The following is a 60,948-nucleotide window of genomic DNA, read 5'->3' on the forward strand; positions in this document are numbered from 1 at the left end:
TGTGGCACTGGGCACTGCCTGAGCAGAGCTGCTGAGCAGAGGTGCCCCAGCACACCAGAGCTCCTCCAAGAGGGGATCTCAGTGTCAGCTGGGCTCTGGGATTTTCTGTTTGTGTTGCTCAGCACAAAGCTGCCCTGGGCTCCCAGGCACAGCAAGATTGGTGCATCCTCCACCTTCCAAATCACACAATGCAGGCTGCTGAAGCATCTGTTATAAATCCTCTTCTCTGGGCAAGGGCAGGAAGCACAACTTTCACAAGACTCCCTTAAACTGGAGAAAGTCATCCAGGCCTTTTCCTTGGAAGTGCTGCACCCCTCCTGGAGCCCTTTGTGATCTGAGTTGTTTAGAAAGTAAATGAAACAGAGTGAGCCAGAGAGGCAGTAATGGTTATTTCTCCAAGAAGGAAAAGCTTAATTTTACTATGGGGATCTTGCCTCTGCCATGACCCCTCCAACAGCTCACAGGAACACAGGGGGAATTAACCAGCACTGAGGACTGGTCCATCTTGCAAATTTGTAAAGAGTTTCATCTTAGTTCCTAACAGCAGTATCCTTGATCCTGAAAAAAACCCCAGCAAACAACCTGCCCACCCCAAACTCAAATAAACAGCACCTAGTCCCCAGCCAGATGCACTCAGCTTCTCCATAGCTTACAGCACCCTCCTTTTCCATCTAGCCAAGACAGAATTAGGGCTTGTAACCTCCTTGGAGAATTCCCTGGGCTGCAGCTGAGACAGTCAGCGCACGGAGAGCAGTGAGCATTCACAGGCAGCAGCCCTGGAGGGGCTGGTCCCAGAGATGAGAGGACAGGGAGCAGGATGAGGATTGCCAGGCTCAGAACCATTTGTGTTTGCTCAAGGTTGGTATCTGTGCAGCTGACTGGTAAATGAGATCAACAGGATTTTTCCATCTAATCTAAGCGAGCAGTTGGGTTTTATTCAAGTAATTCTTCTAAGGGATAATAATGTCTTATTATGACTAGAGGGTTTATTACTAGAATGCTGCACTAAATTCAATAATCTGAACTCACCAATATCATCCCTCTTGTGGGAGCTTCAGCTGCTTGAGAAGGAGCCCCAGAGTTGCGTGATCATCCCGAAAACCTTCTCCCCTAAGTTCCAGCTTTGGAGAACAAGTTGTTCATCATATGCTGAATTCAGCCTTGGAGTAACTCCAGTGAAAACAAAAGGAGTAACAACAGGAATGGATTAGGCCCAATTGCTTTCACATTTCTCCAACTTGAATTTTCAATTCCAATACTAAAGGAGGAGTAAAAAAAACCCGACCCAGCTCATGGCACAGAGACAAATACACTCCAAAATGTAAGTCTGCTTTGTGATGTGACCTCGTGCCCTTTGGAAAGTGCACCAAGGAGGGCTTCCCAAAGCCTGCCTAGGGAAAAACTCTGCTATCATCTGGCAGGAGCAATAGATATTTCTGTTTCTGCCACTATATTATACCAATTTTTGCACAGAATGGTCAAACCCTGCAGTTCTAGGCTGCTACATTTGTGACTACTGAACTTACACGTCTGAAAAAAAACAGTATCTGCCAAGCTGAGATATAGAGTCATGAGGATTTAATTTCATTTCATAAAAACATATTGAGGAAGATTAAACAGTGTGTTTTCTGCACCAGCCCCATTTTCCAGGGGCAGCTGTGCTCAGATCAGGAGAGGGCACAGTCTCACCTGTAAACCCTCATCTGACAGATCATCACCTTGGCACCTCTTTGGTTAATCAGAAGTGAACAAGAAGAGAGGAAGTGGAGTAAGGACAGAGACAGAGAGCCCCAAGCTCCCTGCTGACTGTGGAGCCTTGCAGTGCCTGCTGCTCCTCTCACTCATCAGCTTTTGAGTTCCTTCTAACTCTGACCTGCTGTTTCCTGCCAGGGCTGATGAGCCACGAGTGCAGAGTCCCTTCCTCTGGGCCAGCTCCTCAGAGCCACTTCCAGTGGCTGCCACATGAAATGAGCAGAAGAGAAAAACGTTGCTCTTGTTTTGACTGGAGTTATTCCCAGGGAAATTCCCAGGCTATTCCAGTGTGTTATAAAGGGGGTAACACAATTATCCAGTGATCAAAGAACTAAACTGCAAGTCAGAAATCCTGGGTTCGATTTCTAACTCAGATTCAACCAACACTAACCACATGACCTCTCTGTGTCTCCACACACTCGAGGGTTTCAATAATAATGATGACACTCAAAGCAACTCCCAAACAAATGAGAAGTTTATTAAACATCACAGAAGCAGAAAATACTGAGGCCACGTTTGCCCCATGAGCCTCACTAGGTGAGTGCAGAGCTCTGTCCAACTGACAGGCTGGAAGTGGAGGAGTTCAGCTCAGCTGCTATCTAGCTCAGAAATCACTGCACATTGTTTGCAAACTTATCAGGAGTGACTAGAATTGTGAATTAGCTTCAGCAAGGCAGCTGGCAGGCTGCTGAGGCACACAATGCCTGCTGAATCTGCACTTCCTGCTGGAGACGTGCAGAGGAGAAGGCAAACTATGAAAGAGCAGAGAAACCCTCCCAGCTCCAGCCAGACCTACGTGCAGCACGGGCTCAGCAGGGCCAGTTTGGTCCAGGGGCCAAACCAGAGCTCCCAGCAGCAGCAGCAGAGCTGACAGAGCTCAGCTCAGTGCTGTGGAGGAGCCCAAAGCCCTTTGGGGAGGTCATGAGGCTCCCCCACCTTCCCCCAGCTCTTTTCCACACTGGGTAAGGCCACAGAGCTGGAGGGCAGCACTTGGACCATGCCAGCCCACACTGTGACCCTGCAGGCAGCTCTGACACACAGCCCAGAGCTGGTGCTGCCCCTTTCACACCTTGGTTTTCAGTAAATAACCAAAGCTCTGTCCCAAGCAGCAGCAGACACTGAGTCCTGTTCTGGCCAGCCTTACCTGAGCTCTCACCTGGCCAGGACAGCAGAGCAGGGCTCCATGGATGCTGCCATGCAGGCAGGCATTCCCTGGGAGCTGCAGGCACAGAGCTGGAGCTGCTGCACATTCTCCAGCATCCAGGTCTGTGTGTGCCCACTCAGAGAAGCAACAGGAAGATGTGCAGTCTGATGGGAACACTGCAGCATCAGCACTTGGGAAAACCCCAGCTCGTACACTGCAATCCCCCAAAGCCAACCAAATTGTGCCACAGCAAGGAAAAGAGACAATGTGCAATGCACTGCTAGGAAAGCTCTCTTACTGTGAGCAGGGCCATTCACTCATCTCAGACTGTCAAATAAATTTGATCCCAGTCCCCTCTAGCACAGAGTTGAGTTATTCTTGCAGCCACAGAGAAGTTTTTTTTTAAATCAGTTTTAAGGTTATTGGCATGAAGAAGTCCAAACCCTCACTCTGGGAAGTTGGTGTTGACTCTGAAAGAAGAGGTTACCTTTTAAGTGAAAAGGAAGAAAACATTAGAAGTTTCTAGCACCAGAAGCTGCAGGGTCAGTGCAGATCAGAGCGCTCCAGGCAGCATCACCGCTGCTCAAACACCTCCCTGCGCTTTGCAAGCCGCCAGACGCCATCCCGTGGCCATCCCCATCCCCGCCAACCTCCCCAGCGCTCCGAAGCTCCCGGCCCGCTCAGGGATGCGCTGTTTGCTGGCTCCGAGTCCTTAATGCTCCATGCTCTGTGCTGCTGATGTAAAGCAAGGCTGAAAAATTCTGCTACTTCCCAAAAATTCTGCTACTTCCCCAAAATGCACCCAGAGAGGCGCAGGCTGCGGGATGTGCCGGGGCAGATTTCAGGATGCATCCAGCTGTGCCATCACCTTTCTCTCTTCTGCTGGCTGCAAGGACACCCCCAGCCCTGCAGGAAAACCAGGGAATGCTCCACACCGAGTGTGTGCCCCGGCCTGTGCCAGCCACGGCCATCCCATGGGGTGACATTGCTGCCCTGCTCAGTCACGGTGCTTCACTGTTGGGTTCCAGGTGGGAGTTTCTCTGCATTGAAGGCACTTGAGATGATAGTTCATGTTCACACTCAGGTGTTTGTTATTTCCTATCAGTAAAACAGTCTCACTACTATGAGTTGGGCAGTTTTTCATTCGAAGGCACAAAATGGCCAACAATCTCTTGTACAAGGGCTTTTAAGACTAAATTATCCAATTAAGAGCTGACACTTAGATTATTTTCCCTTTTAACCCAATAACTGATCCCACAGAGCCCACAATGCAGCCTTTTCTGCCCAATTACAAAATGCCACCCAAACCCATGGAGAAGGAGGAAGAAGCACGAAGAAGAAACCCAGGATGACGCCCTGTGCCCTCCATCTTGCTTCCATCCACAACATGCTAAAAATCCCCAAACCCTAAATTTCTCACCAAGTAATACACCTACACTACTCTCTATATCTATTTCACACTTTTGTGGATTCCAGTCTATCTTGAAGTCTGGGAAACTTTCTCCATAAGTGAGGGTCAAAGTCAGTGCTCCCCTGGGTCAGGGCACCCCAGAGCAGACACAGAAATATTCCCAATGTGCCCTGTGTTTGCACACTTTATCCACAGTCCCTTGTTCCACCAGCTCCCTCCTGCTCTGCCACAGTGCCCAGAGCTTCTGGAGCACCTCTGTCCCACTCCTGCTCCCTTAATTCCCCTCTCATTCCCCCAGGAAGGGCTTTGCCCCCATGCAGGACACATCTGACAGAAGCTGAGTACAATCCCATGTGCTCCCTTTCCAGCTGAAGACACAAAGCTGAACTTCCAGCCTTGCTTTGGTTGCCCAAAAAACACAACATACCCTTAAAGGCTGATGCAAGCTCCATGTGAAGGGGGTGGGAGGGAAGCTGTGCAATCTCACAGAAATTCAGCTGGCCCTCCGTATCCCCCCTTGCTGGCCCTCCAGCTCACCCTACCCATGCTCCTTTCTGTGTTTTAATACAGGAGGGGGAAAAAAAGAGGAAAAAAATGAAGTGACCAGAAGCAAAAAGAGTCCTCAAAGGCAAATGTTTTCTATTACAGCACTGGTTCTTTCAGGGCCTTTGATGTTGCTTCTCCCACACAGAGCTGTTTCTTTCACAGTCTGTTCTTGCACATGAACAAGATGTTACACGTACTCTACACAGCACATCCTCAGCTCTTATTCAAAGCATATTTGTCCCAACTCACTGTACTTTGTAACATTTTTCAAACCAGAACTCATGCATCATAGGAACAGAGGCATTTTTATTCTAGTTCCCCCTTTTCATATTTAATTTTCTTCCAAGTTCTTGGAGGTTCTGGTCATAAATAGGGAAGTGTTGACATTAACTAGGGTCGAGAGAGAGCTGTTAAGTTCATGGCAGTAGATGAATTTTTCCAAAATGTTAGGGGCTTGTAGAGCTTTGTCAGAGGCTAGATCCAACATTTGTATTTAGATTATTTAGATGCTTGATTAGTTAACTTCCATTACATTCTTTATTTTACTTGGGCCCACAGTTTTTAATACCACCTGCTTCCTACCTGCCTATCACAAGCCTTAACTTTTGCATGCTGAAAAAATTATTGAGCACACATTGCATTGATAAATGATTACAGTTCTCATGATAAATTTAAATTGCAAATTATTTGAGGGAAGGAAAATATTTTTGTTCTAGCACAAGAGGGTTTTCGTAATCTGTGTTATAAACTATCCAAACACAAGTAATAGCTGGGAGCTTCTGCCAACTTACTCAACTTTGGTGGTAGTTCAAAAGTGATGCCAGAATGCAGGACGTTTCATTAGGTCATGGAGGGGTTAAGCTACTCTTAACTTAACTTAAGATCTTCTGAAAAAAATCTCATGTCATTGTCTCTCCAAGATTCATTTAACTCATGTTGTCAAATACGACTTACTTCTGCATAAATCCAAACCTTGCCGAATCAAAATACAATGGAAATTTTTCTTTCAGAAAATATCTGAAAAATAATCAAAAATACCAAATTCTGTTATAACCCAAGATAAGAGACAGTCAAGAGACCACCAGGAATTTTACCACAGCTATTCAGTAAGATAGGCAACCTATAGTAATTAAACCATAATTGTGTTTGTATAGCAGGTAATAAAATTTTATGGCCCTCAGAAATAAGCTAAGGAAGAACAAGAGTGTTTGAACTGTTGTACAGAGTAAGATGATGCTTTTTGGACACACAGGAACTGCTTGACAGCCTGGTGTCACTCACTGTCCTGTTGAATCACAGGGACTGTCACTGCAAACTTAGGCAGAGACCAAGAGAGACCTGGCCTGGCTGGTTAGAGATGAGCAAAACCTGTGATCTTTCAGTAATAAATTCTTACTTTACAGTAAGAAGACTTTGAAGGTGGAAGCACATTGGGTTTTGTTGCTGCTACTAAAAATATGCTCAGAAGACTATTGCCTGTGTTTAGAAAAGGAGCCTGGTATCAAACCAGCCAAATTGGTTCACTAAAAATAGGCATTTCTTTGTTCTGTGTTTTCAGGTCTCATTTCTTTTAAACCCCCACAATCTTTTGTGATCATCCAAGCTAACTTGCATTCTTTGCTAAGAGCAAGAACCCACCTCCTCTCCATCTCCAAACTTCATCATGCAAGAACAACAAACCAAATTGCTCCAGGTTTAAAAAGAAAATGCTGGCCCTGGCATGATAATCAGAGGCAAGACTCAAACCAAAAGGCTTTAAGATCTAAGAGCAAGTAATAAAAAGCAGCTTGAATGCAAAAAGGGTTTGGATTGAAACAAGAGACTTCTGCCAATGCCCAGTCCACTGTGAAGGGATGAAGGATAGCCTGGAGGTGCAGGGACCCTTTGCAGGGGTTTCTGTGCCTGTGCATTTGTAGGAGCAGCAGCCCTGTCCCTGCAGCAGGAAGCAAACCCAGCTGTCACCCTTAAACCAGCTCTGCAGCAAAACTACTCCCTCAGAAAACAGACTTGCCCTAAAAAAGATCTACTTCTGATTTTAGCCTGATGACAAAGGTCCTTGTTGGGACCCTTGGGAATTTGATAACCAGCCCTTAAGGAAACCCAGACACCAAACCCCTGCCCTCCCCAAAACCAGCTGGAACTGAGAGAAGGCCACTCCAATTCTGATTGGCAAGCCCAGCTCTCATTTTTAGAGTGGATTAAGGAAAACAGCCCTAGACTTGCCCACAAGGAACCTTTTCCTCTAAGTCTCTTACTCCCATTAAAAGTCTCAGTTGTCTGAAAAATGCATTTTTCCTTTGAAAATTAGCTGGGCAAGATTAACTCAAGGCTAAAACTCTTAATTTATCATTAGGGGAGCACATCACTACTTCCTTCTCACTGGGTCTTCTGGTACCTCCAGTGACCCATCTTACACTGAATTTGCTAAGAATTACTTCACATGCGTCTAGAGAGAGTAAAATACTCAGTGAGAGGCAAAGATCCTTCCCATCTCCTGTGGACAGCTGCCATTCATGCAATAGCCTTGGAATACAAGGGGCAGTTTGTATAGCTCCAAAAATATTCCTTGGCCTTTACTCCAAAAAAAAAGCAAATGCAACAGGCCTATGACTTCATGAAATTCTTGAACTCATGTTAATGCAAAGCTTTTTTATTATTAAATTACCAGGAAAATTATATGCTGATTAAATTCCTTCCAGGAAAAACAAGTTCTCATCTTTGTTGTCACACAATGTATTAGCAGGGTCTACAGATAAGAATGTGAATATTTGCAAAAAATCATTTCCCTGGGCCAGTCTATTGTGTTTGTGCACCAGAACCTCAGTTCCAAATCTGCCTGAGCCTGCTCAAGTTCCACCTCTGCAAACAGCCCCCAACACAGACCTGCCTGGAGAAACATGCCAAGATAAAGCCTTGCATTTAAAATGTTTTTAGCATTTTGAATTATTAAAATGATTCTCTATTTTTATCATGACTTACAAAATAATTTTTTTCAAATCCCACTTTAGTTTTTATGCAGTATAGAGTTCCTCAAGCCTTTCAAAAATGAGTTTTCCAATAAAGTCTGCAGGACTCAGATTTACATCCTCACCCACTGACAGTTTAATTACTTCCATTGTAGGAGAAAGTATTTAATCACATACAGTCAGAAAAACAGCCCCTTAAATACAGGCTTTTGGGCCCATCATCCCCCCATTTGAAATTCAATGAAGGAGAATGAAACATGCACACTGTGATCCATTTCCTGATGCAGAACACTTGATATTATCAAAACATACAGAGTTCCACAGCTGACACACACATTTTTCTAAACCATTGGTAAAATCCTTCCAGCATTTCAAGGCCATGAAATGAGGATTCAGTGTGCTCTGGATATGATCTAAAGGCAGTGCTGGTCAATGAGCTGTGCAAAGACCATTGCTGTAATGCTGTGCTAATTAACATACTAAAAATAGTCCATCTAAGAAGCTGCTTGAATTACACAGGTATTTTAACTTAGTTCTCAACTATTACAACATTAAAGGTAATTCATCACTGTGATTCTCAGAAAAAGATATGCACTAATGATCCCTTTTAAAAAGAAGGAAGTGGGGGAAAGACAGGAATTCTCAGACACTTATCATGGCAATTCAGCAGCAGTAAGTCTGGTGAAGTCATAAAAAACAGTTGTTAAATGTCAATAGTTATACATTAAAGCTGCCTACCAGCACCAGCTGGCCTTCTTTCCCAACTGGTGTCTAATTCCCTCGGCCAAGGCAGGTAACAAATCCAGAAATGCAACTTTTAAAAGTCAGTTTTAGAGTATGCTGCAGTATCAATGATTCCTCTGAGCAGTGACAACTCAAACACAGTGAAGTGCAAGAATCAATAATCAGCATGTTAGAAAACTTTGTTTCAAAATGAAGAAATTGTGCTAGGAGTGTGAAAGAGAACCTAGGCCTACGCTGGGCCTGTTAACAGCAACATCCATTTGTTCTGAAACAACAGACACAGCCAGAGAGGGCATTACGGATATATTTTATATTTTATAAAAGAGCAATGTCTTGTACAAGACCTTCCAAGAGTGGGGAATAGGCAGAACATTACAAAAACTGCTGCAACAAGAGTGGCTGTTTGTGCACTCGCTTTATGCAGCTTACATTCGAATGTTTACAGAGGCCAGCACTCAGACAGGACTCTCCACTAACAAACAAATCTGGAATACATCAATTGTACAGGTAAATCAGCCAAAATGAAGCAATAGCTATGCTCTTCTCAGGTTTAAGAAAGCATGCAATAGGTTTCCCCCTCCTGGCACCCCTCAGATTTCCACACCACAGCACCAGTAACAGCACAGTGGAAGGGAAGCAGGGCACAGGTAAGGGGGTGGATTTCATCACAGATTGTTTATCAATATTTTGCAAAATGGAAAAGCAGCCTTCCTTAAGCACCAAGAAGGCAGAGAAGATACAGGCATGAATAAAAAAATAAGCAAGCGACTTAAGACATCAAAAATTCAAGAAATAGCACTGTGCATATACAAACAAAATTAACATTCAATACTGTAGAGCTCATTTAAAAATGGCACCAATGGACAATATTTTACAATATGCACATTTATTTGAAGTGGGGAACTAATGTTCCACAGGTGGAAATGATCATACAAATAATAGTGCCACTGTTGGCCCATTCTGGTACTTCTTACAATTTAATGGAAACACTTTTAAAAATAATCTGGTATGTACATGTCTTCTGGATACCCAACGGCTTCTTCAGAACAGAAAAAACTACAGTTCTCCCCCTCCCTTTTAGCCAGACAGTATTGCCAAAGATTGTGCTCACATCTAAAGCACATAATCTTACTTTAAATTCAGTGCTATTTTCTTTCAGAAAGATCACAAGTTGTACTTTTTAGGTAACAAAAGCATTTATGTTACAAACATTCAAAAATGGAAGCTTATGATTCTGGCAGACAACGTTGCGTATTAAATACAAACCAGCCAGCAATTACTGAACATAAAAAACTTATTCAATCATAAAAAAATACTATAATTCATCACCACAGACTTTTTACAGAGTTATAAATAATAAATAGCATAACACAGTAGATTACAAACGGATTTATTTTGCCCCGTTATAGTCTTTAAAAAGTAAAATATCTGTTCCTACCTCAGACTGACCAAGGTACTGTATCAAGACTACTCATAGCTCAAAGGGAATTCCTTCACCAAGCAATTTGCAGAGCTTGCATCCAATCCAAAGCCTTTCCTTAGGGATCCAACCTTTGCTGAGCTGTTTGCTCTGCTCATGACCAAGAAAGGGACAAACCCTGCCCCGAGCAGCTGCACAGGGTCTCACCCTGGCTGCCCCTCAGAGCTGGGGCTGCCCCAGCACCTCCACACCTCAAAGGGAACACAAAGGGAAGCAGCACCCCCAAAAGGCTTGGGTAAGCACTCTATAAACAAGCTGTACACAAAGGACTTTCCCCACCCACCCCTCTGGTTTACATTCCATAATTTTGTAACAATGTCCCCTAAGGCACAAAAATACTTATGACCTCAATGCCACAGGAGACATCGATGGTGCCATACATGGTTCTCCTACACAGTAGTTTAATTAACTTAGTTATCTGTACTGTATGTCTTCAATCGAGGTGTGGATTAATTTTTCCTGGCCAAATCTTGCTGAATAATGACCTTATTTCATACAATCTGCAGGACAAATGTTCTGGGAAGAGAACTATGCAGCTAATTTAATTGTTTGCAGAATATTATTATTTCTTCACTGATGGCAAAAGTGACAGTCATTAGTTATTTTGCTGTGGGGTTTTTAGTTTAATGTAATAAGAGTGAGATTTCCACACTCAATGTGGCCTTCTGTAAATGAATTCATAAAAATGACTAGCAGCACTAAGGAAATAAAATATTTTTTTCTCCCTTCCATAAAGGAATTTGAGGCTAGTAACTGAAAAAAACAAAAAAAAAAGCAAGAGTAATTTTACTCAATAGTAGAAGTGCCAGAGAATAAATTAGTATTTTCAAATCCTTCCAAACCAAGTTATTTCCCTAGACATAGCGACCATGATAATGATAGAAGTACATTCCTAAAAATTGCAACACTAATAGGTAGATACCTATTCCTGGAATCAAAAAGTGTATGCAAGTTCCTGAAAGCAAAAGTTAGTATAATATCAGCAGACATCTTGTTTAAAAAATAAATTCGCAAAACCAGACATTAATATGGTCTACAATGTCCATTAAATGGATAAATTAAAAAAAAATCACTGGAAAGTAGCCAAGGATTACAGTAACAACAATTTTTCCTTTTAATAAACCTCATATGAATGGTTCAAGGATCAGAGTTCATTTCTCTGTACGAGCGTACAGCAAGGGGACAGCACAGCCAGACACTGACTCAGGACTTGGTAAAGTCACTTGGGTGAGAAGTCATCCATGAGAATGAAGGAGGAGCAGGAGTTGGAGCAGGGCACTGGGGACTCCGTGGTGATGCTGCCTTTAGTCAGGGAGTCAGAGGAGGAGCCGACGCTGCTGCTGCTCCCGTCCAGAATATCCGAGGACAGGCTGGGGAAAGGGAAAAAGCTCCTTTAGTGCAGGGCCACGAGGCTCTGAGCAAAGCTTCCCCCTTGCACAGGACTTGTAGGAGACCTATACTACCACTCAGTCTTTCCTGCAAGACTGGCAGCCCTGAAAACTCCTTGTTTTCTGTAGCATGTTAGAGATATTCATGCTCCTCATGGGAACGAGAAGCAGAATTATTGGGTTTTTTAACATGCAGAATAAATCATGAAGCTGATTTTAATCAGACACAGAAAGGAGGTGACAACAAGTAAGTATAAAACCTAAAAGTAAAGGAAAATTAATAAATAAATCAGCCATGCAGCAAAGGTGTCATTAATTAGCTGGTATGCTCTTTAACATGGCACTACTCAAAGCAAGACTGAGACCTATTTTTCTCACAGAATTCCTGTGATTGGAATTTGAAGTCTAGATACAAGATCCCAGAGGGCACATTAATTGATGCTTTTTCAATTTAGGGAGAAGCAACATGGAAAAAACCATCCAGGCAGTTACAAGTCTACAGTGAAAGTCTGAAATTACAGCAGTAACAGCTGATATTTTTGAATACTTAGTCTCTGACTCAACACCAAAAACCCCTTGGTATTTTATGGTTGTAATAAAAAAAGATAAGTCTAAGAACCACGAACTTAGGGACAAGAACAATTAAGTACTCACACACATTTTCTAAGTATTCAGTGAAGTGCCACAGACATTCTATGACCACTGCCTATAACATACTGCAATGATGAACTGAAGTAAATTTGCTTATGAATCAACAGGGATTTGTAACAATTATATTCAGTGTAAAAGCTTTGATACCCAAAATCTAGGCTAGGGTCTGTTCAGGAAGAATTGACTAAAGGAAAAGGACCATTGTCACAGGGCAGCTTCCATTAATACACATCCACAAGAGACACACAAAGTATTTTTTTCCTGGAAAAAAAAAACAACTAGAAAGCTTGTGATAAATGCACATTCCTTTCCATGTGAAATATTTTACCATGAACTGAGATCTGTCAGATGTGTAACATCTGGAGAAAGCATGTTGGTGGTTCCTTGGAAAAGTCTCTTTGGCTGACTTTCAGTTTCCATTTCACCTAAGGAAAACAGTGCAAATAATCAAACTCACTTGAGCCTGCAACATACATTTAATATTTGCCTGCTGTAAAAGACAGGTTTGACCTACAACACCCCAAGGTTGCATTTGTAACACCAGTTCTCCAATTCAGCCAACCAAGACTAAGACATCAGTTTGATGATAGCTTTTGTTAGACCATCCAGTTCATCCTTAGCTAAAACTTCAGCAGTATCTGAGGGCCTACAATGATCTCAAAAACATAAAACTTGCTGCTTGTACTCCAATCAGACAAAACAATCTAAAGCAAACTAATTATCATGACATATTTTAAGTAAACAGCTGAGATGAGGTAACTGATATAAGTCAAAATATGAAGTTTAAAATTGTTAGTGATTATGAAAATAAGAATGACAGCTGGGTTCAGTTTCACCCTCCCCTGTACAATGAATTCTGATGCATGGGTACACTTTTACAGGGAAGCTGAATGGAATAAATCTGTCATGTAGGAGCATTTCCACTTACTCATCATGGATCAGACTATCTTTGTACCTGTAATCATCTACAGACATTAAGAGATTAAAAATGATGGGGAGAATTAATGTAATCTCTTTAGTATAATCTGCAGTGAGAATGAGCTGGCTCACTAATAGCTGCTCTACAACAAACATTTGAAAATATCATGAACTTGAAAATAAATTTTAAAAAGCCACACCCTCTCATCTACAGTATATTTTCATTCTTACTTTGGGGAAAAAAGCATGAAATGGGAATTTTTCTGGCTTTTACCTACACTTGGCAGTAGTTGCAGAGTCAGCTCAAAAACCTGACAGAAGCTGAACATTATACCAAACCAGTCTATACATTCTGCAACAGAATCACACTGCTACACTTTATAGAAGACTGGTAACTTTCAAAAGTCCCATTTCCTTCAGCCCACAGGGATACATTCCTATGTTAAGGCAAGGAATAATTACTTCTAGCAAGCAGAATGGGCAAAAAACATTTATAAAATATTTGGTCTTGCAGAAAATTGAACAAAACACCAACACTTTTGCCCCTTAAATTTCACAGAGACAAATCTGCACTGCTACAATACATTGCAGAGTCCACCAATCTAAATCCCCTATGGCAGTGAAAAGTTCTTCAGTTCATGGCTTTCCTTCTACTACTGTAAATCTATGACTGAAATTCAGAAAAAAACAGGACCACATATTTAGGAAAAGAAAGCAAGTTCATTTATATGGATTAGATGTTTCAAAATTAGGCAGCATTTTGAAAATTCCTTGATATTTCAAGTAAGAAAAGGAAAACTCATACCTCCACTTTGTAAAAGATGTTCCATGGGAGCACATGGATTTGGTGAGAAAGGCCTGTCCCTCTACCTGCACTGCTCTTACAATTTATGTAAGGTGTAAGTGTGGATATTTATTCCTTATTGATCATTTAGTTTAATAAACTTTTGATCAATTTTAGTGCCTCTAAAATTCACAGAAAATAAAACTCAAGATAGAACTGACATCTATGAGAAAACTTTTCTCTCTCCTCTGTCAAATCAGTATCAGTTAGACAATGCTCTTTATCTGACAGGACAAGCAGTACTAAAAAAAGCCAACAAAACCAATAACTTTTCTCAAAGCCTAAATGTAAGTCTTGTACAATAAAAGGATGTTTTTGGTGCAGTTAAGAATGCCTAAGTTAAAAAAAAAAAAAAAAGCAGAAATGATAAGCACAGCTAAAGGCACACTTTAGGAATATCTCATTTTTACAGTTCTACTGTGGAGATTTGTTTGAGGATGTTACTTGTAAATATCTAACAAGGAACAGTTCCAGGAAAGAATGTACTTTCCTCCTTCAGGAGGAGAGGGCACTGATCTATTCCATTTCTCTAAACACTCACCTTCTGAACTTTCAGAGTGAAAACAAACATTCAGTACTAAGTTTAGCAGATACTGCATGATAAGCAACATTCCTAAGATGATCTGAAGGGTGTGCACTGTTCAGTGGTACTTGGAGGAATGTTTTGAAGATTTGTAAGCTCTGACATTTAATCTGATGTATAACAAAGTTTGCCTCTGTCAAGCAGTAGCTGTTTTTTAAGTTTTTCATTCCTGTGTTTTAGATTAGCTACTTTACACTGTATTTTTGAGTTATGCCTGGCAAATTCCAGTTCATTGTGGATACAAGTGCATTATATCTACAGAATTACAAAAAAATGTATCCAGCTAGAAAACTACATCCATATTAAGGTACGGTGAATACACATACCTTTTCTTTTAATGGGGCCAAGAACACTGGGCCTGATACAGTTGATTGGACTTTGACTCCTCCTGCTGAAGAGAGAACACTGAGTCAGGCCAGTAAAGGTTCCAGTTTGCATCAAATCAACACAATCACAGCATATGGAGCATTCTTCAAAGTTATTCCTGCACAACTGGGATTCTTGTGGAATCTAAATACATAAATAACAAAAAAGGGCTGCCTATTAAAGCAGATTATCTGCCACACAAAGTTATAGAAGATTTTCTAAGGTTTTCTCCTTCCCTTCGTGAATCACATCCTCATTTCAATCCTTTTCCAAATTTTGCAGTGTATTTATGTAAAACCAATCTGCTGACAAAGTTAATTTGAAATACCTGAGGACTTCTCCCCAAGTCACCAAGTCCAGTTTAAAGTTGACACTTGCTCTATAAGAGCACAGACATAAAGGATGAACTTTTAGAGCATTTTTATGTGGCAATGCTTCAGCACTTGTAAAACTGAAGTCTCTTTTAATGCCTTAACATCAACTTGAATTAATCTTTGGCTTAAATTCCAATGTTAGCACAACAGACACTCATTTCTTACTTGCAGAATCGCCTTGTTGGACTGGGAATGGGGCTTGGAGGTAATCCATTACTGCTCACAAACATCTGCAATGATGGTGAAAAACATTGCTGCAGGAAGAAAGTTCAAATAAAGATAGTTTAGAATTTCCTTTAAAATACTCAGATGTTACACACCACCCTCCAAAACAAATATCCCCTCTTCTATTCCCTTTTTATTCTTAAAGAAAAGCTAGCAACAGATTATACAGATTATCAAATATAATCTTACAAGTGTTAGAATTTAACTTAAAAAACATAGTGGCCCATGCAATTCTGCTCAGATTAACTAAACTTGAAACCCACAAGAGAAGTAAAATTGAAATAGACACTATTCTCTAAATAAGAGAATTGCTTCTGTTCTTTGCTACATTTAGAAACAGCAGTACAGTACTCAGGACTTCTTTCAAGGGGCTTTTTAAACAAACAAGTTGAGTTTACTCAAAATACATCTGACCTGGAAACAATATTCCAGAGTAAAACAAGATATTTGGCTCTGTGATTCTGCAACTAATTTGAGCTTAGCCTATGAATGCTTCTAGCTAAACACAAAAATCTTTGTGTGAAGTTATCTGCTAGTGCTTTACAGTCAGAATTCCAAAGGTGCAGGACCAGCTGGCAGCATCAGTGTTTCCCCAGGAACACATTTACCCAGCACTCATGTGGGGCTGTTACATGCACCAATCTGGTGGGAGCAGAGATTGCTCCTGTTCTGTACAAAAGCAGAATCACACAAGAGGGTGCCAGCAAGGTCAAGCAGCCCATCTTCACATCCAGTGCCAGCTTCTCTGTGCCACATTTCAGTTTTCCAATCCTCACTGGAGAAGCAGTTTATCTAACATGCAGCTCTTTCCCTGGCATCTGCCACCAGTTTTCAGTATAAGTTCAACACACCCAAGTCCTCCTTCAGAGAACATTTGTGCCTTCCTTTCCATAACTGATGGACACATTTTCATCTCTCACCAAACAAATTTGCAGTCCAATTTTGGTGCTTCTTCCCCAAAATCCCCTCACTTCTGCACCTGGAGATGTTGTCCATGACTACTTCATGGACAGGATCTCCAGGTTCCCTAGAAGCAGAACCCAACCCACCCAACATTGCACAAACAGTAACTGAAATCATGCAGTGTTTCACTGCTTAAACTCTGCAGGCTCCCAGAGGGCAACCATTTGATTCTAAGAAACCAACAAAATATGGATTTGGCTTTTTTGGTGCTTGCTCAGTTGTGCTGTTGAGGGGTTTTTTAAACTATGGAACAATTTGTGAAGTTACAGATCTTGACAGTTTAGCTTGGTCCAGAATTCAGAAATATTGTCTCAGCCTGGTATTTCACTTATCCTACCTTTCCTATTCCTCTTGTAGGTGAAGGTGCAGGTGAAACTGGAACAAAGTCTATTCTCTTTGGGGAAAAAGATTTCTCAGACTTGTCCAAGTCATTGTCGCTCTGTGAATACAAAGTTTCAGACTTAACACTGGCACAGGACATTACCCTGAAATCCAAGGCACAACCTTCTAATGGAAAGTCATTGGGTCAAATGCACAAAGTAGCTAAAAGCAGACGGGCTTAAATTCTTCTTAAATTATTTTCACAGTTAATTCCTCTCTTTCCCTTAAATTCATCATTTGAGTGTAAAAATGGAATTAAATAGGAAACATCTATAAAAAGATTACCAGGCTCAAGCTTTCCTCCCATGACTGGCTTATCTGCATTGCTGTCTGCACTTCCCTAGAATACAAAAAACCCCATCAGTAGCTACAAAGAGGATAACTCTGGCTATTTTATCACCTTCTTTCAGTAACACTCACCTTTCATGTGCTGCTTCTCTGTTCATTAAATCCACTCCTTCCTCCTGCAAGAGATAAATGTCCTAAGTTTTCCTATAACATTTGACTCATCACAGGTACTTGAAATAACACTTGTGATTCCATTATTTGCCATCAGGATTGAAAAATGAACAGCAGAACCACTACACAGAGAGACAGGACAGCCACCAGTCCAGCTCACTGCTTCTCTTAAATGAAATACTCCTAAAATGCAAGGTAGCTTAAACACAACAATAAGCCTTGCAGGGCTTCTTCCTTGATGAAATTAAGTTTTAAGAAATATTCAGTTTTCTTTAGTACTTGAAATACTCAATAGGAAAGAAACCCTCACTGTGCAAGTACTTCAATGTCATACAGTACTCTTCATTCTGTTACTGAACACACAGATAAAAACTCCACTCACCCTCCTGATCTGATGAAGTCGGCTGCTAGGAATACGAATGGGAGATGATGACAAAAACTGGGGAAAAAAGTGACAGCCACAATGATTAAATCACACACCACTGCTTGCATGCTCACTATTTACCATCAATTTCATTCTTAGGGAGCTCACAATGAGCTGCACAACTGCATGTGGGTGACTCAAACAATGTTGCAAAAAAGCAAACACTGACCTTCAAGAGAAAAGACTTGTTTTACCACTCACAAATTCCTGGTATCACCCAGCAAGTGGCATGGATCTGACTTGCAGGCAGAGACTGCTCAGCATCTCCAGTGCACACATAGCTACAGATGTCATTTAGACAAGGGAGATACTACAAATGAAACTGTGATTGTTACACAATTCCCCACTGCCCGGGATATGACAAACTCCTGTAGGACACCCAACTCAACCTGCTGCCTATTGGAAAGGAGAAATCTCAGTGCTTCAACCCAGTCTTGAACAACACTCCCTAAAGCTTAACTTCTGCAAGTTTTCAATTGCGTGCAATTTTATGCATTTAATTCCTCTTGAACTCTAACACCACATAAAAATGGGCCAACAGTTCCCACTCAGGATGGCCATGGGTCCAGTGTCACATCTACTGACATGCTCCAAAATTCTGGATTCTTAACAAGTCTCACAACAGAAAACTTTGAATTAAAAATCCCTGTCACCTTTCCGGAACAGAAGTCGTAGAGGAAACTTATGTCAGGAATTTAAGGCCTTGAGAAAGCAATATTTAATCTTCACTATCCTCAGACAAGACAGAAAAATTTCAGCAGAAGGAGCATACAAATGCCTCACCTAACAAGGATAGGGTAGAAAAAAGAAATGGAACGTTTCTGAAAAGTTTAACAACTGCAGTAGTGTACACTACCAGAGAGCAACAAATAAATCTCTCTTCTTTCAGTGATTTTCTGAGGTCTAGTGTTCTGCCTTTGCAAAAAAAGAGCACTATGTCAAACAGGTCAACAAAGAACCGTGACACTGTCCATTTTCAGAACACAGTAAAACACTCTTTCAGGACACTTAATTCTGACAGCATTTTACTCTTCTAACACAGGCCTAAATTAACTTTAAAATTGGACTTAATATGGGGAGTCACATAAAATGCCAGCTACTCTTGTCTTCTTGGGGACAGTCAACATACCAGTATTATTTCACTATACATTGCAGTTAGAGATGAAAAACTGCTTATTCTGCAGCTTGGAAGCTTGCTAGGATACTTAGTGCAAATACAAATCAAGTTTAACTTCATTTCTCTACTCCAATTATGCCCTGATGTGTGTAAACATGACATGCTTCAGATTCCTCACCATTCCATGGCGGCTCATAACTGTTGTGCTGTTCCTGCGAGTCCGCAACACGTAAGGCTGAAACACCTGGGAGTTGTCACTGCAGGGGGAGAAAACAAACTTTTGTGAGCAGCTTTTTTGGGTGCGCTTTACTTAAAGCTCCACAGCGCTGCGACACGCGCTGCAGCCTGCACAGCGCTGCAAACACCATTTGATTTGAACGGGAGCGCGGCGAGCAGTGGAAGAAGGGGACAAGGGGGCACCGGCGGTCCCGGCCCCGCGGGACAAGGGACACGATCCGCAGGCCGCTGAGAGAGCGCCGGGCCTGGCCCAGGCCCCGGCGGGCAGCGGCGACCCCGGGGCTGGCTGAGCCCCCCGGGCCCCTCACCTGAGCCCGTGGATGAGCGGGGCGCTGTTCGACCGCCTCAGGCCGCCGCCGTCGCCCGGGGCCGCGGCGCTCCCCGGCGGCAGCTCCAGGTCCAGCTCCATCTTCTCCTGAGCCATCGCGGCGGCGGCGGCTCCGGCTCCTCCGCCCCGCGGCGGCGCCCATTCACTGCCGGCGGCCGCCGCGGCTCCTCGGGCCGCCGCTGCCCCGGCCCTACAGGCCCCGCGGGCGGCGCCGCGGGCTCAGCCCGGGGGCGCGCCGGGCCCGGCGGGGGGGGCGGCCGCAGCAGCGCCGCATCCCGGGGGCGGCCCGGGGGCGGCCGATTCCTCCAGCGGCTGCAGCCGGTGCCGCTGCCCGCGGTGGCGGTGGGAGCGCTCCCGCTGCTCCCGGTGCTCCCCTCGGCGCCGACCGCGCTCCGCGCCCGCCGCCGCCGCGCACTGCGCATGCGCGGGGATCGGGGCGCAGGCAGCGCCGCCCGCCTGGAAAGGCGCATGCGCGGTGGCTCCGCACCCCGGCACTGCTTCGGCGACGGGAGAGCTCCCGACAGCCTCCGGGGCCGACGCGCGCGCTGATTGGCTGTGGGAGGAGCGTGTGTGTGTTTGAAACGCCGCAACGGTCGCTAGGACGCGCGCGCCGCGGGGGCGTGGCCGGGCCGTGACCTGCAGCAGGATCCGGGTTCGAGTCCCGCCCCGGCCACAAACCCGGCGCGTTTTCCCGTCTCTGGGGGCAAAAGGTTTTATAACCTGCTTCGAGATCAGCTCCTCTCCGACCTGAGTCCCGCGGGCTTTCCCAGTGTTCTCCGCAGCCCTCCCTAGCTGCTGAAGCACGTACCAGAGATTTGATTGCAATGAGAGTGGGCTCAGCATTCAGAAATCTGCTGTAAAACTCGTTGTGAGGCGTGATCCGAGATCTTGACAGTGTTCGGGTTTGGACTGACCTGGGCAAACCCACTCTAAGTGATCAAAGCATCAAAGTTTGTGCTTTCTTTACAGTATTTTTCTGCAATAATTGTTGTACATATTTGTGTCTTACATGTAGGGGGGTCAGGGTCTTTCCCAGCACCAAATTTTAAAAGGTCTTCGTTTTCTCCTGGGATGAAACAGTTCTTTAGCCAGAGTGCTAGGTGTTGAAACTGTTAAGATAGAAAAGTTAGGGTTTTTCAACATTTCAACTACTTTAGTTGGGAATACACCTGGATGAATTATTCTCTTAAACAATTGAGGGTAGATGCTTCTAGATAACTGATTAGAACTCTTGTTTCTGTACCTTAATATTTATTATGGTACTTCTTTGCATTTTTTATTAATCAAGACTGACTTTAGCATATTCCATTTTTCTGTGTTCAGGGACTCTGTGTCTCATCAGCTGTTGGTGATGCTTACATTCTTTCATTGAAATGATACTATTAATGAAGAACTTTGTGCTGACATGCACAAAGATGCATGGAGTTGAGTTAAAAGATCCACGAGATTATATTTAAAATATCTACAGGATTTTTTTAATATGCATTTATATTGAAAAACCCAGAGAAAAAAAAATCCTTATCTTCTATGACTGCAGAGGAGAAATACCCTTACACTATGGCCTACCACAGCCCATAATGACACCCTTCTGTGAGGTGGTACAGAATTGCCATCTCCTGCAAAGACTGAGAATATAAATATGCAAATAATTTTGCCTAATTTCTAATAATTATGACCAGTCTGATTCATTGGAAACTTAGGATCTGCAGCTGTGAAATTAATATACTGTTAATCCCCTTTTGCTGCCACCATTCTCTAAAAGCAATACGACACTTTTACAGAACCTGCACCAAAATCCTTGTCTGGTGCTTCAGCACAAGCATTTCACAGCTTGGAACAGCTTCCATACCTTCATTTTCCATGGCTAGAATTGCCTAAAAGGCAATTCAGGTGAAAGTTCCTAGCAAAACTTCTAGCTCTGAATTGAAATCTACTCACAAGTATGCTGGTTCTCTTAATACAAAAGCCACCTGCAGGATCTGACTACAGCACTAAACTATGTGGATTTTGCTATTTATTTTTATTGTGGAGTTATTATATTATGTCCTTGCCACTAAGGGCAGCAAACAGCTTCAAATGCCATGCAGCAGGATACTGTTAAGGAAAAAGCCAACAATATCCAAAATGTGGCTGAGAGCTCAAAAACATCTGCTCCATGTTCTCAAATTTTCCAGTGCCAGGCAGATCATCCTGCTCTCTGAGCAGGATTTACTGTAGCCAAGAGAACTTTAATGGGAATATATGTAGAAAGAAAAGTGTCAGGGTGACCCTCAAAGGGCTGAGGAGGGTAATGAGGGAAAGTTGTGCTGTGGAACAGAACTATTGAAATGAGGAAATCTGAAGTTTTTGAGTTAGATAACACCATGGCAAGAGGGTTAAGAAAGGAGAGAACATATTTAAAAAGAGCCTTGGGAGGGTGAAGGATGGATATTCATAGTGGGGCAACAGAGACTGAAAGAATGAGATATGTGAGTACAGTGATGCAGAGGGACTGGTGGGCATGAAGTGGGTGATGATGTGGGGAGTATTTAATAGTGTCAGGAAAATACCCCTGTGGGTGAAATAAACACAGCCATAGTCACAAAATGCCATCAGCCTTAGATAAATTAGGAGCCCACGAAAAAATGTTTTAGCTTTCCATAATCTACCCTCTTTCTCTGGTTATTTCTGCTCCTAAAGACTGCCTGAAACTCTCACTATAAACAGATGAAGGGATGGAGCACCTCTTGTATGAGGAAAGGCTGGGACAATTGGGATTGTTCAAACTGGAGAAGCTTTGGGATGACCTAATTGTGGCCTTCTGGTACTTGAAGGAAATTTACAAGAAAGATGGAAAGAGATTATTTACAAGGGCCTGGGTTGACAGGACAAGGGGGAATGGCTTCAAATCAAAAGTGAGTGGGTTTAGATAGGATATTAGGAGGAAGTTGTCCCGGTAAGTGTCCAAGGCTGGTTTGGACAGGGCTTGGAGCAACCTGGGATGGTGGAAGGTGTCCCTGCCCATGGCAGGGGATGGATCAAAATGGTTTTTAAGGTCCCTTCCGATCCAAACCATTCCATGATTCTACGGTTAATGCCCTGTTAAGGCAAACCAGATTTCCACTTCCCAAGTTAGGAGCCTGAGCACTGTCCACCAGCCAGTGTGGCACTGCCCTTCCAACCTATTTCACCACGATTTCTCTAGGTATAAACTAGGGCCACACGTAGCTATTGAAGTATTCTGAAAACGTTTGGTTTAATTCTTTATTCGTGGAGCTATCTAGGCCTGCACAGAACCACCCGCTGGTATTTCTGCGAGCGAGAACAGCTCGGTACGATATTTTCGCTGTGTAGCGACCAGCGCGGTGTGCCCTAGCCGCAGAGCTCTGCGGGACGAACACGCTCCGGTCCGATCAGAGCGGTATCCCCTGGCCGCAGAGCTCTGCGGGACGAACACGCTCCGGTCCGATCAGAGCGGTATCCCCTGGCCGCAGAGCTCTGCGGGACGAACACGCTCCGGTCCGATCAGCGCGGTGTGCCCTGGCCAGAGAGCTCTGTAGGACGAGCTCCCCTCCCGTCTGTCCCCTCACGGAGCCGTGCCCGAGCGGCCGCGGCCCGAGCGCTGCGCCTGCGCCCTGCGGCCGGGCCCGCCTGCGCTGGGGCCGGGCGGGGAGAGCGGCCCGGGGCCCGCGGGGCCGCGGGGGCTGCGGGAATCAGCGGGAACAGCGGGCACGGGCCGGCCCCGGAGCCCCGGGATGCGGCCTCGCTGCTGCGGCAGCCCCCCCGCCCGCGAGCTCGGCAGGGCCGGGGCAGCGGCGGCTTGAGGCCGCGGATGGGCGGAGCGGGAGGAGCCGGAGCCGCCGCGATGGCTCAGGAGAAGATGGAGCTGGACCTGGAGCTGCCGCCGGGGAGCGCCGCGGCCCCGGGCGACGGCGGCGGCCTGAGGCGGTCGAACAGCGCCCCGCTCATCCACGGGCTCAGGTGAGGGGCCCGGGGGGATCCCGGCCCGGCCCGGCCGTGCGGGGGCTCCGGGGATGCTCCGCGGCGCCGCGGGGAAAAGCGGGATCCTGAGTGCTGTCCCGGGCTGGGAGGGATTTAGGGAACACACCAACGTATGGAGGGGTGCGAGGGAGCCCGGGAAGACGGGATTTGGTTTTACTGGAACGCTTTGTTTTCACCAAGGGCTGCTGTGTGTTACAGAACACCGTTCGCAACGTCAGAGTTGTGGCTGTTCTTATGCATCGAATAACAATCGCGATGATCGGGTCTGAGCAAAATAAATCACTGCTGTGTGTATGATTACAACAGTAAATGCTTTCGGAACAATCAGGCAAATTTGGTCAGGAAGGTTATTTCACGGGACCTTGACGTAAGTTTTGCATTTAGTGTGAAGCAGTGTGTCAGGTGGCCAGGCATTTTCCTGGCTGGTACTAATTTCTGTAGTATGCATTACCGGGACAAATACCGTGTGCTGTGAGGACAGTCGTGGTGGATGTTGCCACCAGCCTGTGGCAGGTCTGTTTGCAGGAGGGTTGGGTGTTTGCCAGCTCTGGCTCTCTTCAGCCGACGGGACACAAAGTGGCAGGGCAGGCAAGGGCAGGTGAAAGCTTTCAGACAGGTAGGGTTTCTTGTAGTACAGTTTTGTTTGGGTAAGTTTATAACCCAAAGGGCTGTTGCTTATCCCCTCTGGGCTGTTGAGAAGCTGGGAGATGCCCCATCTGCCACATGGTGTGGCTTCCATCCAGCTGTAAGGTGGTCCACGTGCTGCTGCTGTTGGTGGCGTGTCTGCATTTGGGGAGAGCATATTGACAATAAATTTCATAAACTGTAGTATATTAAATGATAAGTACTTCCTGGTGGATTGATGTTTTCCCCTTTTCTGTTTCTGTAAGGAACTGGATATCAAGAGATGAACAAATCTCACATACCTCTTTTACCAAAATGGTTAACAGTGCCTGACAATTCAGATGAAATACTGCTTTTTATTCTATCGTGAATTAATGTTAAGTTAATGTAAATTTGATTCTTTTACATAATCACAATGAAACTCCCATTTTATATTTTGATGCAGTATGGAAGGGTTGTGTATGGCCACTCTCCCCTGGGAGGTTTCTGAGCAGGTAAACTAATTGTGTAACTGAGACAAGACATTTTTATAATCTCAGCCTTTTGTAAATTGGAAATTGAAAGACCCTTGACTCTTAAAAAAATCCCAAACAAATTATTTAGTTCAGGGTTTGGGCAGATAGATGGGTAAGCCTGAGCTCTTGCCTTGGCACTGTGCATACACTGTGGGTTAGGTGTTCATACAAATAAAACTGAAATGCCATTGAACTAATCTGAGGTGGTTGCAGTGGTTTGCCTGTTAGTTTGGAATTTTCCACCAGAATACTGTTTTTGCAAGATTGCAGCTCTTGGCAAGAAACTTCAGTTTTTCCCAGAATGGCTTTGTTGGGTAAACTGAAACAAAAGCTCTTGCTCTCACACAGCTTGCTTTTTCTCCTCTGCCTCTTGTTTTGACTTCCTCATTTTTTTAGTAGGGAATTTGGAAAATGAGTTGCCATAGATCCAGAGAACAGTTATAAGTGGAATATTTTAGATCACAAAAGTTACATTTCACAGAACTTTTAACTCTTGTTTTTGTGCCAAATAAAATTGATTTTTAATGGGAACTGTAGTTTTCTGTGAAAAGTAAGTCTGAGATCTGCCCAGTCCTGGTGTTTTTGCAAGGGAGATTAAAGATAGGATTATTTGTAGGTCTTTTTTCTCTCCCTCTCTGCTAGTTAGCACTGAGTATTGGACTCAGGCTGTGGTAATGTGGGACAGGATTGTTCCAACCAGTTTTCTTGACTCAGGCCCTGGATTTCAGGATGAGCTGTTTGTCCTGTGTTTGCATGCCAGCCAGTGCACTTCCACTGAAAGGAATTGTGGCTGGTGGCCTCAGCCAAAACTCATCTCTAAACATCATGTCATGGGTCCCTTCAGCTTCTCCTCTTCCACCTCTGTCACATGGCAGCTGTTTGATCTCCCGTGGGTGTGAGCTGAGTGAAACTTCTTGGAACATTGGAAGTGATGTCTGATCCTATGTACTTGACATTTTGGAGAAGTAGAGCCTATGCATTTTTCTTGGCAGAAAGTACAGTGCTTATGCCAGTTGCTGTTGGCTTTTATTTCACAGCATAAGATTTATTTGTTTTTTATTTACAGCTACATAAAAGCTGTCTAAAACTTATGTGTCAACTGGTGTGTTTTAAACTAGAGGATTCTGATAATGGTGTGTCATGGAAGTGCAGTAAGATTATCAGTCCTTACAGTAGTGCTGTTGGTCAGGTTAGTTTTAAAGAAATTGTATTTTGGGGGACTTTTGTTCATACCAAGTGAGCAGCTGAAACAGAAAGAATGTGAATTCTTGTAATTTGAATCTTATTACAGTCTTACATTTGGATTTGTTCACCTTTGCAGTTCCTCATTGATTTTTGGGGATTGTAGGGTTGCGGCTCAACATTTTTTTTATGGTTGCTAGAAAAAAAGTTTATTTCTGCAGTTGCATTCATTAAGTGCTGATCATTGGCTGTTGATAACATTGATGATGACATGACCAGTAAAACTTGCTTTAGGAATCAATAGAACTGAAATTGCCTTGAGAAAGAAGTTCATTTTGTGTCAAATAAATAATCCTATACCATTTCAATGGATTCACTGCTGTGGGGCCTTAAAAACTGGGTTTACTATAAGTTTAATTTAACTTCTGCTGGAAAAATGTTCAGAAGATATTAAATGTTTGTAGTGATAAGATTTATCAAGATGCTGTATTTTTTAATTCTGTTTTATCTGTAGGATCGAAGCTTGTTTCAGTTACTGCTTACAAGCCATTGATACATTTGTTCTGTTGAATGACATCTGAAGCAATATACAAGTAGCAGCCTTTCCAAACACAATAAATCTTCACAGTCTAAACAATTCTTCAATTATTCTGAAGACACAAAACGATTAATTGAAATCATTAATTGAAGTAGCTGGGAATTGGAGGATGAACGAGTTGATTTGCACTCTCTGCCAACAAGCTGAAAGAGTTCTCACCTGCCTGTCTCTGGAGTGCTTTGTCTCCACAGGAGAGCTGTCACAGCCCTGGGAAGTGGGCTGGTGTGAAGACGGGCTCTTTGCTAGGGAGGAAATGGCTTTGACACTGATTTTGGGATTTTCTCTTTGCAGTGACAACTCGCAGGTGTTCCAGGGCAGCGTCCTGCGCACCCGCAGGAACAGCACCACGGTCATGAATCGGCACAGCCTGGTGAGGAACCCCTGCAGCACCCACAGCTGCCAGGCAGAGCTGTGCAAGCAGCAATAAACAAAATTAGACTGCAGCCTGTGAAACCAATACCACACTGCTTTCAGAAACAAGGCTCTAGACTGTGACATTCATATGCTGTAGCTGGAATGAAATGTTAACTATAGATCATTGGGCTTGGAGAATGCTTGCATTTCATTGTGATCACAACTTTGCTTGCAAAACAGATGTTCCAAGGTAGAGTAAGAAAGGTAGCTTGCTAAGAAAACTGATTATATAACTGTACTGTTAACAGTAATCAGTGTCTTAAATGATTTCTGATGCTTAACAAAAAAAGTACAGACAAATATTTCAGCAAGGTTGCATCTGTAACAGAACCAGAACAGTTATGTATAAGAAAAGATTGGTGGAAAAGCCTTTCTCCTGCTAGCATGAAAAAACTGAAAGAAAGTGTTATGGTCAAGATTTCTTAATCAAGTCTCTTTCTTCATATTTTTAGGACAGCAACTTACTATAAATCAGTTTGGGCTTGTGGTCAGGCAAGAGGAGAAACAAACAAAGGCAAAAGCTCAGTTTATTGTGTTTATTCCTGAAGATCCTCAGTTGTTGGGCTAAAAAGATGCTAATTCAGGATGCCTTGCCCAGAACTTGCTAGGAAGCAGGAGCTAATTCACTGATGGGCTGCTCTTCTGCCTGCCCTCATAAATGGTGCAGTCTCCTGGAGTGAAGCAGTGTTTCCATCTTCATGGGATGATGTTCCTAAACCTTCCCCTCACACTAATGTTATTAAAAAGTGTTCTTTTTCTTCCCTCCCAGCTAACCAGGTGGTGGCAAAATACATGAAATTTTACTTACATGAAAATCAAGTTCCCCACTGACTGCTAGATCAGTGCTGTGTCTGCTTTGGAATGCTCCTTTGAGTTTTGATCTGGGTTATGGTTCTGTTGGGTATGTCAGGGAGGATGGAATTGGAAAGGATCTTAGAGATTCTCATCCTTCTGTGGCCTTAAAACAGGATCATCCACAGATAAATGATTTTGTGATAGAATTAAACTTTCAGCATCAAGGACCCTAAGCAACCTTCCCTGGTATTCTTCCTATAGCAAAAAAGTACATTTAGTTTTATGATGTTAGAGATATTCTAAGGAGTTAGATCACATCTACTTTTGTAAGTTAAATTTTACATAAGAAGGTGATGAAGTGTATTTAAAACCCCTCTTCTTTGTATTTAAGAGAACTAATCCAAGTTTTACTGCAGTGTAAACTGTAAGAGGGTTAAAAGATTCAGTAAGCAACTGAAACTTCTTTATTACAAGTATTACAAATACAGCTTAAATTTTATATTCTGTTAAACTTCATAGAAAAAAAGTTGATTAGTGTTTGTCTAATTTGTGTGGTGTTCCCTGTCAGGGGAACAACAGGAGTTGCTAAAATCTGTGGTAACTGGGAGTCATACACCATCAGCTCCAGCTTCAGTGCTGTCCCAGTTGCTCAGCTGAATTCCACAATCTGGTTTTGAGTGGCTTCTCCAAGTCTCAGACTTCAGCTGGTTTATAATGATGGCTGCAAGGGCAGTGCTGCCTTTTGGGCTGGGGCTTGATCTGCAGTTTTCTGACACTACATGTAATTGCCAAGGAGGGGTTAACCAGGCTCTGCAGTATCTGCAGTTTATTTTCTTCCAGGAGACAGCAATGAGTAAATGTTTTGATGTTTTTTTTTGATTTGTTTTGCAGGCTGGGGTTTTTGTTTTGTTGCTTAAGCAGAGTCTGTGGTTAGATGTTTAGGTGCTATTTCAGCAGAAGCTGATGTTAATTTTTTTCTATTTTGTTTTTTTTTTTAAATCTGGGTACTTTCCCTGCTGGGTTCAAGTGGCTGTGCTGCAGGAGGCAGAGGGCACTGCAGGGCAGGGCACGGGCACTGGGGCAGTCCCTGCTCACCTGGGCAGTGCCTGCTGCCAGCCTGGCACCTCTGGAACTTTACCTGCTCTGGAGCACAGCACCTGGCACATTGTATTGGGGGAAAGGTCAAAGTATCTTAGTTTGTAATGTTTTTAATAAGCTTTTTGCTCTCTTAAGGCAATGGGGATTTGAGTAGCATAATTTTAATATATGGGTTCAGTTTAGCAGGTAGCCTTTGAAAGTGACTGAGGTTTCTTTCCACAATCAAAGGATGCAAACAGAGCAGAAGTGAGTTTTACACACTGACCAAGCAAGGATGATGACTTGTTGGAAACGAGATGTGTGATCCTCAGAGCTGTGTTAGTGCATCAGATCCTGCAGAGGAACACTTCATTGTCTTTTTATATTGTTTGTTTTATACTGCAAGCCACTGGTTTTTTACATATTCTGTTAATGTCAAACCTTAAAGTATGTGGATCACAGTTATAAAATTAGAATATAATGAGTGGAACAAATGCATTTCTACTGTGGAATGACAGAGTGAATAGGCAGGAATGCACTATTGTCCAGATCTTTTTCTGTGTGTGAGAATCAAGGTCAGCTCAAGGTCTGCATTGGCTGGTGCAGCTTGGAGGAATTTTTATTAGGTGCACAGGATTTTTGGGAACCCAGTATAATAGTAAAGCTGACCTAAACTGGACCTTAAAAGTAGCAAACCTAGATATTATAGTCGTTAGACTTTAGTATTATGTGTTATGATGATTGAATTCTGGCAGAAATTTAGTCATCCTTTGTGTGAGCCTGATAGGCTGAATTCTTTTGTGAGAAGCAGGGTGTGATGTCCTCATGTTTGTTTTTTTAGAAGGAGGGTTCTGGGTGTATGAAGCATTAATAGTCTGTGCTAACTCACCCTGTCAGGCAGCAAAATCCTTCTATTCTCCATGGCACTGCTTGGAAAATGGTGCAGTAAGAGTTAACTGAGTGTTTGTCTCCAGCTTCAGCATGATGAAGAGCTCCAGTAATGTTTTGTGAAGCAGATGAAACCTTAAAATGAATGGAGTATAAAAACACCTATAATAATGCAAGCCTTACTTGCTGAACACATCCATTCTGAAAAGACACCTTATTTTTTGGAAGGATTGTCATCTTACAGAGAAGCTAAACCTCTATTCAAGGCTTCAGTTTAGAATTTTTGTTCCCTGAATGGCTATGACATAAATAAACTGAGGGCAGACAATGTGAGGGGTGGGAAATTTATGAAAGAAAATGATATTTTGAGAAAATAATCACTTTAAATTACTCGGTTTGGGGTGTGCAGTTTTAGATCATAGCATTCCAGTGAGATCTTGATGCAAAACTGTCAACATTAACAGAAGGCCATTTTTAGTGACGTCTTCTCTGATTTCACCCAAATTGGTGAAGCTCTTGAGAAACCATAAAGAAAGTGTTTAACTCTTTGTTAGCCTTCTAATGGCTGATTTTTTTCACCTGTCAAAGTACTCATTTATAAGCAGACAACAATCCAGGAACCTTTATGTACAATTCGTTGTTTTGGCTTTGTATTTTAAAGGATCTATTGGGGAGCTTTCTGGACCACTTAAATGAAAATAAATATTCTGAGTCACATAAAGGAAAATACATATGCCAACATACATACTAGGGGTGAGAGTGTGCTAATGAAAAGCAGCTCCATTCTGTGGGGAAAGCTGTCAGTTCTAGTTGCCTGGAAATGGAATGGAAGCCAGGCTGATACCAATTAGCATCTGTGAGCTTACAAAGCAGTATAATGTGGAAATACATATTAACATGCAAGAATGCAACATTCTTGCAAGTAATGTAGGTTATATATACACTGAGAATGTTGTAAGTGATATGGGGTTTTTTAAAGTTCGTTTTTAAATTTTAGTTTGGGGAAACACTAGTTTACTGACATTTCTGTGGCACCTTGCCCTCCCTTCTGCTGTACTTTCAGTTGTGTGTGACTTTGTTTTGCAGTTTGTGCCATCATCTCCTATCCGGATTCCTAGCAGCCGTCTTCATCAAATCAAACAAGTAAGCACAGATTCTTCTAAATGAATTTTTTATAGGTGACTGGGGTTTTTTGCAGTCAATGTTTAATGTCCTTCAGCTGGCTGGAGATTTTATTTGCAAACTGCCTGCCCAGTTCCACGTTTCATGAAGCAAAATGCATCTTACAGCAAGGAGAAGATTTAAGCAGAGAGAGGATTCTTAAAATGGGCATTTTAGAAAGGAAACCTTTAATGTAAACCCTTAGGGTGAAGTTTCACCAAGTTTCTGGCAGCAGTGCCAGCATAAATATTCGGGGCCAATAACAAAGTGTTCCTTAACTTGTGTTGGCACAGGACTCTTGTGCAGCCAGAAAATGAGCAGGATAAGGAAGCACTCTGGCTGAAAAATAGTCTGTACTCTTCTGGCTGGGCTATTTTTCATCTGTATAATTTTCTTATCCAGATCCCTGTGCTTGTGCTGTCACAGCAGGAGCGGAGGGGGAAGGGCAGCAGAGCAAACACTCGGGCAGGGGGGTGCTGTGGGGAATATCTGAGCAGGCTCAAATAGCTCTGCCCCAGCCAGCACACCACAGGCTGAGGACTCCACTTTAAAATCAACAAGCTCCAAATCTTGTGTCTCCTTCATTTTATATCTCCACTTTCACAGTAAAATGGTTATAAAATTGGCTTGATAGTGCTTAATTTTTTTAAAATTTTTTTTAGCTGGCTAGTTTTCAATGGACAGGCTTGATTTTTACAGGGTCAAAAGTTAAGAAAACAATTTAATGCTTCAGGCAGCATTTTTAGGGGACGGTGCCTGAGTGGTGGAAGGCACTTCTGCTTCCTACCTCAGTTATTTAAGGTAGTTGCACAGTAATCCTGAAGAAAATAACTGCTTGCTTTCATTATGTAAATAATTTACTGGCTTGAGTAGACTCTGAAGCACTCAGGTCTGTTGTACAGCTCTTTTATCAATATAAAAACGCTTAGGATTAATATGTAAATATCATAGAATCATAAATTAGTTTGGGTTGAAAGAGACCTTTAAAGGTCATCTGGTCCAACCCCCCTGCAGTGAGCAGGAAGATATAATGAGAAATATGCTAAGAGCAAAGGAATGAACTCTTGTGGCTCTGCTCTGTTACCTGAAGTAAAATTTGATAATTCAGTCTTCTGGAAAATGTTTCTGCATTCATGTTTGTGTCTTTCATTTATTGAAGCAAACAGTGTAATTTCCTAATTTGTGTTTGAGCTTTAGATTCACTAGTTGGAATTAATTCCATGTCCTGTATACTCACTGAGAACCTGTGTGATTCACTTCTGATCTCTTTCAAATCTGAGCAAATTATCACACAGGTGGAGAAGTTAGACTCTTCCTACTTATGATGAGGATTGTGAAGATGTTTACTTGAACTTTTACTTTGAATTAGGGAACCTACTCATTCACTGAGCAAACTGGGTAGCATTCAGTTAATTTTAAGGAATGTTCTCTGCCTAAGAGGAGATTGAGTCATGTTTGTACTTGCTGATAATGTTTAGTTTAATTTTATATATTTGATCCATTTTAATAATATTTTATGGATTTTTTTTAAGAAAAATACCCTCACTGACCCCTGAATTCATTGTGTGCAGTGCAGTGTATTGCAAATGAGATGCTGACAAGTGTCTAGTTAGTCACTAATCCATAGGGTCAGGTAAGAATCCAGCCATGTTTTTGAGGTTTATCTGTGCTAGCATCTCCTTTGTAAAATGAAATTACTCAGGACTGCATAAAGACACACTGACATGTGCAGAATTTCTGGTTCATACTATCATTATTCAGTTTGGTAGCTACTTCTTGGTTAGTAATGAAAATAAAGCAGCTTGGGAAACATCCAGCTCACATAAGCACTTCTTACATGATGGGGTCTCCACTACATCTCTTTCTCATCCTCTCCTCACTTCTCTCCATGGATGAGAACTTGAGGTTATTGTTGCTTAACCGAGTTGAATTCAATTTTCCACATGCCAAAGGGAAGTGAAACCACAGCTTTTCTGATTTGCTAGACAAAGAGGGGTTTTTTTGACCTTACTTCTTCGTGTGCTGATCTTTTAGGAGGAAGGAATGAATTTGCTGAACAGGGAAACCGTTCGTGAAAGGTGAGCACTAAAACAAAGCAGAGCAGTCACTGCAGCCATCTGTGGGCCCAGCACAATACATTTCTTTTCTTCTTTATAGAGAAGTGCAAGTAGCAATGCAGATGAGCCACTCATGGGAGGAGAGCTTGAGCCTGGTAATGCATTCATGCTTTAATTTGTGTTTCTATCATCAGTATCAGGACACTAAAGACTCTCTCATGTCAACATTTCCTTTGATAGTTTGACCTCCAGTTAAGTTGTTATCATAGTACTGCTTTTGATCAGCAATTTATCACACTAACAAGGCATAGAATTATCAACTGTTCAAGGTACATGAGGGTTCCTTGGGCTGCTGTGTCAAAAGGAAATTGCATAGATGTCTGCCTGTTCAAATTTTCTTCCATGTTCTGATAGTCTCCATGTAATGTTTAAGGCCTTTTTGTTTTTGTTAAGCATAAGTTCATAAATGGCTGTTGATATGATAGAGGATAACTTTGGGATTTCACACCAATCAGTCCTCTTTTTGTTAAGGTACCTGCTTGTGAGATTAATTATGTGTACTGTTTACAGAGTGACAATGATTTTGAAAAATCACTATCACCAAAGCAAGTAGACTTTGTTCCAGTTTCTCCAGCTCCTTCACCTACACGAGGAATAGGGAAGGTGAGCAAAATGTGGTAATAATGGTTTTATCTTAAGTAGAGCTAAATAAATTCAACCAAATTAGTAGCAAAAGATTAAGCCACCTGCTCCTTTCTACCTCAGTTGCAAACAAGAAACTAGAGAGTAAATAAAACCCCCTAAAACCCCAAACCAGAAAATACCAGCTGCTCATGTTGTGGATGGGAATTTCTGTGGAGTGTTCAGCTGTTGTGCTGTGGTTAATAAAAGCCAAATAAGTTTGTTTAACCAGAGTACAGTGAAATACATCTGCATGAAAATGGAATCTGTCCAATTTTAATTTTTTTTTCTCAGTAGCAAAAAGTGATGTTTCAGTATAGCCAATGACTGGCTGCTGAATTTGTTACTGGGTTATTTATTTCTCTGCAGTTAAGCATCAATTGTTACCACATGTGAGTGATACAGTATTTATAATAACACAAACTCTTTTCCTCTCAGCAATGTTTCTCACCATCTTTGCAAAGTCTGGTGAGCAGCACTGGGTTGCCTCCAAGTCCCAGCCCAAGTCCAACAAGAAGATTTTCAAGGTAGGTCACCAGATCATAGCAATGCTAGAAAATTAACAAAGCTTGTTCATAGCAGGCATTTGAAATACCAGAATTTGTTGCATCCATAATTGATTTCTGAGCACAAACACAGTTTCATATACTCATGCAGAGTTTAGATTTTACAGTGTTGTAAAACATTTGTCAAAATCTCATGTCATAGCATTGTGGCATCTGTCTTGCCAATGGAGTCTCTATATTGCTCTCATTCACATCTTTAGTAATTGAATTCTGAGGGAAAGGAAACACAAACAGATTTAGGGTTTGTTACTCCTTTGAGTCATGTGGGCATACAATTAAATTTTACTAGGCCCTCACAGTTCAGCCTGTAAACTGAGATGTAGTCAGTGCCTGGATGAGATCTTTTTGACTGCTCCAGTTGTGAAATAATGTAATTAAACATTTCCTGCTCACTTCTGTCCTTCCTGGGCTATCTTCAGAGGGGGAAAAAAAAGATCTTTTTTTTTGATAAGCTGTTTTAATGCCTATTTTCTTAGTGGTTTCCACCCAGTAGTTTGTTTTCTAAATATCTTTGGATTCTTTTTTTCAACCTTTCTGTTTCAATGGTGATTTCAGTGCAGCATTTGTCTTCTTTTAGCAGGAGAAGCCAGAGCCCCATTAACTGCATTCGACCAAGTGTTCTTGGATCAATGAAAAGAAAAGGTGCAGTATTTGGGTTTGGCAAATACAACAGGCCAACTTGTTAGTTATGTAATAATTCCCATAGCTTTCTTCATAATTCTGTCCAGTTGGCTGATACTTCAAAAAATAACTAGAAATAGAATATTGCACATAATGAAACAGATAAATCATTAAATTAGATTTTTCTATTTCATAAAGCTAATAATTGTTTTGTTCTAATTCCTCCCCATTGCTGTGGTCATGTAGATGTGATAAAAAATCTGATGTAACCTGCTTAACAAAACAATAAATACAACTACTGATTGGTATACTTAACTTAAACAGAAAACTTTGAAAGTCCTGGTTAACTGAAGCACACAGCTACTGTACATTAAATATAACTCTTGAAAACCCAGAGCTGATGCACAGGCCTGGTAGGCACCTTACAGCTTTATTAGGAAATGTTTCTCTGTCTTTCTGCATTTTTCTTGAAGTTTAACTTCTGGAAATTTTATTGCACCTGTTTTTATATCTTCAGGCTTCACCTCTGTTACAGAACATCTCTGGCTCTGAGACAACTTTTAAAATACTTTCATCAGAGTTCTGTCATAGCCTTTTTAAGCCCATATCTATCCCCTCCTCTTCCACAGTGTTTGGAAATCAAAGCCAACAGAAAAGTTTTGTGATCATTCTGGAGCTTGTTCCTTTTCCTTATTTTCAGCTTTTCTACTCTGGTGAAGCTGTTCAGTGAAGTGATAGCTGGGTAAACTGAAACAAAAGGATTATTCTTCACTACTGAAGAATAAATATCTGATATCTAAACCTTAGTTAATTATTCACTAAACTGTACTGCAGCTTGGACAAAATGGATCCAGAAAATAGACAGTCTTTAAAAATTCAGCATCTAAATTCTATGTTCAACATATGAAACGTTGATAGTTTGAACCCCTGTTCTGTTTGCTCTGTAGAAGTACAGTGAAAGCAGATTTTAGTTTAGGTGAGTTGTAATTTTTACCACTTGGTATCTCTTCCCAAAGGTGTGACAGAGATGGAAGATCACCCAAAAAGATTATTCCAAGGATCCACCACCATGCTAACCCCTGAGGCTGCACATCAGGCGGACCTTGGGGCATGGTAAATCTGTGCTCTTTATCTCTTTATTGTCCCTTCAGCAGAAGCATTACAAATCTCTTTTTTTCCAGCAGGGAGAATGCTTGAAGTTTTTTGTGTTTGTTTTTGTCTTTTTTTTAATAGAGATGCCTCATAATGTTACAGCACCGAAATTATCGCAGTGAGCAGGCAGCAATGTTCCCTTCAATTCTGCAGTTTCTAGGCCTGACTGATAACATGGGGTGTTGAGCATGTTTAGGAAAAGACACCTCATGGATGACAGCTTTTGGAGTCTGATTCAAATTGCAATCAAATGTGAATGCTGATGCTTTTTGGATGAACTGGGTTTTTCTTCTTTTCCCTTGATCTTAGTCACAGAGGAACATGAGTCTGTCTGACCCTTCCCAGAGGGTCAGAGGAGCTGGGAGGAGATAAAAAGTACTTTGTTAAAAATTGTAGTGCTTGGTAATAGCAAGGGATTTTGATCTAGTGTTTTAGTCAAAAGGTTTATCATACATAGGGTGTGCCCACACAGCTGTCAAGGGTTGTTCACTGTATTTCTGTCTTTTTGCCTCTCAGCTGATGTACAAGTCATGTAGAAGCTTTGAGTAGCAATAACAAAATAGATGTTTTAAAGGTAGTTTAAAACCATATCTTTTTTGCACATCCTGTTTACAGTGGGGATAGCAGTGTGGGTTCAATTGCTGCCTCTTGGTGTAGGAGATGGTAATTTTAAAAAAATCACTCTGCTGCTATCACTGATGACAGATCAGCTGTAGTTATGAATTTGTGTCCTGTGAAATACATAGTACCAAAGAAGAGGGACGATTTATCATTGGCTCTCTTGGCACAAAGACCTCAGGCTGTTGTGCTGGCCCAGGGCTTTGAGGATGGAGTAAAGCTGGAATGGATTTTGGTCTGGAACTTCTGATCTGTGCCCCATTTTGGGTGAGCAAAGGAAAACATGGGCAGAGTGTCCTGTGTGAGTCTGGAAGTGGCTGTGTGTGGCTGCAGGGGTATCACAGGGCTTGCTGCTCCTTCAGAGCTGCACATGTGTGTTTAGGATGGCTTTGGGGTGATTTGGGCTGGTTTTGGGCACTTTCCTGAGCCACTGCCTCGTTTCTCAGCCCTGGTGTCTCTGTTTTCAGTCTGTCCTCGCACGCCCTGGATGACAACAGGAGCAGTGCAGGCTCCTCCTGTGACTCCCCAGCTGAAGCTGGCACCAGCACAGACTCTCCAGTGTCACTCTCTGACTCCAGATCCCCATTTTTGCCCGTGGATCTCATGGCCAAGTTACCAATGAACTGAGGAGCAGGAATCTGCTGCTGGACACCAGGAAACAGGCAGATATTGCCCCAACTTTCTGTTGTGTGTGACCCATTCTGTTCCTCATAGGAACTTCCAGCAATGTCATTACTTCTAGAAAACTTCCAGAATAGTTCCTTGAGGAGGAATTCACCTTTCTAGTGATTTGTATGACATTTACTACAGTACAGAAGCATTTGGGCTGCAGACACATTGGGTGCCCAGGTCAGTCAGCAGGCAGGTTTGCAGTGGTGTGGTCTCCTTGGCAAGAGTCACAAACACTGGACTTGTGTCCTGCTTGTGGAAGACTTGGCTAGCCAGCAGCCCCTGTGGAGGAGCAGATAACTCACATTTGTCCTCAGCCTAAAAGCAATGAAGCAGCTTACTAATTGTTTCTATTCCCAGAGTGTTAGATCTTTATATTTTTTTCCTTCTTCATATGAAAGGGAGAATATTGAAGGGGGGAAATTGATTATTATTAATTTTATTGTGTTCTCTTATGATTGGCTCTTAATAAATTTTGTGTTCCAGTGGATGTCAGAAAATAACAAGTTGGTAAATTGTCAGATTTATATGTTGGATTTCATTCATGATCATGACTGCTGTTGTAACTAAATCTAAATTAGGTGTGGAACATTCTTCTGGGGTTTTGTATCTGGCATTTCTTTCTTTTTCTTCCCCATTTAGATTGTGTATAGGAGTGGTAGATGCTCTGTTAAAGGTCTTTTAATAGGGAAAAATAGTGACAATATTTGGAACAATGCATTAAATCTTGAGATTGTAGTATTTAGTACTTCAGAAATGCATTACTTTAAGTCAGTATTTGTCCTCATATATGACATATACGGTGAGGAATCTTGAATACCTTTTACAGCCTGAGGCCATCAAACATATTTAATCTGTATTTAATTTTCTGATGTTGCTTCCTCAAACAATGACATCAAGTCATTTCTGCTGTTGAAAACTTCAGATACTGATTGGAAGCCTGGAATCTGGTAATCTGAGATGCTTGAAAAGTTGATGTGTTGAGACATCCTGATCTCAACTCTGAAATTCCCCAACCAGGAGGAAGAATGTGCAGACCCCCCCATGGACAGCTGTCTGGGATTTGGCAGTGACACCCTCACTGGGCTTGTGCAGCTGAACTCCCCCAGCTGGGTCCCTTTTTGTACATGTCTGTGCATCTGTGCTGTGTGGTTTCCAACCTCTGCAGAGAGGTTAAGAATGAAGCAAAATGTCTTATTTTTAAACGCTAAATCTTTGTAGTGTGTCATAAAGTGAGAAAAGTATGGAAACTTCCTCAAGTAGGAGAAAAACCTGCCCTGAACTCTGCTGTGAAAGATTCACATGGATGAAGCATTGACTGACAGAATGAGAAAGGGATGACTCGGAGTGCAAAGACCTGGTGACCTGAGGGCCAGTGACCCATTTCTGTGTGTCCTTATTGTAGAGAGAAAATAGAATGTATTTAATAGTCTGACTCTGTTCTAGTTAACATACAACATGGTTTACTTCTGGTATCATTCCTCTTAAATTATTGTAATAATCACCCTGCAGGTTGCAGCCCCTGCCCAGCTGCCCTTTGTCCCTGGCAGAGGCACTCGGGAGTGCTGGGCTCTGTTTGCTCTCTCTGCTGAGGCAAAGTTTGGCTTTGCAGTTTCAGGTTTGTGCCAAAGAGTTGCTGTGCCACCACTCTAATGTGGTGACAGCAAGACTCTTTTTTTTTTTTTTTTTTAATCTTGCTTATTTCTTAAGAAGGAACCTCCTGGTGTCTCTTCCAGTCTTTGTTGGAAGACACATCAGTATAGGGGGTTTAATAGCTGAGTGTGGGTCAACTTGTTTCTTTTCTGTTGAATATTTATGCTATTTTTCAAATAAGTGCCAATAAATGGAAAAATAAATGTGTTTTGCTGTTTCTGCACTTTTTTAGATAACCATATTCTTGTTTTCTTCTGGGATTAAATGCTTTCTTTTAAAACCAGAATATCTGTTGTAATTTACTTCCACCCAGTCTAGTTAACATACAAGCAGGTATGAATATCTGCAGCAGACTTACCTTGTTTTCCTCGTGCAATGCTGTCTTGCAGGTCTGTGACAACTCTAGGAATAAAGAAGAATAAACCTAAACACTTTTGAACACAAGTTACATGTGTCCCTAGTTTATACCTAGAGGAAGTTGTAGTGAAATAAAGAAGCTTCTGCCTGCAGGTGGGAAATACTGAAGGTCTTAACTCTTGGGAAGAAGTGGGGAGCTTTTATCTTTTGCTTTAATAGGGCATTTAATCATAGAATTGTGGGAAGGTTGGAAGAGATCTTAAAAACCATCTCATCCACCCCCTGCCAGGGGCAGGGACAACCAGACCAGATTGCTCCAAGCCCTGTCCAACCCAGCCTTGACCAGTTCCAGGGATGGGGGATCCACAGCCTCTCTGGGTCAATTAATGCTGTTTGAGGAAAAGGAAATAGTTATTTATCTGTATCTGCTCCTTTCCCTGCTTTTGAAAAACAGAAACTGCATTGAAATTGTGGGAAAGCATCTCAGTGTTTTATCTCCATGTCACCAAGAAGCTGCAGTTCCACTCCCTGGAGTCCAGAGACACATACAGAGGTTTTTTCCACAGAAATGAAAAATTCTGGAATCAATTGTACTCCAGAATATGTATCTGGGAAATATACAGGGATGTTATACTATGCACATATTCAACCCTGTACTTGTCCATAACTCATACTTTTAATATTGCCTCTGCTTCTCTCTGCGATTCTGCCACGATGGCACCTTCCAGAAATCACACTTGGGTTTGGCACTTGCTTGGTCTGGTTGAAAATTATCCTGCAGGATTTGTTGGCAGTTAAATCAGCTCTGGGGCTGCTGTGTCCTCCTTGACAAAGGATGGGTGTTTTCCTTCCTTCACCTTCTCCAGAGTGACACAGCTGCTGAGGGAACGCCGCTATCCGTGCCAGCGCTCAGGGGCTGTATTTTTGGAATGAACCCTTCAGTGGTTGCTGCATTTAGCAGAGGGATAGATACTTCCCTCTGGAAGAGGTACAAATGCCAGGAAAAATGAGCCTCTGCCTCAGATTGACTTGCAGGATCTGTGTGCTGCCAGCGAGGCAGGTGACCTCAATGCTCAGCTGAGCAGCTGCCCAAGGTCCTCCTGAGATCACGGTAAGAACTCAATCCTAAATTCTTACTTCTCACCTTTTTTTTTTTCAGAAAACTTGCATGTAAATGATCACCAAGCCATAGAAACAAAACAAGTCTCCAAAGCCTGGTGAGACTGAGATATTTCCATTTATAGATGTGTGCTGTGGTTCCAGTATCAGTGCAGTTTGTGAGTCCAGCCCTGCTATTGTGCAATGATTTGCTGGTGAAGTGACTGGAGGGACCTCCAGCACTCCCTGAGCTTGAGAACAGCTTGTGCCTGCCTTAGCAGTCATCATTTCAGAAATGTTCACTTTATGCTGTTGTATTCTTGCATATGGTGGAGTCGTAACTCATTTACTTAAAATAGAGAGCTTCAGGAGTCATAATTAAACTGTGTGAGCTCTTCCCATCCTCTTTTAAGCAACCTTTCTCATCACCAACAGGCAGATGGAGTTTAAGTTGATCCCTCTTCTCCTGGAAGCAACAAGTTAAAATATTTGTACATGAAGCTGAATGTTTACAGCTACAGCACAGTAATTAAAACCTTACTGACACAGAGAGGAGTGCTTGGCAAGAATCCTTTTCAATAACTGGGTGTAAAAATTGTCACCTCAGGTTCATTTCCTTGGGAGTGATTGTTTTACCAGTACCAGTGGAGCCTTCCTTGGCATATCTGGTGGGAGCATCCTTGTTTATAAACTTGAGAGCAGCTGCCATCCAGCCCAGGCCCTGCTCAGGAGATTCTGTTCCTCTGGCATGGAGCACTCGAGGCAGACACCCTGCATCCCAAAGACCCAGACCCCACGCACGCTGAGACTGCTTCCACCACCGGGGCTTTGTGGTAGAGACACAAGAGAGAAGGTGAAAAAAATAAGCTGAGGGAGAATAACTTGTTTGACTTCCAGGAGCTGGCTCGGGAGCAGAAATTTCAGAAAGGGGGAGGAGCATTCAAACCAAAACCCAAGGCAGCCTCCACACCCCTTAGCGCTGGCTCCCCTGTGTCTCTCAAGGAACTGGTGAGACATCCCCAGTGCCACAAAGATTCCTCAGACAAATCTGGCATTTATCAAATTTAAAACTCTTCTGTTTGTTTGGTTTCTTTATTTGCTTCTTAAGAGCCTTAGGAAATACTTGCTATTTTAAGACTTCCTTCCATGACAAATAATTGTATTTAAAATGTTTAGAATTTTGCTGGATGTCAACCCAGGTAGGAAGAGCTGCTCAAGAGGAAGCAGGTTTTGCTGCAGGGACTAATCTTTGGAAATGTGGCTCTCCTGGTTACTTTCTGTTCTTGTGTGGAGAAAAATCAAACCCATGATGTGCACAGCACACGTCAGGGTTTGTGGCACAGAAATCAGGTACCGTGTTGTCTCTCAAGCCAGTTTAAATACAGCTCGCACTGAAAGAGCTGCAAGAAGCTTCCTGCTAAAAATACATCAACAGCCTTTCGTTTAAAGTGCATTCACTTCAGCAGTCGGTTTGGATTGTGGAGATTCCTGGCACATTCCTGAGGGAAAGGCGCTAATGGGTTTGGTGATGCTGATGGAACACGGGTTGTCTCCCTGCTGCAGTTCTGTCTCTTGATGGTGGCTTTTTGTTTGCTGAAGCAAATGTTCCTCTAAAGCCTTCATGTTCATTCCTCAAGCCACTGAGTGTGCCGTTTTCTAGAGAACACTCTCATTTTGTTACTGTAAATTATATTTTGCTATTGAAAATGTTATGGTTAATTTTTTTTAACTGGAAACATGGATTTAAGTTCCATTACATGGCGCCTGTTACTCAGCTATACCTTAGGAGCCTTTTTCCTCACACTGAGGAGAAACCCATAGCTGTAATCGTGGTTGTGCTCTTGCTTAAATTACTTCTTTGCAGTCTCTGTTGTTTTGAAGACCAATGTGGTCGCTTTGCCTGCATGTAATTCCATATTATATAGTCAGCGTGGTCACACAGCTTTGCAGATTTCCTAGAGCTGATGTGCATTAGCTGCAGCTCATTATCCAAAGCAAAGAGCTCGTTAGCGTTCAGTGGAGAGCTTCTAAAGAGGACAAAGATACACCCAAAGTGGGTGAATAAACCCCTTACTCGGCTTTACTGAGGTGCTGCGGGTGTCACCTGCCTGTGTTCATTCCTGCTCTCCTCTGGGGAGGATGAACTTGTTCTCCAGGCTCCTTCCACTGAGGTCCTTATCTGGAAGTGACTCCTGCTGCCTCTCGGGGTTCCCGATCCTCACCAGCTCCTGCGGGGCAGCAACGAGTGAGTGACGGCTGCTGGCATCAGTGAACGTCACTTTCCTTCAGTGCTTTCAGTCTTATTGAATTTCCTCATTATGCCTGCAGGAAAGAGACTCCAGCACTGTTACCTTTGGCTGTTTCTCCTCCAGCCCTGTGGGAGATGGTGCCTTCCCTACCCTGCAGCGAGCAGAGAGTGCCCCATTTCCCAGGGACACAGGAGGGAACCTGTTTTCCATGGCACTTGTCCCCTCTCTGGGCACACCGGTGGCAGGAGGGGCAGGGGCAGCCCTGCTCAGCCCTGCATGCTGTGTAGGACATCACTGTTCCCTTCTCTCTGCCCAGAGGGGCTCATGCAAGGTCAGAGGGCAAAGCAGCTGAGCTGCTCCAGCCCAACAACTCAAAACCCACCTGGCACAGATGATTCAAGGTTTGGGGTTTTTTTAAGGCCTCCTGTACAAGAGGTTTTTTAAGATCTGATCCTTAAATTTGATGCTGCCCTGAGTGTGTTTGAAATGTGAAATTCACATTCCTGACAAAGGAAAGGGGCGTTGGAACTTGACATTTATAAGGAAAGCTCTTACAAGGAAAGCCAGGTATATTAAGTGTACATTGACAAATAAAGACTAAAATACAATGATTTATTGCCAAACATATTTGGCAGCCTCTTTCCAGTTTAGGCTTGTTGGTCATCAGATACTTGTACATACTAGCACAAGATAAAATAACACATGATTGGCTTTGACAGTTCTTAATTAGCTGATTGCAGGACTTCTCTGTTTTTATTTGTGTTGAAGGCACAGTTCTGTGCATGGGCTCCTCTTGGAGCTGCTGCAAACATCTCTGTGGAGCTTTTCAAGAGGAGCAGTGACAGCAACGTTCCATTGTCTTTCTGGGGCATGTTGAGCCATGTCAGCAGCAGCAGCAGCTCAGCTTTTCCCTTTGCAGAGGCTGATTTGGGGTTGATTTGTGCCCAGGTGGTGGCCCTGCTGCCTGGGGCTCCAATATCAGCTGGTGCAATGAACTGATTCCCTGGCAGCCCCTCTTGTCCCTGCTGCACCGGGTCTGCTGCAGTTTCAAGCACTGTGTGATTCACTCCTCCAGAGAAACACGATCAGCTCAGGATTTTCTGACCCAGACAAGTGCAGACACCTCGGGAGGATCGTGTACCAAGCCAGGGGAGTGACGCTCGCTCCCCAAAGCGCTCCCACTTCCCTTGAGGCACCCGTGCCACGGCAGGCGTGGGTAAACAGCAGGATTGCTTCTGCTGGATGATCTCAAACCCTCCCAACTGTCTGCTGAGAACACTTGCCCATTGCAAGGAAATGACTGTTTGTTTGTGCTAGGAGTCAGGAATGGGAAATGACGTGAACACTTAACTGTTTTTCCTGGTGTTTCCAAGAGGTAGATTCAGTGTCTCGGGTCTTATTTCCAAAGGTGTTCAGTGTTTTCTGAAACTCTAGTATGTAAGTACAAGAGGTATGTGCATGGACATGAATATACATAAAATCAGGAAATATCTTCAAAATCTTGTGTATCCACCTGGTAACATTTTACTGGTGCCCTGCTGTGATTGTGCTGTAACATAATTTGATATGTTCTCCCTCAGTGCTGAACTGAAACAGTCCCCAGGTCTTGTTTTCATAACTGGGATAAATCTGTGATTCTGCAGTGTGCTGCAACCTCCCTGAAGGAGAAAGAAGTCAGAATTCACACTTGTCATCCTTATTTCACCCAAGCACCAGTTTTATCTACATCTGCTGAATTACTCTGTGCATTTAATCTTTTTTTTTCCTGTGTATTTTTCCTCTGTTGCCTTGACAAAGAAATGGTCCAATGTTTTTAGTCTTTTTTGTTGACAATAACTTTTTGTTCTGATTTCTTTGGTCAAGGTGTTTTTCTAAACCAATCATTTCCCTTCAGATTTCTTGAAAATGACTGCTGGCACCTGTGTCCTGTGTTCTCCCCTGCCATGCAGGCACTGTCCTGCAGGATGAGGCAGCTGCAGGTGTCAGACCTGGTTACAGCCACTCAGTGACTCTGGGTTCCTACAGGTGAGATTGTCACTTCTGAAACTGCCTGGCAAAACATCATCCCAGCCCATTACCAGAATTCCAGGACACAGGGGAAAAAGGGTTTGTGTCGGGCTTTTTTGACCAGCTTGGGCACAAAACAAAATGTTGAGTCTGGCTGTTGGATGCTAAAGATAAGGCACCAAGTGGCACTTGTATCTCCCCAACTTCTGCTCCACTCCCTCACCTTTCCCCAGGCAGCAGCAGGTTAAACCACCTGGGGAAAATCAGAATTCACAGTGAAGGTACTGAGGAGCAGTGGAGCTACAAGAACAGAGCCCTGCAGTGGCAGGAAAACACTGACCCAGCCAGAGCTCAGGGCTGTGCCTGCAGCAGGCTCTGGGACACGGCCTCCTAAACCAGCTGGGAAGTTTTTTTGGTTTTTGTCCTTAGTCAATGTTAATGTTTGACTCTATCATCTGATGCTGATCGATGGATGACACAATCCCAGCTCTTCTGAGAATCAAATGGAGTAGCATTGTACAAGAAAAAATGTAGTGGTTAACAACTTTTTACAACTTTTTTCAACTTCTCTTTCTCCTTTTTTTTTTTTTTTTAAGAAACACTTTTTTCATGGTTTTTTGTGTTTCCATGCATAAGCAGAAAAGTGACCCAAAACATGCGGGGGAAAGGTTTGATTTCCAAACTTTATTATTCATATCAGAGCATACTCTATAGACTTCTTACAAACAAAGATTTGTCTGTATGAATCCAATGCAGTAATAGCTGCCCTTTTAGAATTAACATCTCGACAATGAAATGTCAAATAAAGGGAAATACTTGTTGTATGAAACAAGATTAATGTTCACCTCAAATATGAAACTGGCATTTAAGCAGGAGTTTCTGATAGAAAAGAAGTTCCTGTGGTAGCTGTGGGGGGAGGGATGTAGAGAAATGCCTTTGCTATTTCACTTAGTTTGGTCTCTAAAATAGAGAAAATGATTAATTTTGTATTAGTATGAGTTCAGCTTCCATTAATGCCACTTCCATGCATCCCTAAGAAATGAAGGATCTGATTACAGAACTTGGTTTTATTGTCTAGTAATTGTGGTACAAAATGACTGTTGCAAGAAATTATTTCCCCAGGTAAGAAAATGAGCACTCAACGATATATTGGTAATGATGAAGTAAGAAATTTGAGAATTACTTCTTCACCTAAAATTCATGGTTTATTTCAGTTCCACTGATGGAATTTTTCATTTTTCTTCAATGATCAGTCACGACTCTCACCCCTTGGTATGTATATACAGAAGTGTTATGTGCCAGCCTCAGCAGGTACATCCACAAACCAAATGAGCGTTTTTACAGGAGACAGTTTGCTTTTATAGTGATCACGCACTGATGTGAACATAGACTAAAAATAACAAATGTTGTTTTAATAAGGATTTTTTACAGTAGGCATAGATATAAAAGTTTTTTTCAAATTATTTTCACAGGTATCACTGAACATTTCATAGCTGTCTGTTACAGAAGCACCACCAAGTGCTTTGAGTCTTTCATTTATTATACACAGTTAAAATATATTACACTTCTGAAGGTATCTTAAATCACTGAACAGTTTTGCTAGCATCTTAATGAGCCAAATGGGAGTAAAAGGCAGTCCACATTCATGATGTGAATATACAGTAAGGTGTTTGACATCCTATGAACTCATTGCTCATGTTCTCAAAATAACCATGGTGATGAGACCTGAAAGACAAGAATTAAGAACTAAACACTTCTATTTCACTCAAAATAAAACATTTAAAATAAAGAGTTTACCCTGTCAAAGGCCAGAAAATATGGTAGAAGTGCACAAATGCATGCAGAATGAATTTATACACACACTTAAATATTAGAAGTATTGCTCCAAATATTGACATAGTCAAAAATCAACACTGACGTGTGGTGTATCTAATAACTGAATGTCAAAGAAGGTAGAAATACTCCAAACAATTATTGCCCTCTCTGCTGGAAAATCTTAGCACTGAACTTTTGACTGAGCTAACTGTAACACCAAACCCCATTCCTCATGGGGGCCAGTTATGGGCAGGGTCATTGGAATGCTGAATCATCAGTAAGGCAGATCAGTTGAAGGCTCCAAGGCTTTTTTCTGCTCTGTGAATAATAACTGATCAAAGACCAGTTTTAACAAAGATGTTAAGCTTCCTTGTCAATTTGCAGAGAGAGCTTTCAACAGACTCTTTGTTGTGACCTTTAGAGAGGGAGGAAAAAAAGGACTGCTCTGATAGAGGTTAAAAACTATTAAAACCAGATGAAAACAGGAAGCAGGGGCTAATAAACCTACCCACGACACACTGAAAAGTTCATTTTAATTATATGCTGATACAGGAAAAAGTACAAATCTGCAGGTTTTAGCCATGGGTTATATTGCACAAGGTGAGGTAGATGGAAGAACACAGGGGCTCCCTGAATTCCAGCTTTATGTAACATCAAAATAACAATTTATCAGTTCTTGAGCAATCTCACTTTCTTGCAGGCTCAGATGATGTCACTCTAACAGCTTTTCACTGCAGAAAGCTCAGCTAAAACCTACAGATCTCACCATGGATAAAGACATTTCTGAGACTGTTTTATCTCCTGCCACTCCACACTGATGGAACTTGGCTACTTTATGAAGATGGTGAAGGCAGAAGCACTGTCTTCCATTAGATCAGCAATTTATCCCTTAAAGAGGAACTACAGCTCAGCTATTTATCAAGGTCTGTACTGGTTCAGACAATCAGTGCTCCCACAGCTGCTGGATCCTTAGCTTGGATCAATTCCATCACCTCAGAGGAACAGCAGAGGCTTCTGCAGAACAGCCTGCACCACTTGTACAGGGCCCTCAGACAACACAGGGTTTAACTCACTTCTGTAAATCAGATACTTCTCAAATATCATAGACTCCTGTTGGTGTGGTATAACAACCCTTTCCAATTAAATGCTCCACAATCCAGTTGGAGCAAAGTGGAACAAAGTGGTTTCAACTCCTCAAGAGCAATTGACTTTCTGCATGAGCAAGAGCTGCACACAAAAGAATCTGTCCATGAACACTAAAAGCACTGCCAGCAAAGAAGTCAAAACCTCTCAAAACTTCATAGGGAATCTAGAAACAAGTTCAGTTCTTGCAAAAGTATAAAGTCAAAAGGCTTAAAACTGACACCAGCAGAACCTGGAGTAATTTTCAAAAGCAGAGATAAAAACCAAGTGAGGATTACTGCAAGGTCCTGATCTGACAATCCATCAGCATCAGCCTGGGCAAAGAGCCACAAGTGAGATTTCAAACCACTTCAGCAGATGGACCTTTGTGAGTCAGCAGAGTGTGCATGAACCACCAGAACTTGCACCTTTCCCCACCACTACCTCACCTCTAGCTATCAGTTTGGAGCTGCCTAGCTCTTTTCCTTTAAATCCTCATTTCTGCCAGGTAGTGGGAGAGGAGAACTGAGTTTAATGGGACTGTTCTTCAAATCTGAAACAGTTATAGAGAAATAGTCATAACAAATGAAATGTGCAACTCATCCATGCTAGCTAATGCAGGAGCAAGTTACAAATCAGGAAGAACTGGGGATGGTAGTGGTCTCAGACAGGGTTTACAACAACTTACTGCTACATATCAACTCCTTATTAAACAGGCACTGAGAATCAAGTCTTGAAAAACAGCTCAGGGGGCTAGAGAGAAACACAATAACACATTCTACATTCTGCAAGAGATTAACTACTGCTATGCAAGGGTAAGAAACAGCACATTCCGTTCAGGTGTGTTGGCAGATGACTGTTACTGGCCCATCATCAAATAAAGCTGAAATTAGCATGTAGGGGCCTGTGTGCAATAGGTATCAACTCAAATCTGGTCTAAAACACTTACAGTAACTAACTTACCCTGCTATCACCATGGCTACAAATTAAGATGTAAGATGAGATGCAAAACAAAACCTAATGTGATGCTTTGTTTCCATCCAGTTTCCCAAGGCTGCTGGCAGAGACAGGTAAAGTTTTCCAAACTCACAGATTTTGCAGGAAAATGTTTCTAAAATCCAAAGTACTCACCTAAAACATAAGCAGCTACTAACTTTTGATTCACACTTAAGTGGAGGTAGAGAGGCACCAGGGATTCCATTTCCCCCAATGTAGGTAGCATTAGTGCTGCAACACACACCACTCCAAGGAAGACTGTGAGTAAACTAGGTCCCGACGAGGCAGTTCTGTTTTCTGAAAAGCAACAAAGTCCCAATTGTAAAGAAGATCTAAATAATATAAACATTAAATATTCTGCAAAAATGCCTGCAGTACATGGGAGCTGAAATATCCTCAGATTTTCCTTTTTGCTCTGCAGTTTGCAGGGGGTGGAAGCCAAGTCTTAAACCCACTCTTCTGAACCTCCTGCATTCTGCAGTGGAGGAGGCTGCTCCCTGTTCTGATGCTGGAACTTGTTTTCACATGACTTCCCAAACCACTCCCTTGTGGAGGAACAGAGCCTGCCAGGCCCAGTTGCTATATATACACACTCAGGACAGCTGGATGGCTCAGCAATGCTGAGGTTTCCCTGTGCATCCTGACTCCCTTCCTTGATATGTTCCTTCAGTGATCAGTAATCTATCACTTAGAGCACCCAAAAGACCTGCAGAGGCAGGTACCTGCTCACACCTCCTGAACAAAACCTGCCTGCAGCAGGAGCACAGGTTCTTGGGCCAGATGAGCTCCCCTTCATTCTTTACAGGGTTCAAGGGCTATACCTGAGCCAGTCAGCTTAGATGCTACAAATCAGTAAAATTTGAATCTTACTTTAAAAAGTGTGAGAGTGAACCACTCTGACAGTCCAGTATTACCAGAATAAGAAAATGCAAACCACAGACAATAAAGAGTCCTTCATAGTCTTTATTGTCCTGCAGTTTAACAGCTGGAACCTACTCAAAGGCCCACTGTGTCATCTTTGAAAAGAGCTGTTAACATGTTAGCTGAATACCTCTAAACAAATCCTTATTACCACTGGAAAATAGCCAATGTTTTTATCAACTTCTATCCTCAGCAACCAGCAATATGTGCTCTATTTTAATTCCATAAATCTTATTTCCAGGTTGCAAAACTGCAGTTTCTTTGTTTACTGCTGCTTCTTTTACTGCAATATACCACAGTCAATGAGGTTTCTAAGCAGAGAAACAGCATTTGGAATAAGACCAGTATGAGATTGTTCAGGGTGGCTTAGGCCCTCTGTCCTGGATCAACTATCACAGGAACATTTTGTTCTGTGAGCCCAGAGACCTTTGTAGGTTTGCTTTAACTGTGTATCCTACTAATATCTATTATGAAGGGTTTTTTTAATAAAAGGTGTTTCACCAGCCAACAAACTCAGTATAAATAGTGAAACATCCACTTTAACAACATGAATACTCTCAAGGAGGTTCATCTATTTTCTGGAATTGGTTTTTGTTGTCCTGAAAAATATAACAGTGACAAGAACATTTCAGTATGAATCAGTAAAAGTAAGAAGAATGTAGACCATCAAGAATCAGTTTAGATTCATTTCAGGTACAACTTGACACTTTATATCCTATCCCTTCAATTTAACTGTCTGGCCCAGGTTTCCAAGACTGTTGATTCACTTCCTCAATGTGTGTATGAAACACACAGAGTTTTCAGCCACCAACTGTGCTCTTCTGTTCTTGTGGGACAGACAAAGCACAGGGCACAGAACAAGGAGCACTTTAGAAGATGTTCTGGCAATATTTCCTGCTCATCAGGAAATGGGGGATTAAGGGTTTGGAACAAACTCACAAGGGGCATATGTTTTGAAAGAGCCCAAGGGAAAAAGTAACTAGCATCCTTTCACAGATAAATTCCCATTGTCTGTGTGAGAACTCCTGCTCCAGAGAACAGCGGATGCACTCTCCAAGGTATGACACACAAACACAGAGCAGCAAAGGGCCTTGATTGATCAAGACAGCATAAACAGAATAGCCACAGTTTGGGTTCCTGAATACTGTCATCCTCAAGTGATAAAGACAGCAGTCTTACAGGTAGGTAAAATGAATTATTTTAAAAAAATATTTTAAAATGTATTTCTTTTTAATTTAAAAAATGTTTTTGAGTCTAGTCATTTGAGCTATTCAAAACTGATTCAGAACATAAGAGTGGAAAAAGATATCAGCTACCTGGTTGACACAAAGTCTGCTCAAAAAAGACACTTTCAGCCAGGTGTTCTTTTATTCGTTTTTCCTCCTCTTCCTTTTGTTGTTGTTGTTCCTTTGCAGATGGAAGCAGAGTAGCAATAATCTCCTTTTTCCCCAGTGCTTTCCTCTGGCTCTGCTCAGACACTTGGAGACGGAATTTATCTATGACACCGTAGTAAGAAGCCCGAACGTCTCTGTGACGAATCACACTGCAGGAAAACAACATTTTCAAACAGATGAACTGCTAAGAATCATGCCTATTGAGAATTACATTCTATATATCACAAAGTCTGCCCTCTGCCCCCCCTCCTTCAGATAAACTGGAATAATCCAGACCTCCTCCACCACTCAATGTTCTTGAAGACTTGATCTTACCTCCTCTCTTCCCTCTTTATGTTTACTTTAATTCCCAAACATAAATGCTCTTGGCCAGTTAAGTCTTTATCTCAAGCCATCTTTACCCCTGCTGCCAATTGATGAAAAATGAATTATCTGAAAGATGCCCCCTCCTCCTTTATCAAAGTTGTTTGATGCTGGCCAGTGATTTTAAAAGGACTGAGGGGACTGCAGTGGCCAGGGAAGGAAAGGAGTTGGGCAGGTGTTTGGCAAGCAACAGTCCGGCTTCTGGAGGAAACCAGGCTCAAAGCTTTACAATTCTACTTTCTCAGAAGCAAAACTCATTTTCCCTCTATAGACAAGAGTCAGTTAGGGATTTTCAAAATCAGAAACCCACCACTGAGAGCATGTTTGGAACCTATAAAAAGCACAGCTTTAAAATAGCACTGATCAACAGCAAAACAGACCTCTGAGCAGTGCTGTGCTCAACTGCCTCTTCTCTGCATTTGTGATTCATCATGAGAATACATATCTAGCTTTGAAAAGCTACAACATTTGGGTTTTGAAGTGATATCAGCTCTTAGGGTAAATAAGGATTTCAACTATTTTTCCAGATATTTTTTGTTAAAGGTTATTCTAAGTTTCCAAGATAACAGCAGTTGATCTGAAGAACATACATACAAAGAAGCAGGTAGTCATCTCATGAGGGGGAAAAAATGACTGTACCCTTAGAAACACAGAATAGGAGTCTTAAAATTGCTTCAAAAAACCAATGTTTGTGATACTGTATACATTAAAATGCTGCAGGAAATGGATTTTTGTTTTCCAGTCCTTTTTTAAAGGAACTATATCACATCAAGATATCTACAAGCATGAGCACGTAGCCAGTGCTTGCAACTGGTAACTGGTTTGAATGGACTATTCACCACAGAAACAGAGACCAAGTCATCCCCTCAGCAAGAGGCTGCAGTGATGTTTTATGTCACTCCAGAGGCAAAGGACAGTGCCTATGACAGGCTTCCAGCAAGTGGAGTGTTGGCTGGGCAACTGCCTTCACTAAAACAAAAGGCTTTTTCCCCCCACAAGCCTAATTCATCCAGCTCTCAGCATATCAGCACAGCAGATCAACTCTGATTTCTTCCTTTAACACTTCCTTTTAAATTGGTGTTCCTACTCCTAGTGCCATGGTACCAACTACCAACCTAAACAGAATCTTTACATAACACTGTGCTAGGAGAACATGTATCTGCTGCCAAGCAAGGAGATATTTTCTGCAGACCCTTATAAACAGATACATTCTCCTGTTTCTTTTTAGAGATCATTGCATAATTGGAAGCTCTGTAGAATATCTGTTTATCTGGCAAATGGCCACACTTGCATAGTACTGCTCATATCCTAGCAGTAAACACTGTCCTTAGACAGCAACCACTGGAGTGGGATGGGGGGTTTTGCTGCACAGAAAAATCCCTTGGAACATGTGTCTGCCTTATTTTCCTTTATTTAATAAAACCCATTTGTTTCACCAAATGTAATCAAGCTTGTGTAAATGTCTTCTGAAGAATGGAATAGCTCACTGGTACACTGGTATATTCTGACCTGTTTAGTTCTATTTTTAGCATTGCTGCCCCTGCTTACTGAAACCTTCCAGTTTCATGTTCTAAACTTCCTTTCTATTTAGTGAGTCTTTGGAATTTTTCAAATTGCACCTAAAGAAAATAGTCTATAGAAATAAAGAGCCATTCCCCAAGAACAGTTATTATTTATCTGACAAAGGGTTTCTGTATATGGCTATTTGTTAGACAGAGAGTCCAGGTGGTGTTTTACAGTTTGGAAAATGTCTATTCAAAAAGTTCAGTCTGCTCTTTTAGGTACTTCAGATTTTCTTCAGCTGTATCTGTACATTAGCACAGAAATAATGTGGCAAATAGAATATAAAACGAGTTGGTCTATTTTAGCTTTTACACCTACTCTGTTTCAGCAGCCTACAGACCCTGTACATCACTGTGGTCACTTAAGCAGCCTCCTTCTGTTCTGAGTTACTGGGCTGAGACCTGACAGGAGAGATAAAGGGCAGGCACAGAGATCTGAGAATGAGATGGGTGAAAGGTAGGGTGAAAGGTAGGCAAAACTACCTTTATTTACATGGCCCAGGGAAATGTGCTCAGTAGAACTGCACACATTTCTATTTTACCAATCTGTAAAGAAATATTTCTCACAAACAAATCTCAACCCTGGGGGTTTTGCTTTTCTTGTTATTTCTAACAAAAAGGTCCTCAGAGAAGGCTCATATTACTCTCACTCCTGGTTTACAAACTACATTACAAGATGCATTTACTGGCATTTTATTTATGCCCAAAGGCAAAATTAAAGAAGGATATATCTCCAGTATTGTAATACCTCTGCTCTAGAGGGACAGAACAGCAAAAATCAGAACCACAAGTATATACAGGAGATTAGGAAAACATATATTTCTCCAACTTATGTATTATAACATGCATGCTGTCATTTACAACCTCTTAAATAACAAAGGAAATTAAGGTAATAAAATGTTGTATATTAGGAAAAAACCCAACCAACTTCTACTTACATATCAACACAGCACTGAGGCTTCACTGCACCAGTAGCATCCACCACCGCATATTTATTAGGAGTTGTACAAAGAACTGCAAGGAAAAGGACAGGAGTGGTAACAAATCATGAACTAATACATCACCAGTTCAGCAACAGATACATGTAGAGAGACATGTAGAGTTTGGTTTTGGCACAGATATGATTTTTACATTAATTATAATTGGACTGTTCAAGATCATCAACTAGCCCTTAAATAGAACTTAACCTAAGAAACCCACCTTTGAATTTTAAGGCAAACTCATAGGGGTTATATAGAGTCAACACCTGCTTGTGTGTTGACTGGTCATCTGCATAAAATATAAGTTCTGTAGGAAAAACAAAAACAGGAAGATTTCCTTCCACTAACTCTGGCTGTCTTTTTTGTTGCTGCATTGGCACTGAATCCTCCTTGTTGCTTCTTGTGTTCTTATGCTTTTGTATCCTCAGAGACTTCAGCTTTTGAATCGTTTAAGAATTCCAAAGCATTTTGGCAATTCTAAAGGAAAAAAAGGGGAAAAAAAAGAGAAAAGGCAAGAAGATTATTTCCATAAGTCTGCACTAAACTGAGGCAATTAACAAAGGTGCAAAAATATAAAACATGATGCTTGACTATGAATCTACCTCTACTTAGGCTCCTTCAAAAATACTGAAATAGAAAAACAATATTTGCATTGGGCTTCCGTCTATTTAACAAATTGCTACAAAATAAATGGATAAGCACCTCTCCAGTGTATCATGGCACATCTGGGGGCCCAGTCCATGACTAGGGCTGCTTATGCTGGGTCCTTGCAACACAAACCCAACAATGACAGCAGAAAGAAATCCCATCCTTGCCTCAGGACAGCAACACATCAGAACCACGAGGGCAGAAATGAGGAAATGCAAGGACACTGAGGCAGCAGGAGTCACTGTTTGGGCAGGAACCTTTCCATGGGGATGACCTCCCTGGATGAGGTATAACAGGTTAGGAATCTCCTCACCTAGGCACCCAGGTATGTCAGATCCCAGGGACTCAGAACAAAGGAATGGGGAACACCTTCACGTCTTGTTTAAACCAAACTCCCTGCTCCAACTGCATAGTTACAGGTAATGAATGGAAAAATAACTGGGATGAGTAACAGCAAACAGATTTGGGATTCACTGCTTTATTAAGACATGACAGGTTCTCTACCACCTCTACCCAAAGTACAATCATCACAATTCTCCCTCTGCCACCCCCCACAGTTCTGTTTTATTTTGAGTGACATTCCAGAACTAAAACCAGAACCAATGACCCAACCAAGAAACAATCCCAAATGTAATTCATAAAATAAAATTAAGGCCAAACTCCTTAGCACACATACCATTGACTCAACACATGACAGAGAGAACAAAGTCTTTCTCCTCCCCCAAGAAGGTCATATTTTACTGCAGCTTCTATAGATTAATTATCAAACTGAAGGTGTCCTTTGAGGTCTAACTTTATAGGAAAAAGTATTAAAACAACACAAAGTTCTTACTAACTCATTAGATGTCATTTCCACTTCCCATAGAGCTTTTAAAAATAAGGTACATTTTACCTGTTCTCCAGCTCAATACACTGGATAGGTGCACCTTAAAGAATTTATCTTCTGACATTTCTAGCAGCAAATAGCCCAAACATTATCAACAATCAGAAACAAACACTTGTTTCCGCATTCTAAACATCACAACGATCACATTTCCAAGCACCAGATACATATTCCATACTTGAAACATGACACACATTCATGTGTTTACAAAGTACATCTGTCATACCATCAGGTTTACAGGTTCTGATTCTTATTCACAAAGTAAGCTTTTAATTTTATTTATTTAGTTATTAAAATAGCAAATTATCACTGTAGAATTCAAGTTCATGGATCTCACAGGAATGTCTTTCCCCATGATCCAGTTCCTTTTCAGAGCACAGGTTTGTTTCCACTTCACTGAAATGCTACTAATAATATTCTGAAAACAAATCCCCAATGACAGTGTTCCAAGCTGATGTTCTGTTACCTTATTAAGAAGAGTCTAGAAAAAGAAATGGCTCTCTAAGTGGCGATTTGGGTTCTGAGTGCTTCTTGGAATTACAGTGAATCCCTTTTGTTTCAGAAGAATCAACAAACTCTGGAATGACTTTGCACAGCAAGTGTCAGTATTATTTCTTGAACAGCTTCATGCACTATTGCAAAGTGAGTTTCCTTGTTCCAGTCAAACATATTAAGACTATTTGAAAAGCTAATGTGGAAAAACTGCCAGCATGCAGGAATACAAAATACCTTTTGATGCTTGTCATAGGCAGAAGATGATTTATTTAAATTTCTTATACCAAAGTTAGCTCAATGCAGTAAGAATATGTTGGAATCTTTGGTTCTCATATCTATCTACACTTTGCACACCATGTGTAACAGAAATACAGGCAAATTTTGACATTAAAAAAAGGGATTTTTTTCAAATAAATGTTTTCAGCTACCATTAAACCAACAGCAAGCTACTGCTACACAACTTAATTGACTATGCTTAATAAAATCTTCAAGTATTATTTATAATAATCAGTATGATTTTGATGCTTTAGCTTTTTATTTAAACACTGCATGTTTCATTCCAATTCCTGGCTTCATCCCACATCTTCAGTTTCTTCAGCTCAGTCCATGGCAAGTGTTCAGTGTCCAAAACCCCACAATTCTCAGTATCAGTGGAGGTATGGATCACTATGCCTACCAACAGGCTCATTTTTGTTAGACATCTGTGTAAAACACTCTGCAAACCTCCCAGGTTCCCAAAACCTGCATGTGGAAAGCCACCAATCTTAAAAAAGAATATCCCATTATTGCTTCCTTTTCCTATTTAACTTGGCTGGATGAGGAGCTACTGCCCCAACTTACAAAAGTCATGTCTGGCAGGCCCATAGCAGACACATCTGCTGACACAGCAGTGTCATTCAGGGTATAAATTTCTGTATTCCTAAGCAAGCAAATCAGCATCCTTTTTGGGGACAACAGCTTTAGCTTAGAAGTCACCTTGCTGGGACATCTCTCCAAGTGACAGCAGTAAAAGCACTTTTCCCAAAGACTGATGGATAAACCACACATGTGATAGGGAGATATGATGGTTTAGTACTGATACTCTTGATAACAGCACACCCTTCCCATCAACGAGAAGCTGGCAACACTTTTACAGAGGAAGTTTGTATCACCACAAATACAACAAAAGTTCTATCACCACAACTTCTTTGCCCAAATTAACCCCACAGCAGCTCTAATGGTGAGAACAAGGTCATGTACCCCAGAGAGTTCATGAACAGAAACCCAGCTGCTGCTCTTCTGCATCCCCACTGCACCACAACCACTGAATTTTGTGGTCAACAGCCACCACGATTACTTGCAGCACATAAAGGTAAGCACAAGCAAATCTGTCCCAGCCCAGGATCTGCGGTGTCAGCCTGTGATCTGCACTGCACAGATGGGCTTCTCCCAGGATGGAATTCCCACAGGAGCAGGGATCTGTCACAGGTAACACTTGCCAGGGCCAGCGTGCAGCACCTGAACAATGCCAGCTCACTTCCCAGCGCCCTTTGAAGTCCTGACAAACAATTGTCACTGGTATTTTTGCAGCACAATAGGGATCTTTCCTCCATGAAGTTACTAAATATATACTGCTGGTGTCACAATAGCACAGATCTGCCAGTGTTTCCTTTGAAATCCCTTTCTTCATAAATTTAACTTGACAGAGAAAAACACAAAGCGAAACGTAACTTCTCTCCAAGGTCAGAAATAACATCCATTGTGATTTGTTTTTACTTAACAAGTATCTGTTGAATAAATAAATCAACTGAGGAACTTTTTTGTTCCCATTTTAACTTCCAACAGCCTCATCACCATGGCTTCCCAGGGCATTTGTTGGTTGTTTTTCTTCATAACAACTGCAAATAACTCTACAGAATGTCATCAGGTAAACACTTCATTCAGAAGAAAACCTCTTTACAGTCATGCCTCCACACTGCTGCTTTAAAAGTTGCCTAACTACAGTGTAATCTACTTTTGTTACATCTCATGATCTACCTCCTAAATCTACACAAGTCTTTCCACACTTTATGCTCAGTAAAACTGATGTTTTTTGAGCATATACTCAGTAAAACTGATGTTTTTTGAGCATATATTTACCAAATAAACCACAAAGCCTTCAAAATTCCTTCCTATGCCAAGCTGAGCAATCACCTTAAGCTACATGCAAATGCAGCATGGGATCTGAAGCACACCATAAACATTTTGTTTCTCCAAAATGTTTTGAAGGCCTCAACGAGCACTTACGCAAATCAATGTTTAAACTACCTGCAATTATTTGGGAGCGTCACTCAATGATGAGAGCACAGAGCCAGCAGCCAGGATGGCTGGATTCCATTGTTGCTAACTCTGTCACTGACACTCCATGACCTTGAGCAAGTTGGTTAACCTCACCTCAATTTGCTGATCTATGAAGGCGCACACATTCTACAAAGTATTTCAGTAGGTGGAAGGTCCCCTCTGAACCCGCAGAACTGCTCTGATACTTTGCAAAACTGCTACTGTTTACCCCTCCACAGGATGATGAGAAATGTCACCAGTAACTGTGTCCAGGATGCTGTAAAATGAAGTAGTCTCAGAGCATTAACTATTACCATGGATGACCACATGCATAAATCATGCTGACACTGACAGCAAAATTTATTAGGACCACATTATTGTTTTAAATGCTGAAAAGGTGACTAACAAAAGGAAATACCCAAATACAACTAAGATGCATGAAAAGCAGTGAAAGATTAAGTTACAGCTGTGCATTGCTTCTGATCCATTCTGCTACAGGCTCGCAAGGATCCTAGAGAAGACATTCAAGGGCACATGTGCTTTAGTCTCTATTTCCCCACTTTAAGTTTGTGTTCAATGCACTAAACTGGCTGATTTTTAAACGTGTGTTGTGCTCATTAGCGCTGCGTGGCCCCAAACCGCCCCGGCTTAACAGAGGGGAGCACTCTGCCCTGGGAGAGGGACGGGAGCCAAGGCGTTCCGAGCCGTGCCTGCTGCCGGCAGGGCACGGCGGTAATTGCACACTCTTAATTGATCCTCTTTGTTCTCCAGCGAGGAGCGGCAGCGATACCGGCAGAGGCAGCTGCGCGATAACGGCGCCTCCCGCAGCCGGCCCGGCCCCGCCGCACCGCCCCCGGCCCGGCCCCGCTCCGCCGCCGCTCGGAGCGACCCCCGGCCCCGCCGCCAGCCCCGCGCCGCCCGCAGCGAGCCCCGGCCCCGCGGGGCAGCGGCTCCAGGCCGGAACCTCGGAGCGCGGCCGCCGCCCCGCTCCCCGTCCCGGCCCCGCCGCGCTCCCGCAGGGCCTGCGGAGGGCAGGGGCGGTAGACCCGGCCCGCGGGGACGCGCGGCCTGGGACAGGCCAGGCCGGGCCGCGGGTGTCGCTCCGCTCGCCCGCCCCGTGCCCGCTGTCACCCCCCGGCCCGACTCACCCGCCCGGGGCCGCTGGTGCGGGCTGGCGCGGCGCCCCTTTGTCCGCCCGTCACTGCGGGCAGCGCTGGGGCTGCTGGGACCGACCGGCCGCCGCCGCGTCACCGCCCCGCCCGCCGCCCGCCCCCGCCGCCATGTCGGGGCTGCCCCGGCACGCCGGGCTCCGGCGGGCTCGGTACCGCGGCCTTCGGCGCTGCTCCGGCAGCACCGCCGGCTCCCCGGGCAGTGGCCAGCCCGGCGTCTCTCACCTGCAGGAGGTGTTTTTAATGATACTGCGCCTCATGGCACGGCTCCCGGGGTCTGGCCCCTTCCCGGAGGGGCTCCTGCCCCTCTCCCGGCTCCCGTGTGTTCTGCCCTGCGGGCTCGCCCCGGTGCCGCCCATGGCGGGCAGGTCCCGCTGGAAGGGTGGGCCAGTGTCACCCCCGGGCCGAGCCGGAGCAGGAGGGTTTGCGAGCGAACACCCAGGCGTGACCGCCTGCACAGCCAGCAGCACGGCTTAAACGGGACACGCTGTCCCTGTAAACACTTCCATGCTCGTGCCTTTGTTCTTTATTCCTCTTATTTACTTAATGTGCTTTCATTCAGCTAGGCACTTTGTGGACTTCAGCTCGTAGTGTGCATTATCCACTATATCATGTGAGTTATCCACTATACCATCTTCCTTTGCTTTCTTCCCCAACTTCCCCTCTGTATAATATAAACAAATTCATGTGTAATCACCACCCAGTATCACTCCAAACTTCAAGATCTTTAGTACAGCAAAATGTTTTTGTTGCAAGTCAAGTGGATAATTAAGGTTTATGTTGAGCCACCCAGTACAGGATTGCAAAATCTTTTACCCATTACCAAGCTTTACCCTTCAGTGAAATGAACACGCGTCCGTGGTGAAATAAACACAGCAGCCATGAGTGTTTCACAATAACATCATTAAACAATCCAGAACGGGAAGTAACATATTTAAAATAATGGAAGACATTAAATAAAGAAATTCTAAAAAGTATATTTTCCAACTTAGGCAAGGTGTGTGTTACAGCACTCATTTTTTTCTGCAGATCTAATGGTTCATTAAGAAGTTCAGTCTTTCAGCCACAAATTACGTAATATTGTTAAATTATTTTATAGAGAAATCATAATTTTTTCTTGAATTTCTGAAAATGTATGCAGTGAAAACTGGCAAAATATTTTCTTTCCTGATGAGCGTAAATCAGTTCAGATGTTTACATGTTTAAAAATAAACTGGAATTCTTGTTTTTAAAAAGATTATCAGACTTCAGCCTTTCAGGATTTCAGAAAATTATTAGGATTTTACTGAGTATTAATCCAATGGAGGGTGCTCCTCATTTTGGAAACCTGTCTCAGAAGAAGCAGCAGACATAAACATGCTTCAGAGATATTCAAATTAATAACAAACAGAATGATCAAATAAAAACATAATCTTAAATGGCTAGACTTAAAAGCACAATAATTAGACAAATTGGTATTTTCCAGTTCATCCAGTTCATTTACAAAGTTCAGACTCTCTAAAAGCAGATATTATGTCTGCCTCTGTAAGCTTCCCAGGACCCAACTTTTTTCAGTCACATTTGATAAGGCTTGCATCCACCTGTTGAAAACTGAGCTGGTCTCCTTCCTCTCTCACCCATGCTGTGAGTTACCTAAAAGCATGGCTAGTCTTCTGTTACATAAAATATTGCCTCCTTATAGCATGAAACCTGACAGTGTGTGTGCAGAGATGAAATGCTCCTGAATGACTCTGTGGTGGTTTTGGTTGCTGTGGTGATTATCCATCTGTTTAAATACTTCTTATGGGAGATTCACAACTCATTTATCATGGGAAAGATTTACCTAAGTTGTCAGAAACACAGCATTATGCCTGACTCCTGTCATTTCTGACTTGATTAGTAAAATATTCCACTTTATCTGTCATGGCACAAGGACATGGTGCAGCATTTATAACAGAGGGTACCAGCCTGGGTTCTGTATTCAGCACTAGGCCAGAGGGCCTGGGACATTGGCACTGTGCAGCTGCAGAGGCTGACTGCAAACACTTCATGAGGAGTC

General features: G+C 42.5%; 3 protein-coding genes, 2 long non-coding RNA genes and 1 other non-coding gene across 9 annotated transcripts in view; 2 read left to right on the forward strand and 4 right to left on the reverse strand.

Annotated features, from left to right (window-relative positions):
* LOC134425521 (uncharacterized) overlaps positions 1-3,007 on the reverse strand; it is a 7,911-nt gene extending 4,904 nt beyond the window's left edge. The window contains exons 1-2 of the long non-coding RNA XR_010029706.1: positions 2,909-3,007; positions 1,030-1,170 (exon numbers count right to left, since the gene is read on the reverse strand). This is a non-coding gene — a long non-coding RNA (uncharacterized LOC134425521). The remainder of the gene's footprint in view (positions 1-1,029; positions 1,171-2,908) is intronic.
* Positions 3,008-8,853: 5,846 nt separating this feature from the next.
* PABIR2 (PABIR family member 2) lies at positions 8,854-19,425 on the reverse strand. Of its 2 annotated transcripts, none has more exons than XM_063170712.1 (10): positions 19,282-19,425; positions 18,915-18,993; positions 17,578-17,634; positions 17,157-17,200; positions 17,022-17,076; positions 16,693-16,794; positions 15,333-15,421; positions 14,754-14,815; positions 12,411-12,507; positions 8,854-11,413 (listed from the first exon to the last, which is right to left on the reverse strand). In XM_063170712.1, exons 1-10 carry the CDS (start codon positions 19,395-19,397, stop codon positions 11,263-11,265), a joined length of 852 nt encoding a protein of 283 aa, XP_063026782.1. In that variant the 5' UTR covers positions 19,398-19,425; the 3' UTR covers positions 8,854-11,262. The 2 variants fall into 2 exon arrangements, with proteins under 2 accessions (XP_063026782.1, XP_063026781.1); XM_063170711.1 differs by having other exon boundaries at positions 14,754-14,818; positions 19,282-19,421.
* LOC134425952 (small nucleolar RNA U109) lies at positions 11,485-11,627 on the reverse strand. The gene has a single exon (XR_010029820.1). It is a non-coding gene; the product is annotated as a small nucleolar RNA U109 (small nucleolar RNA).
* Positions 19,426-23,130: 3,705 nt separating the features above from the next.
* Positions 23,131-38,997, forward strand: LOC134425763 (P2R1A-PPP2R2A-interacting phosphatase regulator 1). 2 transcript variants are annotated; one of them, XM_063170713.1, is made up of 10 exons: positions 23,131-23,261; positions 26,493-26,571; positions 30,462-30,518; positions 32,571-32,614; positions 32,694-32,748; positions 33,164-33,256; positions 33,713-33,801; positions 34,418-34,482; positions 35,478-35,574; positions 36,699-38,997. In XM_063170713.1, the coding sequence occupies exons 1-10, from the start codon at positions 23,146-23,148 to the stop codon at positions 36,856-36,858; spliced, it is 855 nt and encodes a 284-aa protein (XP_063026783.1). In that variant the 5' UTR covers positions 23,131-23,145; the 3' UTR covers positions 36,859-38,997. The 2 variants fall into 2 exon arrangements, with proteins under 2 accessions (XP_063026783.1, XP_063026784.1); XM_063170714.1 differs by having other exon boundaries at positions 34,421-34,482.
* Positions 38,998-44,929: 5,932 nt separating this feature from the next.
* MOSPD1 (motile sperm domain containing 1) lies at positions 44,930-59,156 on the reverse strand. 2 transcript variants are annotated; one of them, XM_063170716.1, is made up of 6 exons: positions 59,136-59,156; positions 53,638-53,894; positions 53,376-53,451; positions 50,435-50,661; positions 48,333-48,494; positions 44,930-45,989 (listed from the first exon to the last, which is right to left on the reverse strand). In XM_063170716.1, the coding sequence occupies exons 2-6, from the start codon at positions 53,789-53,791 to the stop codon at positions 45,958-45,960; spliced, it is 651 nt and encodes a 216-aa protein (XP_063026786.1). In that variant the 5' UTR covers positions 53,792-53,894; positions 59,136-59,156; the 3' UTR covers positions 44,930-45,957. The 2 variants fall into 2 exon arrangements, with proteins under 2 accessions (XP_063026786.1, XP_063026785.1); XM_063170715.1 differs by lacking the exon at positions 59,136-59,156 and adding an exon at positions 58,890-58,967.
* Positions 47,733-52,320, forward strand: LOC134425765 (uncharacterized). The gene is made up of 2 exons (XR_010029759.1): positions 47,733-48,016; positions 50,115-52,320. It is a non-coding gene; the product is annotated as an uncharacterized LOC134425765 (long non-coding RNA).
* Positions 59,157-60,948: the final 1,792 nt, after the last annotated feature.

The sequence above is a fragment of the Melospiza melodia genome, chromosome 16, assembly GCF_035770615.1.
Source record: "Melospiza melodia melodia isolate bMelMel2 chromosome 16, bMelMel2.pri, whole genome shotgun sequence".
Classification (NCBI taxonomy): Eukaryota; Metazoa; Chordata; class Aves; order Passeriformes; family Passerellidae; genus Melospiza; species Melospiza melodia.

Coding starts and splice junctions, on each gene's coding strand:
- PABIR2 (XM_063170711.1), bottom strand. CDS start 19,397: ATGGCTCAGGAGAAGATGGAGCTGGACCTGGAGCTGCCGCCGGGGAGC. Junction 17,635..18,914: donor TTATGAGCCGCCATGGAATG/GTGAGGAATCTG, acceptor TTTTTTCCCCAG/TTTTTGTCATCATCTCCCAT. Junction 11,414..12,410: donor CTGACAGATCTCAGTTCATG/GTAAAATATTTC, acceptor CCCTTTCCCCAG/CCTGTCCTCGGATATTCTGG.
- LOC134425763 (XM_063170713.1), top strand. CDS start 23,146: ATGGCTCAGGAGAAGATGGAGCTGGACCTGGAGCTGCCGCCGGGGAGC. Junction 26,572..30,461: donor TCATGAATCGGCACAGCCTG/GTGAGGAACCCC, acceptor TTTGTTTTGCAG/TTTGTGCCATCATCTCCTAT. Junction 35,575..36,698: donor CAGGCGGACCTTGGGGCATG/GTAAATCTGTGC, acceptor CTCTGTTTTCAG/TCTGTCCTCGCACGCCCTGG.
- MOSPD1 (XM_063170716.1), bottom strand. CDS start 53,791: ATGCAGCAACAAAAAAGACAGCCAGAGTTAGTGGAAGGAAATCTTCCT. Junction 53,452..53,637: donor GTTTGCCTTAAAATTCAAAG/GTGGGTTTCTTA, acceptor TTTTCCTTGCAG/TTCTTTGTACAACTCCTAAT. Junction 45,990..48,332: donor AGTAGCTGCTTATGTTTTAG/GTGAGTACTTTG, acceptor CTTGTCTTTCAG/GTCTCATCACCATGGTTATT.